Raw genomic sequence first — 72089 nt, 5'->3', positions numbered from 1 at the left:
TTGAAGCCAAACAAGATAACAACAAGGATGAATTATCATCCTAAACTACAAAGACAAATTAATCTCTTTCTTCATTTTTTTTAATTATTTATTTATTTAGACAAAATCACATTCTTTATTAAACTATATAAAAAAAAAAAAATTATTTACAATGTTATTATTTGAATTCCAACAATATTTTTAGTAATATCTTTATGTCATACATTATATTAAATATTGTCTTTTAAAATATATGACACTAATTATAGGAAATTTATTCATTTGGAACCCGTATTTTTACAAAATATCATTTTGGTACTCTTTTTTTCAATAATCAATCATATGGTACTATTTATTTCAAAATCATAGATATTTAGTATCTAAACTCAAATTTCATAAATACAATTTTTATCAATATGATCAAACTGTCATCAATTATATGTAATTAAGTAATTAAATTTATATTTGGAACTCATATAATTTAGAGAAGTTTTATTAAATTGGTAAAATTATATCAATTAAATACATAGTACCAAATGACTATTAATGTAAATATAGGGTAGCAAAACGATACTTCACAAAAATATACTGTACCAAATGATTACCTACCCTTGATTAAATAATAAAATTTAATACAAAAGCTATAAAATAAAACTAAATTCACATATTTTCTTAATATAACTAAGCAAAAGTGCATTGCACGTTGCTTTCTGCTAATATATATATATATATATATATATGATTAGTGATTGAATAAAATACTTCATTGTTATGCTTAGTATATATTTGGTGCAATTGTTGAGGATGGAACTGGTGTAAATATCATCATTATTTCTTTTTTTTTTTTTTTAAACTATGAGTTGGAAATGCTCTATATACATTAAACTGTATTTTTTTTTAATAATGCTATCATAAATGGTTGTTGGGGCCAAGCCCACCTCAAAATTTTGAAAAAAAAATTATGAAAATTTATTTGTGTTTGCGCCCTCCTTAAAAAAAAATTATTTTTTAAAATTGGCCCCCCTTCAAATACATCATTAATTCTTAGTTACGGTTCCAAGTAAAACAATAGATATTGGATTATATTAGTGGAGTGGAGATACTAAGGGTTGTTTGGTATGATGTAAAGTGAAGGTAGGAATGAAAATGTATGATTGGTTTGCGATTATAAAATTATATTTTTGAAAAGTAGGATTTTTAAATGAAAATCTGAATTTAGTTACTAAAAATATATTTCTGAAAATGTGATTGGTTCAATATCAGTAAACTGTTTTTTAGTTTTAAAAAACTGAATCTGTTATTGGTATTAAATTTGAAAATATAACAGAAACTGAATATGTGGGATTTTGGAAAATAATTTCACAAAAGTGAGACTTTTCTCGTTTTCAATTTTTCTTAACAAATTTTGGATACAGATTTGAATTTGATTTTAAAAAATAAACTACCAATCACTAATTATAATGGGTCTCACTAATTTTAAGTATTTAAAAACATAAAATTGAATCTCAATAGGATATCAATCAGACCCTAAAATACTTTTTATATTTAATTCAATTTCTTAGAGTGTAAAGTTAATAATTTTTGTGTGTCTCATATGTATTTTAATAATAAATTGAACTATTTTATACACTTGAGTTTCATATTACTTTTATTCTAAGTCTTTCTACATTTTTTATAGTAACTCAACTACTCAAAACAATAACTGCCAATTGAAAAAGTCAAAAATAGAAGATTTCGTAAGATGAAGATATATATATATATTTATTTATTTATTGAACTACTAATCTATGCACAATATACATTATGTATTGCTTTCATGCTTATCCTTATACTAAGAATAAATACATATATAATACACTGTAAATTTTCAATGCATTAATAATTACCCTCTTTTGAGTTTTGATGACAGCTCATATATATATCCTACGCCATTGTATCATCATTCATTATCCGTTGTTATCCACTTTGAATATTCTGATCATAACTCCATAATTAACCTTAATTAATTTGTTTAGGGATATGTAGTATGCTTATTATACAAACAAAAAAATTATTAATCATTCCCATAAGAAAGAAAACGACAAATAAAAAGTAGATATAACACTTTGACTTACTCATAATGACTTATTAAAAAAACAAAGAACATATATATTTATTATATTTAAAATCAAGAGATGGTGATTTTCATGGTCATGCAAATGCAATATAATACATATAATACAATATTACTACTAATAATTTGCAATTAATGTGGATAATAGGCCATGGAATTGGAATATATGATCCTATGTGTCAGCAAAATCCATTAATTGTTTTTTTTAGCAAAACCCGTTAAATTAATTAATAATACTTTTACTTAATTAGTCTAAACTTGAGTTGCGCGTGGATGGCTTCATACAAGTGTACAAAAGATGATAATAATATTCTCATCAGCAAGCAAATTAAAACTAAAATTTGGCCTCTAGCTTGGAGAAAAGGGCAAATGATCGTAAAAAGCTAGGGCTAATTAGCTTAACAAACCCATTATTATTGATAGAAAATAATTAAAGAAATGTGCATCTTTTGGTGTATATGTACAACGAATGAGAGAATAGTACATATAATACCTAATAAGCTAAATATATACATATATAAACATTTATATTAGGCCATGAATTAAAGTATGCTTACAAGATTTTCCAATATAGCTGATGATCGATTTGACCCTCTTAATGACCAATATACCAAGTTCTTATATATATATATATATATATATCAATTTTTTTTTATTGGGGCTTTACTTTAAGCTCTACCGGAAGGGCTCTTAGTGTTTCTCGACCCGTGAACAGTTTTTGGCGCGACTTTTTTTTATGAGCGTGTATATTGTAGCTATTTAGAGCATCCTGCAAATTTTCAGAAAATTCCGAATAGTTTACAGTACCGAAAACTAGGTTCAAACATGTTGTTTTCCACGCGCATAAAAAAAATTAGTCACACGTGCATCAACATGTTTGAACCCAGTTTTCAGTACTGTAAACTATTCGGAATTTTCTAAAAATTTACAGATGCTCTAAATAGCTACAATATACACGGTCATAAAAAAAAATCGCGCTGAAAACTGTTCACGGGTTGTAAACACTGAGAGCCCTACCGGTAAGACTTAAAGTGAAACCCCTATAGGAGAATTCCCCTACATATAACAGTTTTTGGCGCGATTTTTTTTTATAACCGTGTATACTGTAGCTATTTAGAGCATTCTGCAAATTTTCAGAAAATTCCGAATAGTTTACAGTACCGAAAACTAGCTTCAAACATGTTGTTGCATGCGTGACTAATTTTTGTTATGCGTGTGGAAAACAACATGTTTGAACCTAGTTAAATAGCTACAATATACACGGTCATAAAAAAAATCACGCCGAAAATTGTTCACAGATCGAGAAATATTGAAAGTCCTACCAGTAAGGCTTAAAATGAAGCTCCTATAAAAAAATTATCCAATATATATTATTAATTTATATGTGTGTGTATAAATCTATATATACAATAAGAAATGGCCTCTCATTTTGCTGCGTCTCACTTTATATTCTCTATGCACATAGAAACTCTTTAGACCGTTGTAGAGCTCATCACTCTGCTATATTTGCCCCTTGTTTTCTCCACTTTTTCTTTTTCTTTATTTTATCAAAAGTCTTTTAATTTTATTATATGAAGATGACAAGATCTACTTTACCAAAAGTAAAGTTGTTAAGGTTTATGAGAGTAATAATACGGTCCATTATTTTTGTCATCATGTTATGGACTTTTGCAGTGATCATGATGATGAGCTCATCAGATTCCTATTCTTATTCTTCTTCCCATATTTCTTCTGCATCTTCTTCTTCAACCACTCCAAAAAATGATAGGATCGAAATTCTGCTTCGCGAACTATTAGGGCGTGTTCGTCTGTCGAAATCCGAGTTCTACCACAGAAAATTGATGCTTGATGATGACCGTGCAAGAACAGATAGGGTTTCACCTGGTGGACCAGATCCTCAACATCATTGAGATTCATTATCTCACTAGTTTTATCAGAGAAATAATAATTGAGATTTTGGATAATTGTATGTACCAGCAGTCAAGTTGAGAGTTTTTAAAATGCTTGAATAAATAATAGACATATTTCAATGGGGGGAAGGAAATAATTTCCTCATATGGTAGCTTAGTATAAATGTTGAGACTTTTATTCGCTTAAATATTAATGTTTCTTTTTAACCTTTTTGTCGCCGGTTTTAATAATAGTATAATACTATAGGTGAGCTATAAGAGCTGAGAAGCTTTGATAAACTGAGAGAAAAAATGAATCAGGAAACGAAGAGAATCGTGAGTAAATGAATTATGCTTCTCATCAATGTGATGAAGAAGCTGAAGTGTTCACTATATATATGAATGTATTACACAGAAAAGAGAGGTTGTTACATAAACCGACTGATGACATCAGCGGTATAATTCAGTTATAACAGAACGTAACTAACATGAGCTACACAGTTCTAACACCCCCCTCAAGTTACACTTGGTTGAGAAAGAGTTAACTTGTCTAATAAGAACAAGAACTGAGTAATGTGTAAAGGCTTAGTGAACAAATCGGCTATTTGAGATGGAGAATCAATATAGTGAACTTCAAGAAGCTTAGCAAGCACACGATCGCGCACGAAATGCAAGTCTATCTCGATATGCTTAGTCCTTGCATGCAAAACAGGATTAGAAGCAAGAGATCGTGCACTAACATTATCACACCAGACGATCGGAGTGGAGGAGATAGACAAATGCAGTTCAGAGAGAAGAGACTGCAACCAAATGATCTCAGCCGTGGCAAGCGCAAGAGATCGATACTCAGCTTCGGTGCTGGAACGAGCAATCACTGGTTGTTTCTTGGAGGACCAGCTGATGAGGTTGCCACCAAGATAAATGCAAAAACCAGAAGTGGATTTCCGATCATCGAAGCACCCTGCCCAGTCCGCATCCGTAAAAGCCTGAAGATCCAAGACTGAAGAAGGCTTAAAATGGAGACCAAGCGACGATGTACCAACTAGGTAACGTAAGATGCGCTTACATGCAGCCCAATGAGCAGTGGTGGGAGATTTGAGGTATTGGCTCAATTTGTTGACAGAACAGGCAATATCAGGCCTGGTCAACGTAAGATACTGTAATGCTCCAATAGTGCTACGATAGAGAAACGGATTCTCCAATGGTTCACCAGACTGAGAACTAAGTTTGGTGCTAGGACACATCGGGGTTGGTTGAGCTTTGGCTTCAAGCATGTTGGTGCGCGTAAGAAGATCAACGATATACTTGCATTGATTAATGTAGAGGCCAGTGCTATCCTTGTGAACTTCGAAGCCAAGAAAGAAAGTAACAGGTCCGAGCACTTTGAGAGCAAACTTCTGATGCAACATGCGAATATGACTCTGAATATCATCAGGATTATGTCCAGTGATGAGAATGTCATCCACGTAAATAAGAAGCAATAATAGACAACCATTCTTGTGAGAGATAAACAGGCTGGAGTCAGATTTTGAGTGAGCAAAACCCCAATGAAGCAGGCTGTCCTTAAGTTTTTCGAACCAAGCACGTGGCGCCTGTTTCAGACCGTAGAGTGCTTTACGAAGTTTGCAAACGTGGTCAGGAAACTGAGAGTTGACGAACCCTTTGGGCTGAACCATATAGACTGTCTCATGCAAATCACCATTGAGGAAGGCGTTATTGACGTCAACATGCTGAACATCCCAGTGAAACATAGTAGCAAGAGAAAAGATGGTACGAATCGTGCATGGCTTAACTACAGGACTGTACGTCTCGAAATAATCACGGCCCTCGGTTTGTTCAAACCCACGAGCAACAAGTCTGGCTTTGTAACGATTGAGAGAACCATCCGCATTCTGCTTTACGCGAAATATCCACTTGTTAGAAACAATCGGAGTGTCAGGAGGCGGAGGTACCAACGTCCATGTTTGATTACGTTGTAAGGCATCAAACTCACTTTGCATGGCAGCATGCCAGTGAGGAATAGCTAAAGCCTGTTTAGCTGTAGCAGGAGTATCATCGGGGGATAGCTCCGCATGAAAAACACGAGGTTTATGAATGCCATGTTTGGACCTCGTAATCATGGAGTGAGTGTTGGTATTATCAGGTGGAATGGGAGGATGTATTTCGAGGTGGTCAATAGGTATTTGGTTTGGAGGTAATATAGGAGAGGGTATGGAAGACGAAGAAGAGGATGATGGGGTCAAGGAAGTTGGGGATAAGCTGGGAGAAGCCGAGGATGAGTTAGAAATTGGAGATAAAGGAGATGCATCTGGTAAAGGTGGTATAGGAGGGTCGGGTACAGGGAGTTTATAGGCATCAATATGGATATAATGGTTTACAGGTGGGGTAGGAGCTGGGTTTGTGGAAAATAAGGAAGGATATGGGAATTCAAGTTCATTGAACCGAACACTCCGTGATGTATAAACTTTCCCACTGGGATGAAGACATCGATACCCCTTCTGATTTAAACAATATCCAATAAAGACACATTTGGCAGATCTAAATGCAACCTTATGATCATTATACAGTCGTAATAAAGGAAAGCATGAAGAGCCAAATACCTTGAGCATCGAGTAGTCAGGTGGAATGTGATGAAGAGCCTCAAATGGAGACAAGAACTCAAGCTGAGGTGTGGGCAGGCGATTGATCAGATAGGCAGCTGATGTAAACGCTTCCCACCAAAATGATAAGGGAATATGAGCTTGAGCTAACATAGTGAGGCCAGTATCAACCGCGTGTCGATGCTTGCGTTCCACTCGACCCATCTGTTGATGAGTATGGGGACAAGAGTTTCTACGTTCAATACCAAGTTGTTGAAACAACATGTATAATGGTTTGAACTCAGCACCTAAATCTGTCTGAATACTCTTAATTTTCACCTCAAATTTTCGTTCAACGTAAGCATTAAAATATTTGAACAGATGGCACACTTCAGATTTAGCTTGCATTGGAAAAAGCCAGACATAGTTAGAGTAATCATCCACAAAGCTGAGATAGTATTTATAGCCATGCATGGAAGGATAAAACGATGGACCCCAAACATCACTGTGAACAAGCTCAAAAGGAGAAGTAGTTTTATTGCTAGTCGGTTTGAAAGAAAATTGATGCATCTTGCCTATTTGGCAAGCATCACAAAAACTGATTGTATTACATTTGCTTGAAGGTGAAATAAGAGACAGTGCCTTGGTTAATACAGGTAAAGAGGGGTGGCCAAGTCTTTGGTGCCAAACAGCAGCAACATTGCTCCCGGAAGGTACAGGATTGCTATCTGTGGTACAGTTATACGCCACCTTATTTATCAAGCCACCAGAGCTTTTATTCGAGGAAGAGACATGATCAGATAGCTGGAGTTGATAAAGACCTTCACGAAGAGTGCCTGTGAGAAGGACCTGCCTCGAAATCTTGTCCTTAATGAGGCAACAAGAGGAATCAAACTCCAAAATCACATTATTGTGAGATATACTCAACAGATTTTTCGTTAGACTTGGAACATGCAAAATATCCTTTAGGATTAATGATTTGTTGCGATCAAAAGTATGTAATGAATCGCATCCAGTGTGTAGTATAGGTATAGAAGAGCCATTACCTACAAGAACCTTTGCTTTCCCTTTGTAGTCAGCCTTTTGAGAAAGCAATGCAGGATCAGTGGCCATGTGGTTCGTAGCACCAGTATCCAGATACCAAGCATTTGTGTTGGAGTCATTAGCATTCGATTCAGTAATAAAGGCCTGGGGACTTTCAGTGTTATTGACAGTGGTTGTGGAAGGTGAAGGTGGATCAGAACTGTAATTGGAGTCATAGCGATGATAACATTTGATGGCCGAATGACCATGGCGACCACAAACTTGACAGATAAGGCGAGATCGGCCAGGATTCCGTCCATTGTAATTAGATCTGCCACCACGCGAAGGAGGCCGAGATCCACGATTGAACGAACGTCCAGATCCACGAAGAGACAGAGTAGCTAGATTAGCTTGAATAGTGTCCACAGAAGAATTAGCCAGTTGCTGTTGAAGACGCATCTCCTGGCTGTGTAAACTGAATTGAAGTTCTTGAATGCTAAGAGGCTTAGATCTGTTGGTGAGATTAACCACCGTTGCCTCAAACTCAGGTCCAAGGCCGCTGAGTATATAGAGACAGAGGCTATCATCACTGATTGGTTCACCTGCTTGAGTGAGAATATCAGCATATTGCTTCATTTGTAGGATATATTCATCCACGGAGGACGATCCTTTCTTCGTCGATTGGAGCAATCCACGAATCTGAAGCACACGAGCCTTAGATCTGGTGACGAACAGACTAGCGAAGACGTTCCAGATCTCGGCGGAGGTGCGGCAGTGAATAACATGTCCAAGCATAACATCAGAGACCGAATTCATTAACCAGTGCATCAGAAACTGGTCTAGTCTACTCCATTGAAGATATGCTGGATTAGGAATGTTACCTGCAAGATTCATCGGCGGAGGAGGTGAAGTGCCAAGAATATAGGCATCAACATTGTAAGCTCTGGCAGCTGCAAGAACTAGAGCGCGCCAGCAGGAATAATTCGTCCGATCCAGACGGAGATGAAGCGGAAGGAGATGATTGTTGGGGAGGCCAACAAGATCGATCGCCGGAGCTACCATTGGCGGTGGTGGAACAGGTGGAGCATCAGCTTGAGCGACAGTATTGTTGGAGCCATCGGTAGCCATTGCGGAGTCGACTGATACCATGTGAGAGCTGAGAAGCTTTGATAAACTGAGAGAGAAAATGAATCAGTAAATGAAGAGAATCGTGAGTAAATGAATTATGCTTCTCATCAATGTGATGAAGAAGCTGAAGTGTTCACTATATATATGAATGTATTACACAGAAAAGAGAGGTTGTTACATAAACCGACTGATGACATCAGCGGTATAATTCAGTTATAACATAACGTAACTAACATGAGCTACACAGTTCTAACAAGAGCAACTCTAATACTGTGAAATTAGTGATGCAAAACTAAAATATAGCACACTATTATACCAAAAATAAATTATTTTAATAATGTGTCAAATTTAACAGAGAAAATAATATATTATTTATTTGGAGCAACATTAATTAATTATTATTTTTATTTATTTTTATGTTATTTTTAATATTTTATAATTACTTTTAGTGCAGAAAAAAATATAAATGAAGACTATTTATATAATTAGATTTTTAGATATTTGTACAATTAAAATGAAAATTATTACTTTTTTATATTTTCAATAAATATTAAATGAGTTAATGAAAGATTTATATTTGCATTAAATTTTACAATTGTGCTCCGATATATAATTGTAAAAGTTGTGTCAATTATATCACAATATTAGAATCTCCTATTGGAGATGTTCTATTAGTCCAATGAAGAGCTATAAAAGTGGTGTGTTATCATTTTTTAACACAACTTGACAAAAAATTAGACTAATATGTGTCAAATTTGACTCACAATAAATATTAACTTTTTTATTTACTATTCTGCCACACTAAGAGCACTCACAACCGGTGATTTACTATATTCTTTAAAATACATCACCAAAACACTACTTTTTCTATTTTACCTTTAACTTTTATATTATATCATATATCAGCTTCTCTATTTTTTTTCTCTACATTATTTAAATATTATATATTTTTTTTCATTTTAAATATTTTCTCTCACTTTCAATAATACCCCTATAACAATAATATTTATATATCTTTTAATATTTACAATATTTATGTATATATAATGTCAAATATAATTATACTCTATTTTTAATTAATCCAAATTTATAAATAAAATATATTTTCCTAACAATATTTAAATATTATATTTTTTTATTCATTTCAAATATTTATCTAACTATCAGTCCATAATTAAAGATATTGTAAGAAGACAAAATAATAATTACAATTTAAATAAATTAAACATTACTAACTTTTGACTTGTTGCTAGTTTCACTTAATATAAAAATAATTAATGAGAGAAAGACATTTAAATAAAAAAAAAACTAGAAATGTAGCATGAAGAGAGAGAGAAAGGAATATAAATTAATAAAAAAATAATTTAGAGTATGTACAATATGTTATAAATATAGCTTGATCCTGTAACAAAAGTAAACAATTTATATATGATACAGTAACCATTGAAGCATCTTTTTTGACCATTTCTTTAAAAATTTGAAGATTTGTTGATTTTACTGACTGCTCTATCTAATGTATCTTATATTAATTTAAATTTTTTTACTTATTTATTTAATAAATTATTTTATATACTTTCAATTTTTTTATTCCTAATATCTCTTCTATATAATAAGTGTGTAGATAATAGAAATTCTAGGTTTTAACAGTTTTTTATTTTTTTAATGTTAACTTTAATAGAATATTATTATATTTAACAGTAGTTTGTAAACCCTTAAATTTAAATAAAATAAAATAAATAATTAAGAAAATTAAAATATGATATTTTTTTAGATATTTTATAATGATAATTATTTAAAAATAATAAATAATTAAACAAATTAAAATATGATATTTTTGAGATAATTAAACTTAAATTCATTTATTAGAATAATATCATATTAAACATATAATACAATCTACTATAAATTAGCAACAAATTGTTTTTTTTTTAAACTTAAATTTAAAATCCACGTATGATATTTAATATTATATTAAACATATAATATATAATCTATTGTTGTCACTCCCAAATATAAAAGCTAGAACAAACATAAACTTAAACAAAAATAAATAAATTATTTAATTAAAATAGAATATTTATTTCAAAATTTATATGACATTAATATAATTTTAATAAAAATAATTAATAAATCTTATAAATAAAACTAAGCAAACGTGCATATTGCACGTTGTTTGTATATAGTATATAAATATATACGGCCTAATTAAAGTATAATTTTATCATTATGTGTTATTTTTACTCACGAGCAACTTTTTGTTTTTACTAAACGTACATTTAGTCACAAAAAGATTATATTATAACTAAAAATTTGACTTTTTTTTTAAGTCTTACTCCATTCAATAAATTAAATTGGGAAATTATTAGTCCCTCATTGCCTCATGTACTTTTGAGGTTTTATATCCTTCTCATGAGACAAACTTTTTTATACTATAGTTTTTTTTAAATGGATTCACTTACTTTATTGCCTGTTGATTTACCGAGTGAATCAGATTTCAAGACTATGAAAAGCTGTGGTTAATTGATATTTTTTTTTAAAAAATAAATAAAGGAGGGGTTATTTCTAAGGGTAATAGTGTAAATTGATTTTATTGTTGGGATATATTTTGACTTCACATATATGTATGTAGTTTTGCTTTTTTGCCGAGGTGGACTTTCTTTTCTTACGGTGTCGTATTTATGATATATCCGAGTTTTGGTTTTTAGGCTTTCGGTTGGATTTGGTGCGGATTTTACCATTTTTGTTTTAGAAAATTATATTTTATATGAGATGTTTAATAAATTCTGCAAAAAGATGATTTTTTTAAAAAAAAAGTTAATTTATGATTTTTTTTTTAAGAATTTTCACTTTTATGGGTTTATTTTCTCATGTTTTTGTATAAAATGTAGTTTATGTCATAGTTTTACTCTTAATTAAGTTTTATTAATTTGGAATGATATTTTGTAATTTGATTATTATCTTTTTAGCTTATTTGTTTTTTTTATTTTAAAATTTTCTTTGGTTGTTTTGCAATTTTTTTTCTCTTTTTTTGTAATATGAATTGTGTTTAAAATTCTTTTTTATTTATTATAAACATTTTTTTCATATTTTTTAAATTGTACGTTTTTTTTTTTCAAATCTTGGGTAAGATAACCAGTTACTTGATTGATCTTTAACAGTTATGTAAAAAAATCCTAGAGCTAGATTAAATAACATGTACCAGGAGGGGGTAACTAGTTATCTTGAGATGAGTAACTTTCTAACATAAGAGGGATAACCAGTTACCATAAGAGGGGTCACGGGTTACTCATTTAAATATAAAAAGAAACATCAAATTTGAAGGAAAAAGAGGAAGAACTCTTTATTAAAAAAAAATAAAGAAGTAACTATGATTTTAGTAACATAGGTAACCAGTTACCATAAAGAACCTGGAAATACACACACACACACACATCATAATGTAAAGGTAACTAATTATCTCCATAAATATACACATAAAGAACGTGAAGGTAATCAGTTACCCTCAAAAAATATACACACAAAGAACGGGAAGGTAACTAATTACCACAGATCTGAAGATAGAAAAAAAAAAATCAGACCCACCCCATTTCCCTTCTCTTTTATCTTCTTCATATAATTTTTTTTCTAGATTTGAATATTCCTATCATAGTAACAGGTTCACGTTTTCATATTTTTATTAGTTTTCTTTCCAAATTTTGGTGTTCCTTTAAGTATTACAGTAAAAAGAAATTGCTAAAAAAATTGATTTGATTTTTTTTACATATAGTGGAAAAAAAACTATAAAAAAATTACAATAATAAATAAAGAAATAGTAAAATAATTATATAATGTTAAAATATATGTGTAAAACAAAGGAAAAAAAAAAGAAAATTGAATGAGAAAAGAATAAGTACAAAAAATGAAGAAAAAAGAATGAAAAAAAACTTAGGAAAGAAAACTAAAAAAATATGAAAAAAATAAAAGAAATGATGAAGAAAAAAAAAATGAATGAATAAAAATGAAAAAAATGAGAAAAATAATGGAAAAATGGAAAGAAAAAATATGAATGAAAAAATTGGTAGAAAAAAAATAAGAAGAAAAAGCTCATATGTGTGAAAAAAGAAAAAAATTGAAGGAGAAAATAATAAATACAAAAATAAAGAATAAAAATAGACGGAAAAAAACAGAAAAAAAAAACAATATAAATGAAAAGAAAAAAATAGATAAATGAATAAAATGAGAAGAATAAGAAGAATGGAAAGAAAAAAAATAATGAATGAATAAATTGGTAGGAAAAAAAGAAGAAAAAATAAGTAAGGGAAAAAGAAAAAATTGAAAAAATATGAAGAAAAAAAACAAAACAATACAAATGAAAAGATAAAAAAAATAGATAAATGGATAAAAATGAGAAGAAGAATAAGAATGAAAAAATTGGTAGAAAAAAAAAACATAAAAAATGGAAGAAAAAATAAGTTAGGAAAAAAGAAAGAAAAAATAAATGAAAAACAAATAAAAAAATGAAGGAAATTTTTTTTAAAAACATACTTTCAAAATAAAAAAAAACATAACTATATTAAAAAATGCAGTATTTTTATATTTTAGTTAACTACTAATTATGTTTCTCATACTTTAATTTTTTTCTTTATTAAATTTTCCTATACAAATTAAAAAAAATATAATTCTCATATTTTATAAAAGTCATATTTGTTAAAAAATTAATTTTTTTTTCTTTTAAAATTTGAGTTTGGGAGAAATTTGTTCGGTAGATTTTTTGATTTATTGACCTTAACTTTCATTGTTCAATTGGTAATTTGTTTTATGTTGTCTGTAATTGAAATGTTTAACATTGACAAGGTTTCTCTGAATAGTTGAACTTGATATTGAGTGATGAACCCAATGTATAAATTTTGTTGGAAAACTTATTTTTGTACTGCCTGTGTTCACTGCAGACACCATACTGAACAACCTTCTCATTGCACAACAGACTTTATATGTGTCCTCTGTATAAAATCTCTTTAATAGTCCTCGACCATCTGTCGGATTATTTCACAGTAGACCAAGGAAGAAACAAAAAAGCATACAGGTATTACTTAACACCAATCTTATTCTCTCCTTTTTTTTCCTTCACTTTTTGAGTGTCGTATAATTATATAATATATATATATATATATATTTATATTGATCCACTTTGGTAGTTAGGCTATTTAAACAAGATTCACTCCATAGTAGTAATTAAGCTTATTTCTTTGTTAAAATTATTTTCGTTTGCAGACAGTTGAAATAAATATATATTTTTAATTTGGCAAATTATTAGGTCTTAAATTGTACACACCTATTTTAGAAAATAAATAAGTAAAATTGTGCAGCTCGTTCTATCAAGAATTGAAAACTAAAGTTTCTTATATGATTTGCTCAAAAAAAAAAAAGTTTCTTACATGATCAATTTTAATATTTTTAAATAAAATAAAAAATATGAGTGTTTAATACAATCTTAAATATAAATTAAAAAAAATTAAAACATATAATGAGTTCTTTTATATTATATTGTTTGTTCAATTAAAATTTTTTCATCATTGTCTTGTTCTAATGATGACCATGACTTGTAGGAATTAGAAGGCTATACTCAAGTTAAAGGAAAAGATTTAAAATTTTAATTCTACTTGAATTAGAATGTGCTTCTGATATGCCCAGATTTCGAGCCATGTTAAATGTGACCTCGAAAGTTGGATTCGCAACGAATGAACTCGTAAAGTTTGAAGTATGCTCCAGGACTAAATATCGAGCCTGCAAGACTGAGACGACCTCGAATGTGGGGCCTCGAAATATTCACGATCTCGAAGGGTAGCTCCCGAGACGCATCTATCCTCAGGGAAGACCTCGGATCAAGGGTTCCGAGCCTGACACACGTATAATCTCGAAGCCATGTGACCTCGGGAGATGTCATTAGCTCGAAAGCTGATGAGAAATATGGGAGAATAAGGCCCTGGAGATATATGATAATGACCTTAAACATCTACAAGTGTTGTCTATAAGGGACGTGTTCTGCATTTATTATTGTAAATCCCATAAAATCATGGGATATTATTTGATTAGTTATACGCCCCCTGGTCTTCAGGGGACGTTTCCTTTTATATCGGATTGCAGGCATTTAAAGCCATTTAATTTATTTACACAAAAAGAGTAACTACCCAAAATATGTGGGATAGTATTATGCATCCTTCTCTATAAATAGAGAGGTCATGCACCATTGTAAATGACAGAAATTCTGAACCTTGAGAGAAAACTCTGAAGAATTCATGCTTAAGAATTTTCAGAGATAATCTTGAGTTTAATAACAGAGACTCGTGGACTAGGCAGATTTAACTGCTGAACTACATAAAAAAATCGTGTTTTGTATTGTCATATTTTAATTGGCCATTACTAGTTATTGTTTACGTGCTCTTCTTTCACTGTTGACGAAAAACAGTGTCAACAGTTTGGTGCATTCATAGAGAGCCTTAAGCATTCATCCCTGAAAAAGTCATGGCCACTAACAATCAGAACACGCCTGAAGAAAATTACCCAAGACGTCCTGGAAAACAGCCAATGGAGAACCCGGATGTTGAAGAGAGAAGTGGGTCTTCTGATTCCCGGGGACCACCTCCTCCACCAAGAGATGAGGATATGTATTACAATCCTGAGTGGTATGTTCCTATTGTGGAACTTGAAAACCGACAATTGAAGCAGCTGTTGGCAGAGGCCAACAAACGGAATGAGGAGTTGACAAGGATAGCTGCAGAGGCGCAGGTGGCTCAGCCCCTGCCTCCGCGCGAAAACCAAGTCCCTCCCCCAAGGGACGTGCATGTTCCTCCCCGTAGACCCCGTGGGCGTCCACGAAAAGACGCTACCACAAGGAGGCCGACTCAACCTCCGGCACTAGCAGAGCCATCCGCTCCACCTAGGCCCCAGAGGAATACTCGGGCTCGGGCCCCAGCTAACCCGCATGTGGAAGTGCCTGCAGGAACTGAGAATAACCGAACCCCTGCAGAGGCGGACTCAGATACCTGGGAGCGCACCAAATGCGACCGACCCATCTCGGGCAAATTCTGGACCCTCTAGGCCGCGACATGGGTGGCAGCCATCGTCGCCTATACGGTTCCCTCCATCACCCATAAGATATCCTTCACCCCCCCGCAAGAACGCTCAACCCGTTCGAGATCAGGGCAAAGGGTGTGCGGGGGGAAGACAAGGAAACGGGGAGGCTTTCCAGGAGCGGAGAGGCGCCCCATCTGAAAAAAGTCAAACATCTCGGTCTCGCACGGCGGAGACGAGGCGACGTGGGAAGAATCCATCACGAAATAACCAAGCAACGAGTTTTACCAGTGATGATTCCGGAGATACCAGGTCGGTCAGTAAGCATGACCGAGGTCGTAAGAATACTGGTAGCCGCAGAAATCGTCCCGACCTGCGAGATCACTTGAATCAGAGTCGGGGTAATGGTGACCCAATAAATCCGGACCTGAGGGACCGCTTGAATAGGCGTAGAGATCCCTTGTGGAGACGCGAGCCTGGAATCACGATCAATGACAATCAATTCCAGACAGTACCTCTTACGGGCCCAGTCCAAGAAAGAATCGATCAGCTTGAAAAATCCTTTAGGCTTTTGAAGAATGAACGAGAAAATGGTCGATATGAGGACTCTAACGAGGAGCTCGAGCCATTTGCTCCCCATATTTCCAATACTCCATTTCCTCAAGGGTTTCGAATCCCTCACGTCCCAACGTTCCAAGGGAAGACCGACCCCTGTAGTCACCTGAGCACGTTCAACACCATAATGAGAGCTAGTAACGTGGGTTACGAGCTCAGATGCATGTTGTTTCCAGCATCATTGACAGGACCTGCCAAAAGTTGGTTCGAAAAATATAAGAGACACTCAATAACTTCTTGGGAGCAGTTGTCTAAAGACTTTAAGAAGTAGTTCAGAGAAATGATGGGGGTCAGACCAGAGGCATCAACCTTAACTAACGTCCGACAACAGCCGGGCGAAACACTAAAAAGTTATTTAACAAGGTTTAATCTGGAAGTCGCCCGAGCTCGGGACGTGGATGACAGTGGGCACCTAATGGCTGTCCGAGCTGGCGTAATGCCGGAAAGTGCCCTTTGGGACGACATGCAAAGAAAACCAGTAAGGTCCATAACCGAATTTAACAGACGAGCGCAGAGGTTTGTCAATGTAGAGGAAGCGAGGTCGACGCTCAATGCGACTTCCCAGCCCGAAACTACAACGATAAACGTCAACTCTGCCTCAACCTCGGCGGACCCAGCAGCTCAAAGCCTGTCACGGAGAACCCCTCCAAGAGGAAAAAGAACAAAGGAAGTAACCCCGAAGCCGAGGGAGGAAAGAAAAAGAAAGGGGAGAGATATTTCTCCGTATACAGAGTATACACCGAGCTCAATGAATCTAGGGAGAACATATACCTGGCTAATGAAAACCAAGTCCCCTTTAGGCGTCCGAACCCGATGAGAAATCAAAAATCCAAGAGGGACTCCAGTAAGTATTGCCGATTTCACAGAGACACCGGGCATACAACCGATGAATGTCGACAACTGAAGGACGAGATCGAAGGACTGATCTCGAGAGGTTACTTCTGGCAATATGTCAAAAAATAGAGTACTAGTCAGGCGGCCACGAGCCAGAGAGTAGCCGCACCTCCGACGACACAAAACAATAATTCCCGAGCTTGAGAAGAAGACAAGCCCCCGCCGATAGATGGAGAGGATGTAATAACCATCTCGGGAGGGCCTCATCTCGCAGGAGTGGGCAGGAACGCCCAAAAGAGATATGTTAACGAGCTGAAGACTGGGGACGGATCTCCTTATGAACCCGAACCTAGGGCTCCAAAAAGCCAGAGGATTGAGACACAACCAATAACCTTCACTGAGGAAGACGCATCCCATGTCCAGTTTCCTCACCATGATCCGCTGGTCATTACTCTTTAGCTGGCCAACAAAAGGGTCAACCGAGTTCTCATAGATAATGGGAGCTCAGTCAACATTCTTTACAAAGCAACCCTCGAGAAGATGGGACTCTCCCTTCGCGACCTGAAAGCGTGTGCAACTACTTTGTATGGCTTTTCAGGAGAAGGAACCGCCTGCATGGGATCCATCGAGCTCCCCGTGACCTTGGGAGACTACCCAGTCTCGGCAACCAAGATGATGGAGTTCGTGGTAGTAGACTTACCATCAGCCTACAATGTGCTGCTCGGGAGACCTGCCCTGGTCGGGCTGGGGGCAGTTTCATCAGTAAGACATCTGGCCCTTAAGTTCCCAACCCCTAGCGGGGTCGGAACATTGAAAGGAGACCAATTAGCAGGCAGGGAATGCTACAGCATCTCCTTGAGAGGAAAGAAACAGACGAACGCACAAGCACTCATCATCATACAAAACAAAGATGGAACGGTCTTAGAGATTGATGAAGAGATTGATCCAAGGATTGAGGAGAAAGTTGACCTCGAACCTTTAGAGGAGCTCGAAGAAATTCAGCTCGAGGAAGCTGATCCCTCGAAGAAGGTGAAGATCGGAAAACACCTCCAAGATGAGACAAAATAGCAATTAATTTTCTTTGTGAAGAAAAATCAGGATGTCTTCGAGTGGTCACACTCAGACATGGTGGGGATAAACCCGAATATAGCAAGCCACGCACTGAACATAGACAAAAGCTTCCCTCCGAAGCAACAAAAGCGAAGACAGCTGGACGAAGACAGAAAGAAAGCACTAAAGGAGGAGGTTGACAGGTTAAAGGCAAACCGATTCATTAAGGATGCCTTTTACCCTAATTGGGTAGCCAATCCGGTGTTGGTCCCAAAGCCCAATGGGACGTGGCGAACCTGTATTGACTACTCAGATCTCAACAAAGCTTGCCCAAAAGACTGTTTTCCGTTACCAAGGATTGACCAGCTCGTGGATGTCACGGCGGGGCACGGCCTGATGTCGTTCATGGATGCTTATTCTGGATATAACCAGATTCCCATGCATGCCCCCGACCAAGAACATACGAGCTTCATCACGGATAAAGGGCTATACTGCTATAATGTCATGCCATTCGGGCTCAAGAATGCTGGGGCCACATACCAGCGGCTCGTAAACATGATGTTTTCAGAACAAATAGGGAACAACATGGAGGTTTATGTTGATGACATGCTTGTCAAGTCTCAACTCAACAAGAACCATGTTGATGACCTCGAAGAGTGCTTCGGCGTGCTCAGAAAGTATAACATGAAGCTAAATCCTCTGAAGTGCACTTTTGGGGTGTCTTCAGGAAAATTTCTGGGATTTATTGTAAACTCTCGTGGAATCGAGGCTAACCCCGACAAGATCAAGGCCCTGATTGACATGCCCTCACCTCGGAGGCACAAAGATGTCCAAAGTTTGACTGGCAGGATGGCAGCCCTAAGCAGATTCATCTCGAAATCTACGGACCGTGGTCTTCCATTTTTCAACTTATTAAGAGGAGGTAAGAAATTTGAATGGACGGAGGAATGCGAGCTGGCCTTTCAGGAGCTCAAAAAGCACCTTGCAGAACCACCCATCCTGTCAAAACCTGAAACGGGAGAAATACTGTACCTATACCTTTCAACCACCGAACACGCGATAAGCGCAGTGCTCATTCGAGAAGAAGAGAAGGTGCAAAGACTCGTTTACTACATCAGTAAAAGATTATTGGGGGCAGAGTCAAGATACCCATTGATGGAGAAACTCGCGCTCAGTTTAATTCATTCATCTCGTAAACTCCGCCCCTACTTTCAAGCGCATCCCATCCATGTGCTGACTGATCAACCGCTTAGGCAAGTCTTGTCTAAACCAGAAGCTTCAGGTCGACTTCTTAAATGGGTTGTTGAGCTCCGACAGTTCGAGATCACCTACCACCCAAGAACGACCATTAAGGCACAGGCATTGGCGGACTTTATAGTGGAATGTACTGGTATAGCCGACGATGAGGTAATAACCACGGTCCACGAGCTGTGGAAACTTTACGTCGACGGCTCATCAAATGAAAATGGAGCGGGGGCAGGGGTCATTTTGGTTACCCTCGCAGGGAGCAGATTTCATTCTGCCTTAAGATTTGGCTTTAAAGCGTCGAATAATGAGGCCGAATACGAGGCTTTACTCGCGGGACTTCGTATAGCAAAGGAGCTCAAAGCTAGAGCTATACATTGCTACAGTGACTCCCAACTCGTGGTTAATCAAATCCTAGGAGAATATCAGGCTCGTGGTACAAGAATGACAGCTTATCTGGAAAAGGAAAAATCCGCATTGGAGTGTTTCGAGTTTTACGCAATCGAACAGGCTCCCCGAGATCGAAACTCAAATGCAGATGCCTTAGCTCGACTCGCCACATCCACCGAAAATGAAGAGCTGAATGTTGTACCCATAGAACACCTATCAGCACCTAGCATTAACGAGCCAGAAGAGGAAGATGTGTGTATGATCGAAACAGAGCCGACCTGGATGACCCCAATAGTTGATTATCTGGAAAATGGAGTCCTTCCAAAAGATCGGAACCAGGCTCGAAAGTTGATGTATCAACTTCCCCGTTACACCATTTTGGACGGGAAGCTATACAGAAGGGGATATTCCATGCCGTTACTTAGGTGCGTAACCCCTCCCGAAGCTAAGAAAATAATTGAAGAAATTCATGAAGGGTTCTGCGGAGATCACACCGGGGGGCATAGCCTGTCCAAGAAGATCATACGCCAAGGATATTTCTGGCCAACCATTAAAACAGATTCTTTCGAGTACGTGAAAAAATGCGACAAATGCCAGAGATTCGCCACGATACCCCGAGCTCCACCATCCGAGCTAACCATGTTGACTTCCCCATGGCCTTTCGCGGTATGGGGCATCGACCTCATAGGCTCTCTCCCGACTGGCAAAGGCGGAGTAAAATATGCTGTGGTCGCCGTGGATTACTTCACAAAGTGGACGGAGGCTGAACCATTGGCGACTATAACTTCAAAAGATCCTTGATTTCGTGGTAAAAAGCATCGTGTGCCGATATGGGGTACCAAGGAAGATCGTATCCGACAATGGAACCCAGTTCGATTGCGACTTGTTCACCAACTTTTGTGAAAAGAACGGCATAATAAAGAGTTTTTCATCAGTAGCCCACCCTCAAGCGAATGGCCAGGTCGAGGCTGTAAACAAAACTCTCAAAAGTTCTCTGAAGAAAAAGTTGGAGGAAGCGAAGGGACGGTGGCCCGAAGAATTGCCCCAAGTCCTTTGGGGATATAGGACCACAGCTCAAACATCAACAGGGCATACCCCGTTCTCTCTAGCATACGGCTGCGAGGCAATGTTGCCCATCGAGGTCGAAATCCCAATGATCCGAACTCCGATTTACGATCAAAGTTCAAACCACACTCAGCTCGAGGAAACCTTAGACTTGATTGAAGAAAAGAGAGAAGAGGCTCAGCTGAGAAACGCTGCTTACCAGCAACGAACTACCAGGTATTTCAACAAGAGGGTTCGAGATCGAAAGTTCTGAATGGGAGATCTGGTGTTGAGACGCGTATTCTTGGCAACACGAGATCCAGCAGCTGGAGTGCTCGGGCCGAATTGGGAAGGACCATACCAGATAGAGTCAATCATCCGTCCCGGTGTGTACAAACTTGCGAGATTGGACGGGAGCCTGGTACCGCGAGCATGGAATGGCGAACACCTTAGACCTTACTATCAGTAGTGTAGGAAAAGTGTTGCCTATAACCATGATTTTCTATCTGTATTAGTTTGTTTGCTTTTGAATTCCATCAAATAAAGATCTATTTCCTTCAATATATTATCTCTTTTTATTTTTGCAATCTCTCTTAATTTAATAACCTATGGTCACACTCATAGGATATTAAGGGGGCATCATTGGTATATATACCATCAGCTTAAAAAATAAAAAATACATAAAGTATTTGGATATAACCAGATACGCGAGCTTAGATAGTTCGGACATAACCGAATTATCAAAAACATAAAGTATTTGGATATAACCAGATACACGAGCTTAGATAGTTCGGACATAACCGAATTATCAAAAACATAAAGTATTTGGATATAACCAGATACGCGAGCTTAGATAGTTCGGACATAACCGAATTATAAAAAACATAAAGTATTTGGATATAACCAGATACGCGAGCTTAGATAGTTCGGACATAACCGAATTATCAAAAACAGAAAACGTTTGGAGTTAACCAGATGTGCAAACTTAACAGGTTTGGAACAAACCAGCCAAAAAACTAATCGACGATAAGTAGGAACCTAAACCTACTTCGGGATAAGCCGAGATCGAGGCTGGAATATCTTAAAGAAAAATAGTTTCGAACTCTTAACCTTGGAGTAAAAACCGAGGACGAGGAAAAGTAACTAAGCAAAAAAGATATAACCAAACCATTCACATTACATACCATATAAGTACTTTCGGGTTCATGGTTAAAGTAATATCCGACTTTGATGAATAACGAGGTCGGAAGCGGATAATTCGAACAAACTATGCATGAATGCATCGAGTTTCAAGCCTAAATCCACAATATGTTTGTATGAATAAATAAACATAAATGATTCATCAATATAAAATGTGCAAAATATTTCGAGCTGAGAAATGTAAAGCATATATAGGTCAATAATAAAAGAAATTGTATCAGCCCCGTGGGCATAAATTAAAATAATTACAAAAATAAGGGGACGCAGCCCTAATAAATGATTTCCCCGAAATCAGATTTAAGAAGGAGGAGTCTCCTTGGCCTTCTCAGTATCAGCAGCACCGGACTCCTCAGGACGAATAGCATGACTATCCTTCTGGGCACCCTCCGAAGCGGCCTCCCGAGCAGCCTCTTCCTTCTCAAGCCAAGCATTCCACCTGTCAAGAAGTGTCGCCTCGTGAGGACCTAAGAAGCTGGTATCTAGGTCTTCGTTGTTGGCCCACATTCGGTACATGGCCGAGTCAACCGCCTGGTCCTTCTTCTCTTTGTACTCAGCAAGGAGACGAGCTTTTTCATCCTCCATAATGTCAAAGGTGGCGGCCTTTTCATCTTCGAGCTTATTTTTGGCCTCCTGGAGCCGAGTGACCTCCTTCTTAAGATCCGCAAGCTTGGTATTCTCCTTCTCAAGCTCCTTGAGCTTAGCCTTCAGCTTCCCGAGCTCGGAGGCCATGCCCTCAAGTTCCTTAGCTCCTGCATCAAGCTTTGCATTGGCTTCCTTCAGATCATCGCTTGCTTTGAGGTGGAGATCCTTCGCCTCTTGAGCATGAGACTTGCTCGAGTGGATTTCGTTGTTCAACTTATAGTTAAGCTGGGCAGTAAAGGCAAGAGACTGACAAAGGAAGAAATCATCATTAGCTCCAGGTCAGTGTGATTATAACCAAGAAGTAGGACTGTAGAAGGACATTTACCGCGGCAGCGAGCTCGATACTCTTCTCATAAAGGACAGTGCAGTCTTGGGTATCGTTCAAGCATTGCCATTGGGGAGCTTCGAGACTGCCAAAGCTCTGGCCGATTCGGGACATAACATCTGAAACCAGCGTAGACCCGTGAGACCCAGCGGCATTGTCAACCACATATGCATCCATGTGGGTAGAAACTGACAGCTTTTGAGCTCGGGAAGCAGAAGGCTTTCTAGAAGGTGGACCAAGTGTCGATCGAACCACTACGGGAAGTTGGGGCTCGGTCGTGTTAGAGGCATCGACCTCCGAAGTCGATACCACAGTTGCGGCACCGACCTGCGAAGACGGCGCCATGATGGAGTCGGTAACAAGAGAAGCTGGGGGAGGAGGTGTCTTCTCGGTCCTTTTGGGAACTTTGGTGGGCCGGTCCACCTTTCGCGATGGTGCCCTGTGACGCTTGGTCCTTTTGGCACCACCGCTCTCGATGATATTGTCAAGGTCGGAGTCCATGGCACCTGCACAGTTCCAATCGGAGTTAGACATAATGATAATAAGCTTGGAAAATAAAAAAAATAAAAAAAACCAAGTAAAGAAAAGACCTAACTGGAACTCTTCCCCGAACTAGAGCTCGGGGACCATGAAATTCCCCCATCTTCAGAAGAAGCAGGGGGAGTACCTTCCCTATAGGTGGGTGACAACCTCGAAAGGTCCCTATAATCGTTGGTCCCGTATTGGACAGCTATCCCGTTCCACACCTCGTCCGAAGTATACATGGTGTCATACTTCCCGAGCCCACTATCAAACCTATGAACACAGTCGTCTACCCAACTCCATATGTAGAAGTGGTATCCATCATATGGGCATGAGACTAACCTATTGGGTTTATGCTTTAGTAAGGTGGGGGACCACATTCTCGAGGTAAGGAGGGCTTTACCTTCATCCGAATCTGAGCTCGAGGCTTCATCATTAGCCTCATTCCCCGACGGCGGACTCCTTATGCGAACTGGAAGTGGGGGCCTCACCTCTCTCCTCGGAGGGAAAACGCTTGTGGGCAAAGGCACCTGCTCCCAGTGTTCATACTTTTTATTGGACCAGTCAGAGGTGGACTGGCCCTCCCCCAAAAGTCCGCATTTTCGGAGCTTATTCTCATGTAAAAGGTACAGGAAAGACCTCCTACCATGAGGGAGTTGGAGCAGGGTCTCCTTATGTCCCTTCATTGCCTCGTCAGGAGAGGGACGCTGAAAATTGGCTGAAAAGCAAGACACATTTCAACTAAGTACGGATCTAACAGCTAAAATCCCGAGCACAGAAATAACGAAAACTGGAATACTTACGAATCTGCCTGAACGAGTAGTATTGAGACGGGGACAGACCATCTGTCCAGAAGAAGGCTTTTTTGAAATCAGGTGGATGATTGGGGAGATCTTCAAAGACCTTCTTCTCTTTGGGATAGCTCGAAAGATAGTAAAAGCCATCTCCTCCCCGAGCTCGGGAGGGGTTTCTTTTCAGACAAAAGAGATATAAAATCTCCTGAGGCGAAGGCCCTTCCCACTCCAGCTCGTGGTATAGCGACCTCAGGGCAGACAACACCCTGTAAGAATTGGTGTTGAGCTGGAACGGAGCCAACCCAACAAAATCCGTGAAGTCCTTGAAAAAAGACTTCAAAGGCAATAGTGCCCCCGCCCTCATGTGTTCCTGGCTCCATGCCGCGTGTCTCAGCTTGGCGTCACAGTCCCCGGGGGCGAAACAGCTTCGTTCGTGGGCGGCCGGAGCTCGACACTTCAAAGAACCCGACAAGCTGAGGCCATGGAGGGCCAAGATGTCAGTTATCTGACTAGTCGAGGTAACCGAGCTCCAATAGTGCTCGGCTTCGAACATTTCTTTCCTCGGCTGCGAGGAAGAAGGCTCCCCCATTAGTGAAAATTGAAGTTCTATTGGACTATACGCGATAGTGACCTTTAATGCGGGGTCAAGGGGGATCGGCCTAGGCCCTGAGTTGGACTCTGGATAAAGGGCCTCCCGAAGAGTTCTCATCTTCTTCTCTATGACCTCATATATTTGACGGCGATAATGAGCTCGAATATCCTCCTGCTCGCGCGCAAGCTCGTACTCTCGAATCTGGCGTTGATTTCGAGCGAACAGCGACTCCGGGCTCGGGGTTTTTGGCGAGTAAGGGATTGCCAGCAACGACCCCCACCGTTTTTCCAGATTCTGTGACATCTAGCGAGAAAGAAAAAATGGTGAGGGCCATGCATGAAAGAATTACGAGCTCGATAGAGCGAGCTCGGAGTTTAGGAACAAAACGAGCTCGATACTAAAAACCCTATAAAAAAAGTCAGAACATGTATTCTACGGGAAAAAGGAGGAGAGTGGACATAACTTTTTGAAAATCCCGAAGTATCAAGGAAAAAAGGTGGCGGTTATTCAGAAAAGGTAACGTGGGGTATCGTGCATTCTTTAAAAACCAAGATTGTGTACCCAAATATCTTGGTGTGCAAGATACGTCTTTTAAATTTTGAAAACCCAAAAATGAAGAAACCATTTTTGGGTTTGTTCTACACAAAAAATTGGATTTGAAACCAGAGATTCAATACCTAGTATGGGAACGTAAATGTAGAAGCCTATTGATCAAAAATTTCCTAGCATATAATACTAAGGAAATATATCAGCGCATTCCCAGAAATAACAAGAACACTATGGACAGAAACTGGCATAAGGGAAAATAAAAATTGCACACTTACACAATAATGGCGATTGCAGAGAGATCGTTGACTGAAGGAGAGGCTGCAAATATGAGCTCACGGACTCGAACAAACCGGAGGTTCTTTGTTTTTTCGGCTGAGAAAACATGCACGAGAAAGAGGTTCTCTGGGATGGCCTCTGGTTTCGTCCTTTCCTTTGCTTTGTTTCTGATGCGTGTAAAATAAGAGGAAGAAGAAGACCTTGAACATATAAAGGAAGATAAGTGATAAAGAGGATTGATCTGGGCCATTGGCTAGAATCCTCATAAAATCCGACGGTCAGGGGTCAATGACATGATGGGGTCGAAAAGATGGCAGACGAATGATCGTGGGCATGTTTCCAAGGTACTCAAGTACCAAAAATGAGCAATACCCAACTGACGCGTGTCCATTTTCAAGTGTATGACGGTACGGTTCCCGAAGAAAGTAGTTCAAAAGTTTCCTTCTCTAAGGATTCGAACAAATACTTTTGAGGGGGCAAGATGTTATGCCCAGATTTCGAGCCATGTTAAATGTGACCTCGAAAGTTGGATTCGCAACGAATGAACTCGTAAAGTTTGAAGTATGCTCCAGGACTAAATATCAAGCCTGCAAGACTGAGACGACCTCGAATGTGGGGCCTCGAAATATTCACGATCTCGAAGGGTAGCTCCCGAGACGCATCTGTCCTCAGGGAAGACCTCGGATCAAGGGTTCCGAGCCTGACACACGTATAATCTCGAAGCCATGTGACCTCGGGAGATGTCATTAGCTCGAAAGCTGATGAGAAACCTGGGAGAATAGGGCCCTGGAGATATATGATAATGACCTTAAACATCTACAAGTGTTGTCTATAAGGGACGTGTTCTGCATTTATTATTGTAAATCCCATATAATCATGAGATATTATTTGATTAGTTATACGCCCCCTGGTCTTCAGGGGACGTTTTCTTTTATATCGGATTGCAGGCATTTAAAGCCATTTAATTTATTTACACAAAAAGAGTAACTACCCAAAATATGTAGGATAGTATTCTGCATCATTCTCTATAAATAGAGAGATCATGCACCATTGTAAAAGACCGAAATTCTGAACCTTGAGAGAAAACTCTGAAGAATTCATGCTTAAGAATTTTCAGAGATAATCTTGAGTTTAATAACAGAGACTCGTGGACTAGGCAGATTTAACTGCTGAACCACGTAAAAAATCGTGTTTTGTATTGTCATATTTTAATTGGCCATTACTAGTTATTGTTTACGTGCTCTTCTTTCACTGTTGACGAAAAACGGTGTCAACAGCTTCCTAAAACTAAAAGGGTATTTGACACCTTAACTAAAAAACTGTTTTTTGTTTTTAAAAATTAAAAACAGTTTTTTGAAAACAAGTTGAGTTGTTTGGAGTTGTTTTCAAAAAACAATTTTTAAAAACAAAGTTATAAAAAATAGAAAATTTTGAGAACATAAAAAAAGTTGTTTTCTGTTGTTCTCAAATTTTTTTTGTCTATCTTTTTTTTTTATCACATCACTTTTTTAATTATTATTATCTAACATCATTTATTGTCACATCATTTTCTCTGTCATTAGTTTCTCTCTCTTCACTTTCTCTCACATCACTTTCTCTCTCCTCATTTCCTCTCTCATCATTTTTTCTCTCTCCCTATTTCCTCTCTCATCACTTTCCCTCTACTTACGTCTCTATCTCCACTTTCGTTCTCATCACATTCTCTCTCATTTTTTCTTGGATCAATTTCTCTCTTCTCAATTTTTATTTATTCAAATTTTCTCTCCTTAATTTCTCACTTCTTATTTTTCATCATTTTTTTTCAAATTATTTTATCTCATTATTTATTACAAACTTTTAAAATATTTTTCTCTTTGTAAATATATTTGTTAATTTTTTATTTAAAATTAAAAAAAAAATAAAACTAAAAAATTATTTTTAGAAAACATTAACCAAACACCTCTTTTTTTTTTAAAACTACAAAAATAGTTTTTTGTTATCAAAATATTCTGAGAATACAACTTTGAAAACAAAAAACTGAAAACAATGCCAAACAAGTAATTTTATAAAAAGAATTAAGAGTTTTGAAATGGTATATTTTATTTATTTTGTAATATTTTTATTAAATGTACCTTTTCATTATTTTTTATTAAATGTACCCTCATGTATATGAATATTTATAACTGGATGCAAGAATCTCTTCAGGAAGTATATCTTAATCATTCATTAAATTAATTATATTAAAATGAAATTTATTTCAATAACTGGAAGACCCATAATATGCGTAATGGGTGATAGGTGTGGAATGAAAATTCTTTCCTTGTATATTTTATAATGCAATTACAATGCAACATATTAGCTATATTAAAATTATTAAAAAATGTTTTTTTTAATAATTGGAAGATTCAAAATTTTACATAAGGGTAAAAATACAATGATTATATATCGACGAAAATATAATAGTATATATATATATATATATAGGACAATTCTCACGTAGGAACTTCACTTTAAGCTCTACCGGTAGGGCTCTCAGTATTTCTCGACCCGTGAACAGTTTTTGGCGCGAATTTTTTTTATGACCGTATATATTGTAGCTATTTAGAGCATCTTGCAAAGTTTCAGAAAATTCCGAATAGTTTACAGTACCGAAAACTAGGTTCAAACATATTGCTTTCCACGCGCATAAAAAAAAATTAGTCACACGTGCAACAACATGTTTGAACCAAGTTTTCGGTATGGTAAACTATTTGGAATTTTCTGAAAATCGTACTGATGCTCTAAATAGCTACAATATACACGGTCATAAAAAAAAAGTCGCGCCAAAAAACTGTTCACTAGTCGAGAAACACTGAGAGTCCTACGGTAGGGCTCTTTTTGAAGGCTCTACCAAAGAAATTTCCTATATATATATAGTACAATTCTTCTATAGGGGCTTCACTTTAAGCCCTACCGGTAGGGCTCTCAGTGTTTCTTGACCCGTGAATAGTTTTCCGAGCGACTTTTTTTTATGACCGTGTATATTGTATTTATTTAGAGCATCTTGCAAATTTTCAGAAAATTCCGAATAGTTTACAGTACCGAAAACTAGGTTCAAACATGTTGATTTCCACGCGCATAAAAAAAATTAGTCACGCGTGCAACAACATGTTTGAACCAAGTTTTCGGTACTGTAAACTATTCGGAATTTTCTGAAAATCGCACTGATGCTCTAAATAGCTACAATATACACGGTCATAAAAAAAAGTCGCGCCGAAAACTATTCACTTGTCGAGAAACACTGAGAGCCCTACAGTAGGGCTCTTTTTGAAGGCCCTACCAAAGAAATTTCCTATATATATATATATTTATATAGTACAATTCTTCTATAGGGGCTTCACTTTAAGCCCTACCGGTAGGGCTCTCAGTATTTCTTGACCCGTGAATAGTTTTCCGCGCGATTTTTTTTTTTATGACCGTGTATATTGTAGCTATTTAGAGTATCTTGCAAATTTTCAGAAAATTTCGAATAGTTTACAGTACCGAAAACTAGGTTCAAACATGTTGTTTTCCACGCGCATAAAAAAAATTAGTCACGCGTGCAACAACATGTTTGAACCTAGTTTTCGGTACTGTAAACTATTCAGAATTTTCTGAAAATTTGCAAGATGCTCTAAATAGCTACAATATACACGGTCATAAAAAAAATCGCGCGCGAAAACTGTTCACGGGTTGTAAACACTGAGAGCCCTACCGGTAGGGCTTAAAGTAAAGCCCCTATAGGAGAATTCTCACACACATATATATATATATAGGAAATTTCTTTGGTAGGACCTTCAAAAAGAGCCCTACTGAGGGCTCTCAGTGTTTCTCGACCAGTGAACAGTTTTCGGCGCGACTTTTTTTATGACCGTGTATATTGTACCTATTTAGAGCATCAGTGAGATTTTCAAAAAATTCTAAATAGTTTACAGTACCGAAAACTTGGTTCAAACATGTTGTTGCACGCGTGACTAATTTTTTTTATGCACGTGGAAATCAACATGTTTGAATATAGTTTTCGGTACTGTAAACTATTCGGAATTTTCTGAAACTTTGCAGGATGCTCTAAATAGCTACAATATATACGGTCATAAAAAAATTCGCGCCGAAAACTGTTCACGGGTTGAGAAACACTGAGAATCCTATTGGTAGGGCTTAAAGTGAAGCCCCTACATGAAAATTGTCATATATATATATATAAAGATGAGGGGGCAAAATACCAAAATTTACATAAAAAAAAAACTTAGTGGGGATATATTAGCAAGAATCTATAAAATATTAAAAAAATAGATCAAATGTAAATATACATGAACAAATTTAAATATTAAAAAAAACATAACGGCGTGCCTCCATTCCTTCTTTCCAAGCATCATGTGCTTGGTCCATTACGCATACTATAAGTTAGCGAAGACACGCGTTACTAAATAATTTTATTAATAGGAGAATATGTTCACTAGATTCCTCTTTTGAGAATCAATTTTAACCATAGTTAAATGCCAAAAAGAATATTTCAACTGTCTTACTTTCATTAATTCTTTTTGTCATATATATAATATATAAGAACATAGAAATATTCCTACAGTTAAAACTATTGACTACAAATAGAAACCTAATCTACATATTATTCTTTCTTTTTTTAATGACACTCTCATTTATTTATTTTGTACTTTTGTTTCTATGCACCATACATGAGACGAATTTGGAATTTGGAATTACCTTATAATTATATAAACTGTGTTTGGTCAAAATCTTCTCTCACATTTTGTTTAATTATAAAGTTAATGCACTTTACTTCATTGATAAAGATCACCTGAATCATACACATTCCGTTGGCATGGTCAACGACATGAATGTGTTCTTCGTTTGAATGAGTGGAGAGAACAAAATGTGTGTACCTGTAAAATACATTTCGATGCTTAAGTCTGCATAATGCTCTCTTACTTAATCCTCAATCTATTCAAACTTTGATTGAACTAAAGTCCAAGGTCCCCAAATTTGGTCCATCTTCTACTATTTATAGAAAAACAACAAAAAATAAGGTTAGAGAAGTTTATCGTGATTGGTCCACGTGTCTGACTTTACTAACTTTCTTCTTGCCTTTTTCTCTTCTTCGTATTATGAACTCAAATGCTCATCGATTCTTTCGCTCAGCTTCAACCTTAAGCTCTTCGCGCGATTCATCTACTTTGAGCTCAAGGCTCATTAATCTATTCAATCACTTTGAACTTAGAGCTCATCAATCTATTCAAACTCTATGAGCTCAGTGTTCATCAATCTGTTCAATCACTTTGAGCTCAAAGCTCGCTAATTCAAACAAGTTCTACTGAACTCTACTCTACAAATAAGCCCACACTAGCTCTTCTCTTTGATTAGCTTATTTTGGGCTCTACTCTTCTAAGATGAACTCCTCTAAGTTGTGTTCTTCTATGAGATCATTCTGAGCTCTGCTCTTCTGATGATGAGCTCATTTGAGATCATCTTTGCGATGAGCTCTTTTGAGTTTTGCTCTGCAATGGGCTCGTTTTGAGCTCTACTCTGCGATGCGTTCATTTGGAGCTCTACTCTACGATGCGCTCATTTGGAGCTCTTCTCAAGCTATTAAATAAAATTGTGTGTTTTACTTAATTTATATCACCTATTTTATTGGGAAAAATCATTCCCTTACAATTGCCCCTCGTCTTTAGTTATGTTGTGATGAGCATCATTCCGAAGACAATTTCTGACCTCTATACTCTCTTGCTTGAGTGTTTTCACAATATTCGCTCCAACCGTTATAATGCATTTAATTTTCGTCTACTTCCAGTCCAATCACTTGGGAAAATCTCCCCATTTCCAATCACTTTACCATTATGTCTTCTCATTTATGTGCATATTCATTTTCAAAAATCATTTTCCCAATTTTGAAATTCTCTTGCCCCAGTTTTTGTTTCTTCTTCTTCATCATTCCCATAAGTTCCTTATGTTAGAAAAAACTTTATGTAGATCTAATATTAAACAAATTAATATGAGATAACCTAGAACATGTTTCTAAAATTGAATTCAAAGAGAAACAAAGATACGAATACTTACAATATACGCAGCGGAATGAAAGAGTCATCCCTTCAGTTTCTCTAACTCTTGTATCCTTTCTGTCGCAGAGTATTATCAAGAAACTGAACCGTTCTTCTAATTTCTTCACAGACTTGCAATGTATCCTTAGAATCACCTAGACTAGTGTGGGCAATTCTCAACACATGAGATAGATACAGAGAGAAGAAGAGAAAATAACAAAGAGAAGAAGAGAAAATAACAAAGAGGGTTAGAAAATGACTTGTGTTTAGAGAGAATCTAAAACTATCAGAAAACCAGTGATTAAACTTATGTTTAGATTTTCTCTAAGCACTCATTTTATAGACTCAATTAGGTCATTTAATTTAATTAAAAAATCAATAAAATAATAGTCAATTAACAGCCCTAGGTCAAATTTATCATGGGCTTTAGGCCCATGAAATTTCCCATTTGATTATAAGCTCATTGGACTTAAAATCAAGGCTTGTATTATTTTCTATTGATTTAATTAATTAAATAATTATTTAAATCCGTTATCAAATTAATTATTTATAATTTGAACCTTAATTTAAACTTATTTATTAATTTAAATACCAATTTATCTTAATTAATAAATCTGCCCTAATTGTTCTTTTCTTCTCAAAATTACATAACTCTGTGAAACTATCCAAAATTGACCTGGTCAACTTTGATAATTAAATCAATTAATTGAGACTATCTGGATGATTTTATCCAAGGTACAATGGAGACCATGGGCCTATGAAATCAAGCTCCAATAAGTTATCATAAATCTAACAAATAAATTGACTAACTTATTAATTCCCCGTGACTCCACTATAGTCTCGGAATTGCACTTTTGAATTCATAGAACGCTCTATAACAAATATAGATACGCTATTAATTATCCATTGTTACAACCATAATTTTCACTCAATCCTCTATGGACGGTCTACAATGAGATGGGACTAAAATACCGTTTTACTACTCATTGTATTTTATCATTAAAACACTTAGTTCCTTGTAAATGATATTTCAGTAAACTAATTTAATTACTGAAATGAGATCTCTATCATTTAACACCTTGAACCAAACTAAAAGGAAACCATCGTTTCACTTCTTCATCAGAAGCTATAGATGTTCAAATCTATGATTAACACTCCTACTCAATTATACTACCGAGTTCCCAAGATGTAAGTATGGGTTAGTCCGTAGAGTAAGCTGGTAACGAACAAGTCAAAGAACTCAAATAATACAATAAGTTAGAATACTAACCACTCAAAATTGAGATTGAATTGGCATATGGTCAACTATATGATATGACTAGAATAGATAATAATGGTATTTTTACTTATCTTAACAATTGTCAATATCGGTCATGTCCGATGTAACAAATGCATCCGATCTTATCTACTTTGCTAATGTTCTGGAAAGAACATAACACCATAATGTGTAAGTAGATCATATCGTAGATTGGCAAGTCAGTGTAAATCATGTGCGCTGACTAATCTTAGGACTAACTTATTTTGAACATATAATCATATTTATATTCTACTGTGATTACGTCACTATAAATACGATTGGTTATATGCTCGGGATTTAATAGATGTTTATATTAAACAAATAATCATGAAAATAAAACATGTGAGCAAAGTGATTGACCAAGTCAAAAAATGATTTCTATTCTTTTATTGATAATAAATGAGATTACAAAGAAATTTGATTTTAATTAGGGCATAAAACCCCAACACCTTATTCTTTGAAAATTCCTTATCTTCAACTATCATTTTGAGCTCATAAGGTACCGATCAGAGGTTAACATGCATTGTTTTTGCTTTCAACTAGGAAAAGTTTGGCCTCCATTCTAGGATAGGAGCATAATATTGCATCTAATATGAGGCTTTCTCAAGCTGCAGAGAAGAATATTGCCCCTGGTCAGTATAACACCCTGCTAATTAGGGTTCGTTACCAAGTGTGTTTAAACAAGTCATTTGGAATAAACATGTGATTAAGCTACAAAAGGTTTAGGTATGTAAAATTTTGATCAAGTCATAACCATTTCATTAAACCCAAAAACATATTCTTTACACGGGATCCCAAAAACATTAGTTTTAAAAAAAATGGTTACAACATCCAAATTACATAGTAGGCTGACCTAGGCAGCAAAAGGTGGGTACAACCCTAACTTCCTTAAGAATCTCGGCCATGGTGGCCGAGCGGACTGCATATGTACATGTCACTGCTAACGCCCTCTGACTCATGGCTGGTTGAGCTTCTCTTTACCTTTACCTGCACCACAAAGCATCCGTGAGCCAAAAGACTCAGCAAGAAAACATATTAAACAATTCACAGAGTAATATATCTGCCAAACAGTAATAACTGAATCTGGTGTACTTGTTATACAAATTGGTAACCATAGAGTTGCACAAGTGTGTGTCGCACTATCTTTCCATTTGTTTGGCATCCGAGCCAGTCAAGTGCGTGTTGCACTCCCAGGGTGGCCCAGCCATGGTGGCCTACACTCCATGTGCATAATGCCAACCTCAGCTTATAAGTTGAGTCCTACTAATCCTCGACTCATAAATCGAGCCTCACAAACCCCCGACTTATAAGTCCAAGCTTAAGATCCTCAGCTTATAAGATGAGTCTCTTAGAATTTAGTGAACCTTCGACTAATAAGTCGATCTCCAATTCACATCCTAATAATCCCCTGGTTTATAAATCGAGCTTTCTAGTTACAACAAACAATCACATATTTCATTTAACATTCACACCTATAGATACAATGTATTATAATACACTCAGGCAACAATCATAGGCATAATCATAATTGTGCGCATTCCAGTGTACTTAACCAGACATTCACAAACATAATTATAATCATGCTCATTAACAGGGCTAAAGCCTTAACCATGTATATATTTAGCCATTGGGCTAATCCCTAATCACACATTCACATACTAGGTGCAGTTTTCTTACCTTCAGTCCAAATGCAAGTTACTAGCGACGCCCCCTTGAGTACTATCCCTGATTCGAGCCCTTAGCGTTGACCTAGTCACAACCATAATAAGGAATTCCATCAACAACGAGGGAATAAAAGCTTCCAGACCAAGTCCTAGCCTCTGGGACATCGAAATCCACCTAACACGGAAGTAGAATCAATCCCGAGCCCAAAAGGTTAAGTTCCCGAACTGAAAACCTTCTCAGGGCCAAAAATCCCCTTAAGGGTCGCGGCCCCATGATTCCATGCTGCAACCCGCCTCTAATCAGAGGCTCGCCCTCCCCAAAAACCAGACACACACCACGGCCCATCCCTTGTGGCGCCGCGGCCTGCCCTCGCCTCTAAGCCAACCTGACTCCCATTTTTCCCTTAGAGGGCCGCAACACACCAAGAACAGAGCCGCGACGCAGCCCTTCGAACCCAGAGTTTCTGGGTTTTTTCCTTAGCCAAACCCAACTAGAAACAATCCAATTATATCCCAATCTTTCAATTCAATCCCATAATCAACATAATCCTTTCCAACAGCAAAAACCTAGCTAATTACTAGATTAAAACTCATCAACAAATCTCAAAACTCAACCTCCTAATTACTAAGCATGCATGGACTTAAGCTTTAGACAAAACCACAAAATTAACATGAACAGGTTTCGAATTCAAGCCCTTACCTCTGATATGATGATCCCCTTGAGCTAATCTCCTAGTTCCCCAAGCTCAATACCTCAATTCCTAGGCTTTGTTCTTCATTTTTCTCCGAAATTCTTCCCAAGCTTCATGAGATAGAGAGAAAATGAGGGAGAGAGAAAGAGTGAGATGCTGAGACTTTCCTTCCTTTAATTTCCTAAATCATCTAAGAAGTTCCCAGCCCACCAAGTCCTATACTTGGATAGAAATGACCAAATTGACCCTTTGCCCTTAGCCTATTCATCACATGCTTCCATGGGAAATTTTGTCTTTTGTCTCATACCCCGCTACTCCCAATTTACATCCTATAATTCCCATTACTTTCAATACTCTTACAAGATCACTAAATAATTTCCCATTACCTGCTAAATCCCGGTAATGTACTAAACTACTAAAAATACCCCCAAGCTCACCCCGAGCCGGGTATTAAACCCCGTTGTGAATTTTCTGCTAGCTTTCTCATCAGGATCGCCTCACGTTGAGTAACCCAAATATATCCACATAATAATGTGGTCTCAATCACACAAACACATATTTGCATTTATCCCCTGAACAGGTCAAATTACTAAAATGCCCTTCTTATAAGAAGCGGACCCACGTACATATTTAATAATTCTAAACAGAAAAGCATAATCATATTATAATATAATACACATAATAACATGGTCATACTATATTAACACATAATTAACTCAACTATTGCCTCCTGGCCCCCTAATCCAGGCACTGAACCATATTAGGGAATTTGGGATGTTACAGTCAGTTAACCACTTCTTCTATTCAAACTGCCCTTGCACAGTGCATAGTGGCTATACTGCCAATTTTTGTCATGATATCAACCGTAGTACGTACTTATGCGAATTAACATTCAAGACGTTTTAATAACACTTCATCTTCTCAACTAACTTGATCTAGCTATCGTAATTTCAGAAAACGATGCACTTTAATGTTACGTTTACTTATAAATTTGGCTCCACAAATGCCCCCATTCATTAATTGACTAATGGAAAATGTCATCTAAGGAATGCATTTGGAGTCAAACAACTTGGTTCTGCTTCTACATGTTCTACCTATCGTCTACTAGCATAAGCAAGAAGCTTTACCTTTGCCTTTAGTCTACTAAAAAATGATTTCGTTCAACCAATATATTAACTGATACTCACGATCTTCTCCTTGGGGTGTTGTCCACATTCGTTTTGGATAGAACCTTTGATCTATCCTTTCAAGATTTTATCCACATCATTTTGGACAAAGCCTTTTATCCATCTTCTAAGGCTTTGCCCAAAAAAGAGCAGAGCATTCATTCTCATATTGTTTCTATGCCCCTGGGCAAAGTAATCGTACTTGTACGATCTCTGCACCTTTGAGGGCAGAGTAACTGTTCAATCGTACCATTTCTAGATCATAAGAGCGGAGTTTTATCATTCCTCTCATTAAAGTTATATTGCTTTTATCATTCGGTGAGGTGAGGATTTTATCATTCCCTGCACCTTAGAATGTCCAGTTTATCAATCTATCATTAATTTTCAGCGCTTCTAAGGGCAGAGTGTGTCATTCTCTGCGCTTACGATAGTAATCATTCATCTTTTGTGCCTTAAAGGTCAGAGAGTGTTGTTCTCTACGCCTCTAAGGTCCGAGTGTGTCATTCTTTGCGCCTATGAGGGCAATCATTCATTTGCATCACCCATGAGAGCAGAGTGTATCATTCTCTGAGCCTCTAAGGGAGATCATCAATCTTTCAATCATTCATTTTCATCACCCGTGAGAGCAGAGTGTATCGTTCTCTGCGCCTCTAAGGAGATCATCATTCTTTCAATCATTCATCTTTTGCACCTCTAAGGGCAGAGTGTGTCGTTCTGTGCACCTTTAAGAGTACAACTTATTCTCAACGCCTCTAGGAGCAGAGTGTGTCGTTCTCTGCACCTTTAAGAGTGCAACTTATTCTCAATGCCTCTACGAGCAGAGTGTATCGTTCTCTAGACCTTTAAGAGTGTTATTTATCATTCAATCATTCATCATTTGCACCTCTAAAGATAGAGTGTGTCATCTCTGTGCCTTTGAGGGCAATCATTCATTATCTCTGCATCTCTAAAGGTAATCATCAGTCGTTTAATCATAGACCCTGCTTATAATATACTGATAAGTGTGTTGTCTTTGCTTTTCATCTACTAGCATATGTAGCATAACTTTGATTCTCTCTCTTTGGACCGTCAAGTCAACCAACTCCAGCTATATACGTTATTTCGAATATGAGCATATTTTAAGCTCTTTATTCTATAATGAGCTCGAGTGAGTTATTCTCATTTAAGAGCGTATTCTAAGCACTTCTCTTCTAAGAGTGCATTCTAAGCTCTTCTTTCTGCAATGAGGTCAAGTTAGCTTTGCATTCATACAGAACATCAAGCTATTCATTTATTAAGAGCATTGACCTCTTCGTTCATACAAAGCTTTGAGCTCTTCGTTCGTGCCAAGCTTAGAGTTCTTTGTTTGTGCAGAGCTTTGAGCTCTTTGTTCGTGCAGAGCTCAAAGGTCAAGTGAGCTCTTCTCCTCCAAGAGCGTATGTTTAAGCTCTTCATTCTACCACAAGCTCAAGTGAGCTCTTCTCTTTTAAGAGCGTATTTTGAGCTCTTCTTTCTAAAATGAGCTCAAATGAGTTATTCTCTTCTAAAAGCACATTCTCAGCTGTTCGTTCTACAATGAGCTCAAGTGAGCTATTTTTATAAGAGCATTTTCTCACTTCTTGAAATAAACTCAAGTGAGCTCTTCTCTTCAATGAGCTCACTTGGAGCTCCTTTTCTATGTAATGTCTTAAGTAATAAGAGACATTGCACTATCCACCTAGTCCAACCAAATTATATTATGTAATAATCAAGCAGGTTATGTGCACTTTAATATCATACGGTATTACCATATAACCTGGTTCTAATATTCAAACTAATCACTTTCTACAAGGTCCATTCATCCAACGATTTATAGTAATTTGTGATGACTTTCTTACAAACATCTTGAATTTTTAAAGTCACTTACATTACATAATCAAATCCCATAATTGAATTATTTCTTCTCATAGAGACAGAAAAGCATTTAATTTGACCAAATCAGATGGACTTCAAACCACATATAAAGGCAACAATCTCTTTACTTCATGACTTATCGGAGTCATATCCATAAATTCTATTCATATAATTCATTATTGATTTTCCAAAAAAGCAATATTGGTTTTCCAAAAAAGCTGTACTAAACTTTCTACATCATATAAAGAGAATATAAACTTATTGCCTCAACAATTGTAATAATTCTGATCATCTACGGACATTGAGTTTTCTAATCTCTACCACTTGCTTGTCGAGTGGACATTGCTTTGCATGAATAAAGCAATGATCAAACTTCAAAATCCCATTCACAACCTCTACGGTAGATCATATCCAAGCCAATCAATTCATATACTTCATCATATATTTAAGTCATTCAAATCATTATAGAATGTATATGTATATACAAATCATTCTTTATTAATAGGTAAAGAGTTAAAAACCTGATCACGTCATAAATTAACATTCCTCTCATTCTTTTCGATTGGGACTTTCATCAAACATATGGCATACACCACAATTGCAATATATGCTCAAGCTAGCTTATTTATCAAATCAATAACTACCAAGTAAATTAGCTTACGCCTACGAGCAAAATTCCATGAAAATTATGCTCATCCAAAGATAACAAATAAGCCCTCATTCAAAGGAAAACATTCCAATTCAAACATATCCAAAGATAGCTTACTGCACATATCCGAGCATATCCATTTAGAGGAAAACCTTCCAATTCAAATCTCACTTATTTAATCGAACAAGATCATCAATAATATTTGCCTTGTGAATTAGCATAGATGCCCATGTCATTTCAACCATCATCTGAGAGCATATCAACTTCATATATGTTCAAATCAACTTCATAAAATAAGTGAGAATCGAAGCACCTGATTATAGCGTGGCCAAATTTATTTACCATTCACGGTCTTCTACAGAAACTTCGACAGAGATTTCTCAACAATTGATATTCTTGAAGAACACGTTTCTTGAAGAAAATTTTCATAAATAGATGATAGATCTTGGCTTTTTGATCTAGCTTGCACCAATTATTTGGGTCAAAATCTACCTCAAAACTTTTAACTGATTTCCTTTAACTATAAAGTCAATGCACTTTACTTCGTTAATGAAAATCATCTTAATCATACACATTTTCAATGGCATGAATGTGTTCAGAGAACAAAATAGGTGTACAGCAAAACACACTCCGATATTTAAGCTAGCACAATACTCTTTCACTCAATGCTCAATATATTCAAATTTTAATTGAACTAAAGTCCAAGTCTCCAAATTTGACCCATCTTTTACTATTTATAGAAAAACAATAAAGAATAAGGTTAGAGAAGTTTATTGTGATTGGTCCATGTGTACGATTTCACTAATTTTCTTCATGTTTTTTTCTCTTCTTTGTATTATGGGCTCAAATGCTCATCGATCCTTTCACTCAGCTTCAACCTTAAGCTCTTCGCACGATCCATCTACTTTGAACTCAAGACTCATTAATCTATTCAATCATTTTGAACTTAGAACTCATCAATTTATTCAATCTCTATGAGCTCAGTGCTCATCAATTTGTTCAATCACTTTGAGACTAGAGCTCATCAATTTGTTCAATCACTTTGAGATCAGAGCTCGTCAATTCAAACAAGTTCTACCAAACTCTGCTCTACAAATAAACTCATGCTAGCTCTTCTCTTTGATGAGCTTATTCTGGGCTCTGCTCTTCTATGATGAGCTCCTCTGACGTGTACTCTTCTATGAACTCATTTTGAGCTCTGTTCTTGATTAGTATTCAAAAATGCAAATTCATTAGTTTTAAAGTGTAAAATAAGTTAAGTTTTAATTAATATTTTCATTAATTTATTGTAATACTTGCTTTAATTGAAAATATTAATTTTTTATTTAATTTATGTTTAATTTTCAGGAAATAATTTGCATTTGGACAATGATAAAAAGATAGAAAAAAGAAATAGTTAAAATTGACAAAAAAGAGAAGATAAAATGGTATTCTTGAGACTAAAGCCCAACTGAAGGAGAAGCCCAGGCCCAATTTCCTCCTTAGCCACTGAAGCCGAGCCGAGCCGAGCCTACAGCCGCCGAGCCTACAAGCCACCTGACGCTGCCAGCCTGCCAGCCACTCGCCTCACGCCACGCGTCCGCACCTGCCCTCCATTTCCTTCAGCTTCACTCCAACGTGGCTAGCTTTTCCTTCTCTTCCCTCCAGCACACATCAACCTTGAAATCACGCCAAGCCTTCAACAGCCCAAATGCATCCCAACATTTCTTTTTAGCAAGCCCAACGCAGGCCCAAGTCCCTTCCTTCAGCCATGCACCTTTCAGCAAAGCAAAATAGCTCTAGCATCAATTCGGCCCAAAGAGCCCAATTTCTCAGCAGCCCGCCTACGTGTCACCTCCTCATTGGCTGGAAATGGGTCAAAGCCCACGTTAGCCACCAGCCACATTCAACCCATATTTTGTGGGTATTGGGCCTTGCAAAATTTCCATTATGAGCTTTAAAGCTCATCTTTTTTAGTATTTTTGAAAAAGAACATTTTGACCATACACCAAAATAGCTAAGGTAATATTAATAATAAGATTTGATTTTTCAAAATCATATTTTATTATTAATATTTCAGATTTATTTTGTAAACCCCATTTTGTTGTTTAATTTCTTTTTAGTCATTTTCTTCTTCTATAAATAGGGACTCTTTCTTCACAATATGGATGTAATTTTTAGAGTTTAGAAACTATAACAAAATTTCTACTCACTTTATTCTTAGATTTTTTGTGAGAATCATGAGCATAATGGCCTAATCTTCCTAGGAAGGTTAGGGATGATTCCATATGCTAGTGATGTTATTTTGCTACTTTGATTTACTATGTTCTTAATGTAAATTTTTTGAGTTATTTATGTTCTTTCATCTCTATCTTTATTTACTTATGCTAATAGTATATATGATTAGTCATGATTTTTCTATGTACTTCTAATTAGTAAAAGTAATATTGATACCTAATTTTATGTCTAATCTTCTATTGCATTATTACCTTTGGTTTTTTTTTTTTTCATTTTTAGATTTTTCATAAGATTAACATTGTGCTTTTAAAGTAAAGAACTTTATAACTCAAATGAACTTTTGTTAGACAAGAATATGGACTTTCATGTTAGATTTTCCAAGTAAATGTTGGGATGTAAACTATTTACTTGTGTATTTTTATAAATCAAGTAACCAAGTAACTAAATAAGCATATGGATGATTCTTGAAACCTTTCATTTTCTCAAACTCTTGATTACATCTTACATTTATTTCACTTATCTCATTTTATCACTTTATCAAAAAGACAATACCAAAATCTCAAACCACTCTTCATTTACAATTTTATTTATTTCTTGTTACTAACTTTTTGTGTTATTTTCTACTAATCTTTTGATTTTAGGTTACCTCATTATGGATCGACCGCCCGATCTTACTACAACTACCGCTTAGTGGTAGTCACATTTTGGGCGTTAAACAAATTTTGGCGCCGTTGCCGGTGATGTAGTTTTCAAAGGTTTAGTGAAATTTCTACCAAAAATGTTAGTAACCTTGTTTGTATTTTTGTTGGTGTAAATATTGTAGTAGTATAGTTTTTATTTTTGTTTTTTTATTTACTAATTTTTAGTTAAATTGATTATTACTATTAAAAAAATCATAAAAAAAATAGTTATTTATATATATATATTCTTTTTCTTTCTTCCTTTCTTTTTTTTGGTAAGACAAAAATAAAAATAAAACTACACATATATAAGTATACATATAAAAAAACGTCAAAAAAAATACATATATATTTATTTATTATATATATTAATTTCTCAATTTTTTTTCTCTACTTTTCGGATACCAAAAAAAAAACAAAAAAAAAACATTATATAGATATATATATATATATATATAACTTATATAATTTTTTTCTCTCTTTTTAATTATAGTTTTATTAATCTTTCTTTTTTTTTCTGTTTTTTTTAGTTAAATAAATATTTGTAGAAAAAAAAAAAGATTAAGCTTGTTATTTTATCTTCACTTTAATTTTCTTTTCTTTATTTTATTTTTGTGTTTTTTATTTTGTTGCTTAGTTTATGTTTTTCTTTTCCTTTGCCTTAGTTTTCCTTAGAATTTAGGTTTTTCAAACAAAAAAAAACAACATAAAATTGTTCATAACATTTCAATTATAAAACGCTTAGTATTAGGAACAATTGTGTAATATTACAAATGGTAAAAACCAATATTGTTCTGTCTAGAAAGATTGGTTGTTAAATAAGGTTTGTAATAGCATTACCCTCCACACTTACCTGGGAACCTCGGGGAGTTCTGTCTAGGCAAGTGTGGGTCTAAAGCGGTACCTTGACAACCTTCCCAATCGGCCTGGGAACATTTCAAGCATCTACCTTTGCACTATTACATTGTTGAACTTCTTACTATAAGAAAACCAAGCTTGTTCTGTCAAAATAAGAAATTTCACTCTGCTTAAAGGTTGTTTGGTTGAAAAGGTTGACTTGTGATCCACCATACTTACTTAGTAACCTCGGGGAGTTCTAGTAAGGCGTTGGAGATCACCCGAAAACCTCCAAATCTACCTGGGAAAAAGTTTAACAAAAAATAAAATCAAAAAAATAAAATAATAAAGACATAAAATAAATCTAATTCTGATTTCCGAGAGTGGATGAATCATCACGAAACTTCCAGTGACACTTCTTCCAATTCATCTGCCACTCCTACCAGAACTCCTTCCACCAATCCTGCTTCTCCATAAACTTTCGCTGATAATAACCCATCGCAATGGCTCGCAATGATGACATCCAACCAATAACTCTCAATGACTACCTCCATCCCACTCGCACTTACACACCTTCATGCATTATCTTCCCTCCTGATATGTCCGCATTAGATTTTAAACCTGGCATGATTCAACTCTTGCCCACGTTTCATGGAATGGAAAATGAAAGCCCATACGTGCATATCAGAGAATTCGAGGAGGTAGTAGCCACATTCTATAACCGAGCCGAAAATGCCGATGTTGTGCGATTGAAGTTCTTCCCTTTCTCCTTGAAGGACAAAGCCAAAAGCTGGTTATACTCTTTGAGACCTAGGTCTAATGGAACATGGGAGGAGATGACTAAATCCTTCTTTCTAAAACACTTCCCTAGCCATAAGACCAACAGTCTAAAACGACATATTTCCACATTCTCCCAAAAGGACAATGAAACGTTCTATCAAGTCTGGGAAATATTCAAAGATCTGTTAAATCAGTGCTCGCACCATGGCTATGAGAACTGGCGTTTGGTCAGTTACTTCTATGAAGGCCTCACGAGTTGTGAGCGCCAGTTTGTAGAAATTCTATGCAATGGTGAATTCCTCGAAAAAGAGCCAGACGATGCTCTTGAATATCTCGAAGAAACCGCGAAAAAGTCTCACACCTGGACTAGTCCAAGTGCTACTGATAGAACTAACCGACACAAACCATCTGGGGTCTATCAACTTCGAGAAGAGGATAGTGTTAAGGCCCAACTCGAAGCTTTGAAAAAGTAGTTTGAGGTCTTAATGGCGAAAAATGGCCAAAAGTCGCACATGATCGCTCAAGCGGAACCGCAAGAACCTTGCTTTGTTTGTGGAGGGACGGAGCACTTAGCTAAGGACTGCTTAGCTTTGAATGAAATGAGGGGGGTTTATGAGGAGCAATGCAATGCCTTAGGGGCATATAACAAGCCATTCTCCCATACATACAACCTTGGTTGGAGAAACCACCCAAATTTCAGTTGGAGAGATTCCAACCAAGCTCAATCGTCTGGAGGCCAATGGAGAAATGAGCAGCAAGTTCAACCATCAAAGGCGTATTCTGCACCTCAATACAATGCTCATCCACAACGAAATTCTCTCAAGAATACTCTTCATGCATTCATGGAGGAACAATCCAAACTTAATCGCCAAATGATGGAAGAAATCAAGGAAATGAATTGTCAATTCTCAAAATTGACTGAATTCTTGGCCATTCCGGAAAAAGGCAAACTTCCTTCCCAACTGAAATTCAATGTGCAAGGCCAACACATGGCCCAATCTTCAAATTCTAATGATCAAAATGTCAAGGAAGTGAATGTCATCACGACGAGAAGCGGTAAAACTTTGCAAGACCCACCCATAAAATCCAACACTCTCAGTACTCCAAAAGTCATTTATGAAAATCCACCACTCAATGCCACTCAAAAAGTACCATTTCCCCAGGCTTTGAAACCTGTTGGGAAACTTCCTGATAACAGAGCTGAACTCCTTGAGCACTTGACACAAGTGAAGATTAATCTTCCTTTGCTTCACATCATTAAACAAGTGCCCGCTTATGCCAAAATCATCAAGGATCTATGCATTGCAAAAAGGAAGCATCATGTCAAGAAGACTGCTTTCTTGACTGAGCAAGTGAGTGCGGTGATTGAACAAAAGGCACCGCCAAAATACAAAGATCCCGGTTGACCATTTCTTGCCAAATTGGGACCCATGCAATCAGTCAAGCCTTACTTGATCTTGGCGCAAGTGTCAATCTCATGCCTTACTCTGTATACTCGCAACTCGGTCTTGGAGAAATGAAGCCAACATCTGTTGTACTTGTTAGGACTAGTTTTGGTATGGTTTTAGGACATGTTTTAAGAGGCAATTTTAATCTTTTATTTGGTTTTGTGCGATATTATGCCGGTTTTTATTGTGTTTTCAGGATTAAGTGTGGTTATGAAGGAAAAAGTTTGAAATTGAAGGAAAATTGCTTAATTCTTGAAGAGAAGGTGTTAAACGGGCTAAGGAATGGAAGTTAGTGAAATCGGGGGTCAAATTGAAGATTTGGTAAAAAAATTGCAATTTGAGCCGCAGCTCTATGCACTAGCGCCGCGGCCCTGAGAGTTACAGAGAAGGCAGCAATTGAAAGGCAATTTGAGCCGCGGCTCTATCAATTGGGGCCGCGGCGCTACTAGAAGTCAGAGAGGAAATTTGGATCGCGAATTGCACTTGAGCCACGACTCTATTCATCAGCGTCGCGGCTCTTGTCCGTACGGAAGCCAAAGTTAGGGCATTTTTCAAGGGCAATTTTGTCATTTCGCACATAATTAATTAGGGATTATAAAAGCTTTCTTAATGACGTTTTTAGAAAAAGGATTAACCCTAGGAGATGACTGAAGGCACACTGGAGAGGATTGCAATCGGAATCGAAGAATTCATCACAGTTTTCTTCTTTTCAACTTTGAATTTCTGTATTTTGGATGCTTTTAATTTCTTCTATGGTTATTATGGATTTGATCATGAACTAAACTATTTTTCTAGGGTGTTAATGGATTCTCGTGAACCTTTATTTTAAATTAATGCAAGTTTTATGATTTCAATTTTATCTTGTGATTTATTCAATTCGAACCTAATGCTTGTGAATGATTGATCACCATTAACATGAAATATATGATTTTGATTCGAAATCTGAAAAGTGAGAATTGAATATGCTGTAATTGAATAAACATAGATTTCATATTAGGACGAGAGTACCTGTGTGATCTGTGTAGTTTTAGGGTTGTTAATCTTAATGCCAATCTTATGTTTATTAATCACAGAGATGTAGAAACTTTGCATAAGATTGAGACTTATATATCCTAGTACGAATATAAGTTATTATTGTTGACCTGCTATCACAAGAGAAGAATTGAATAGTAAGATTTGTGTTAAGGAAAAATAAAGAGGATGGTTGATGAAATTAATTTCCCTAGTTTTTAATCCATTGAATTTTCGTAACATTATTTATTTTCAGTTATTGAAGTTAATTTTAGATTTTTGTTTTACAATTTTAGTTAATTCTTGTGACTCAATTATTGTTAGCCAAATAGAAATAGGAATTAAGTTTGGGTACTTAGTATACAGTCCTCGTGGGAACGATCTCACTTACTCTTTATTACTTGTACGATTACGTGCACTTGCGTATCGAATTTACACAACAAGTTTTTGGCGCCATTGCCGGGGACTGTTTTTTTTACTAATATCAAGAAATTAATTCTTTTTCTAATTTGGTTGTCGTTCTTTCTTACCATTCTCATACTGGTTTTCTATTGCAATCTGTGATTTCAGGTACTTATATAGTTTATGCGACGACAGGGGTCTGAGTCAAGGGTGCCTGTTGATCCGGAAATTGAGAAAACCTGTAGAAGAAATCGGAAACAGAAAAGGGTAGAAAAAATGGCTCAGAACAGAGGTAACGGAGGGGTTGACAACATTGCCCATGGTAACAATGAGAATAGAAATGCTGGGATAGCAGCGGATAATGTTGGAGGAATAGGAGTTGCACCAGTTCAGCAACCAATGCAAAGAAGTTTGAGGGACTATGTGATACCTACTGTAACGGGGGCACAGTCGTGCATTAGACCTCCAACGGTTGAGGCTAATAATTTTGAAATTAAGCCTGCTATTTTGCAAATGGTACAATCATCAGTTCAGTTTGGGGGATTGCCAACGGAAGACCCAAACTTACATCTGGCTAATTTCCTAGAGCTCTGCGCCACATTCAAGATGAACGGAGTGACAAATGATGTAGTGAGATTGAGACTTTTCCCGTTTTCACTGAGGGACCGAGCAAAGAGTTGGCTTATTTCTCTGGAAGCCTATTCTATAACAACATGGGAAGAGCTAACTCAAAAAAATTTAGCGAAATTTTTCCCACCATCGCTGTCTGCACGGTATAGAGGTGAAATCAATAATTTTCACCAAAAAGATGGTGAATCGTTGTATGATGCGTGGGAGAGGTTTAAGGAGTTGTTGAGAAAATGTCCCCATCATGGAATCGAAAAATAGATGCTAGTCCATATTTTTTACAATGGTTTGTGTGGTACTACTCGCACAATCATAGATGCAGCGTCTGGAGGAGCGTTCATGAGTAAGAGCGCTAACCAAGCTTATGATCTATTGGAGGAAATGGCCATGAATAACTATCAATGGCCATCAGAAAGAGAAACCAATAAGAAGGTGGCTGGAGTGCATGAATTGGATGCCATTTCAATGTTGTCCGCTCAAGTGGCAACATTAACTAAACAGTTACAGCAGAATAACATTCATGCTCAGGCTCCCGTGATGCAAATGCAGATTATTTGTGAGTTATGTGGGGGGCCTCATTTATTTGAACAATGCACGAATAGGGATTTTAACAATATGCCTATGGAGCAAGTGCAAGCAATAGGGAACTTCCCAAGACCTTCCAACAACCCATATTCCATGAATTACAATCCAGGGTGGCGGAATCACCCAAACTTTCTGTGGACAACTGGGCAGGGCAGTCAGCAACAGTTTCAACAGAATCAACCACAGTATCCTCGACCTCCTCCTGGTTTTTTTCAGCAGCAAACAGTAAGACCTGCACAGCAATAGATGCAAGAAAAGCAAGACGGTCAGGCCGATGTGTTGACTCAATTTATGACTGAAACGAGATCATCAATTCGGAGCTTGGAAACTCAGATTGGACAGTTGGCTACGCTTATGGCAAACCGAGCTCAAGGGAACTTGCCAAGCACTACTGAGGTGAATCCAAAGGGGAATCCTAACGAACAGTGTCAGGCGATTACTTTGAGGAGTGGAATAGTGTATGAGGGAACAAATGTGGAAAAGAGCATCGAGCAGAAGCAAGATCAACAGGCACCCAATGAAGAGGACAAGAAGACTTGTGAAGAGAAGGTTAAAGAGATTCCGCCAGCAAGAGAAGTGGTACCTCCGGTGTCTATAGATCATCACAGAAAAATTCCATATCCACAGAGACTCCAAAAGAACCGTCTTGACAAGCAGTTTGCAAAGTTCTTAGAGGTATTCAAGAGGCTGCATATCAACATACCCTTCGCAGAAGCATTAGAGCAGATGCCCAGTTACGTTAAATTTATGAAAGATATTTTATCAAAGAAGAGAAAGATGGAGGATTACGAAACTGTGGCATTGACCGAAGAGTGCAGTGCTATTTTGCAAAGGAAGCTTCCACAGAAGTTGAGAGATCCTGGAAGTTTCACAATCCCATGCACAATTGGTAACTTTGAGTGTAAACATGCACTATGTGATTTGGGAGCCAGCATAAATCTCATGCCTCTATCAGTATTCAAAAGACTTGGTTTGGGTGAGGCAAAGCCAACAACTGTTACACTACAGTTGGCCGATAGATCACTGGCTCATCCGAGGGGGATTATTGAAGATGTGCTAGTGAAGGTCGACAAATTCATTTTCCCTGCATATTTTATTGTGCTGGACATGGAGGAGGATGCAAATGTCCCAATTATTCTTGGGCGACCGTTCCTAGCAACAGGACAAGCTCTAATAGATGTGCAAAAGGGAGAGCTGAAACTCAGAGTTGAGGGGGATGAGGTAGTATTCAGTGTCTTCAAGGCAATGACGTATCTGATGGCTGGTGACAGTTGCTACAGTGTGGATGTGATAGATAAAGCAGTTTTGAAAAGAAGGGTCAGTAGTGATGCTTTAGAGGCAGTGTTGACTGGTGGGGAGGAAGATGAAGATGATGAAGAGATGAAAGAATATGTAAAGTGGATTAACTCTTACCACCCGTATTTAAAGAAATTTGAAGAGTTGGCAGAGGCCACCGATCGTCCATTAACATCCATTCAGCAGCCACCGAAATTGGAATTAAAGGCTCTTCCTGAGAATTTGTGTTATGCGTACTTAGGGGAGAACGAGACCTTGCCAGTAATTGTTTCAGCTGATCTCTCAAAAACTGAATTGGAGAAATTGTTGAGGGTTTTACGAGATCATAAATTGGCCATTGGATGGACATTGGCAGATATTAGAGGAATAAGTCCTTCAACGGTAATGCATCGAATCTTAGTGGAGGCAGAAACCAAGCCATCTATAGAGGCCCAAAGGAGGCTCAATCCAGCTATGAAGGATGTTGTACTTGAGCAGATTTTGAAATGGTTGGACGTCGGGGTGATTTACCCAATTTCTGATAGTGCTTGGGTGAGTCCAGTGCAGGTGGTGCCAAAGAAAGGTGGAATAACAGTAGTTAAGAATGAAAATAACGAGTTAATCCCAACTCGAACTGTGACCGGGTGGCGCATTTGCATCGACTATCGTAAGTTAAATAAGGCTACACGAAAAGATCACTTCCCACTTCCTTTTGTTGACCAGATGTTGGATAGGTTGGCAGGCAATGAGTATTATTGCTTTTTAGATGGTTACTCAGGTTATCATCAAATTGCCATCGCACCAGAGGACCAAGAGAAAACGACATTTACATGTCCCTATGGCACGTTCGCTTTCAGGAGAATGCCATTCGGGTTATGTAATGCACCAGCAACATTCCAACGGTGCATGATGGCTATATTTTCAAATATGGTGGAAAGGAGCATTGAGATTTTCATGGATGATTTTTTGGTCTTTGGCTCTTCATTTGATCTGTGTTTGGGTAATCTGAAGAATGTATTAAACCGGTGTGAAAAAACAAATTTGGTGTTAAACTGGGAAAAATTCCACTTTATGGTCAAGGAGGGAATAGTACTTGGGCACAAAATATCTAGTAAAGGTATTGAGGTGGATCGAGCCAAAATCTCAGTAATAGAAAACCTTCCCCCACCAGTGTCAGTAAAAGGAGTACGAAGTTTTCTTGGGCATGCTGGATTTTACAGAAGATTTATCAGAGATTTTTCCAAAATTGCTAAGCCTCTTTCGACCTTGTTAATGAATGAAGTGAAGTTCGATTTTAATGAAGATTGTTTAAAAGCTTTCCGAATGTTAAAGGAGAAGTTGATTTCTGCACCGATAGTTGTTGCACCAAATTGGGACCTTCCATTCGAATTGATGTGCGATGCCAGTGACTATGCAGTTGGGGCCGTTTTGGGTCAGAGAATTGATAGGGTCTTTTATACAATTTATTATGCAAGCAAAACAATGAATGAAGCTCAATTGAACTATGCCACCACTGAAAAGGAGCTGCTTGCAATAGTTTTTGCAGTCGATAAGTTTAGACCCTACCTCGTTGGAAATAAGGTCATCGTGTACACTGATCATTCGACAATAAAGTACCTCATGGCAAAGAAAGATGCAAAGCCTCGATTAATACGGTGGATACTGTTATTACAAGAGTTTGATATTGAGATCAGAGATAAAAAAGGAACAGAGAATTCGGTAGCTGATCATTTATCAAGGTTGGGGGTTACAGAGACACCGGGTAAGAAAGAAGTACAAATAAATGACAGTTTTCCCGATGAGCAATTATTTGCCATCAGAGAAGAGGTGAGTGTCCCGTGGTATGCTGATTATGTGAATTTCTTGGCGGCCAACATAGTTCCTTCGGAGATGTCTAGACAACAGCTTAAAAAGTTTTATTCTGAAGTAAAACACTATTATTGGGAAGAACCGATTCTCTACAAGCATTGTGCCGATCAGATCATTCGTCGTTGTGTGCCTGAAGAGGAAATGTGTTCCATATTGTCTCACTGTCACACGTTGCAATGTGGAGGGCATTTTGGGGGAAATAGGACAGCAGCCAAGGTACTTCAATCGGGGTTCTTTTGGCCTAGTCTTTTTAAAGATGCTTATAATTTTGTCAAGGCATGTGATCATTGCCAACGCACTGGTAACATCACAAGGAGGAATGAAATGCCTTTGACCGGAATTTTGGAAGTGGAACTTTTCGATGTCTGGGGAATTGACTTCATGGGACCTTTTCCGTCGTCATATAACAATCTTTATATATTACTAGCTGTCGATTATGTATCCAAGTGGGTTGAAGCAGCAGCAACACCAGCTAATGACTGTAAAACGGTTCTCAATTTCCTTCAGAAATATATTTTTACTCGGTTTGGAACTCCTAGAGCTATAGTCAGTGATGAAGGGAGCCATTTCTGCAATAAGCAATTTGATGCATTGTTGTCCAAATACGGTGTAAGACATAGAACTGCTTTGCCCTATCACCCTCAAAGCAATGGCCAAGCAGAAATCCCAAATAGGGAAGTGAAGAGTATTTTAGAGAAAACGGTGCAAAGCTCGAGGAAAGATTGGTCCAAAAGACTTGATGATGCATTATGGGCATATAGGACAGCTTTTAAAACTCCAATTGGTATGTCGCCATATAGATTGGTTTTCGGTAAGGCGTGTCATTTACCAGTTGAGTTAGAGCACCGAGCATATTGGGCAATGCATAAGCTAAACATGGACATGTCCGCCGCGGGAGAAAAGAGAATGTTGCAGTTGAATGAGTTAGAGGAATTCCGGAATTAGGCGTATGAAAATGCGAAGATCTACAAGGAACGAACTAAAACATGGCATGATAAGAATCTTGTACACAAGGAATTTCACCTGGGGCAGCAGGTGTTATTATTTAATTCAAGATTAAAGCTCTTCCCAGGAAAATTGAAGTCTAGATGGTCCGGGCCATATACAATTGTGAAAGTATTTCCATATGGAGCAGTAGAAGTATGCAGCGAGAAGAACGGAACTTTTAAAGTGAATGGGCAGAGACTTAAGCCGTACTTGGGAGGTCCTTATGATCAAGCTAAGTCGGTAATTATCTTGCATCCTTAGTGATGAGGACTCCAGCGTCCGGCTAAATGACGTTAACGACAGCGCCCTTGAGAGGCATCTCAAGCTTATGTTTCGTATTTTTAATTTTTATGTAATTATTTTTAGTTTTAGTTGAACAATTTTATTTTGATGTTATTTTGATTTGCTTCTGTAATTAGAACCGTGAAAATCGTGAAAAAATAAAATAAAATAAAAAACAAATAAATAAAATAAAAAAGAGGAGAACCGTGAAAATCGTGAAAAAAGAAGAAGAAGGAGTTATATCATAACAGTTGAAATTGAGCCGCAGCTCTAAAATTTAGAGCCACGACCCTAATGTGATCAGGAAGGGATGCACCAGGAAAAGGGAATTTGAGCCGCAGCTCTAGGATTTGGAGCCGCGGCGCTATCTAAGTCAGAAGTGCTGATTTTTTTTATGGAAAGAATTTGAGCCGCAGCTCTACAAAAGTCAGAGAGTAAACAAGAAAAATTGGGCATTTGAGCCGCGACTCTATTGGACAGCGCCGCGGCCCTAAAGGAACCCGAGCCTAGCCTTCGCCCAGTTTTGAATTTGAGCCGCGGCTCTATCACATGGAGCCGCGGCGCCAAATGGGCCCAGATTCGTATTTAAGGGTTTTTCAGTTTAAATTTCTTCCCTCAATCTCTTTTCATTCCGTTTTTCTCTTCTCTTCGTCTTCTTCTCCGACCCATTCATTCCCAAACCACCATAGCCATCACAACCTAGCCATCATTCCACCTTTAAGCTTCCATTAAACCAAGTTTTCAGCACTTTTCTTCCATTCTACAGCCTAAATTTTCTTCAGTCTTCTCTAAAATACATTTCATCCTCATTTTTTGAAAACCCTAACCCCTAATTTTCGAATCTTGGAGAAGAATTGGAAAAGTTTTGGCATTTTGGGCATCTCTACTATTCAGGATCATTTATCTCTTATCAAGTAAGTGGGATTTATCTACTGTTTTCATTGTACATGGATGGATATTGATTTGTGAATTGTAGAGAGAAATATATTTGAGCATTGTTGTTATTGGCTGTGTTCTGGTTTATTGTTGGAAGATTTGGGTGATTAAGAGAATTTGGGAAGTTAAGAAATTAAGGAGAGGTGCTGTCCAAGTTAAGTCTGATTGTTTGGGATATTTGTTCTAATTTTTGTGAAATAATGGCACCTAAAACTAGAAATACGACTAAAGATAAGGGTAAGGCTTCCACGTCAAGGGCTCGGGATGCTCCTCCCCCACTAGCCCCATCAGATTTTGATGCTGCGAGGTTTGTGAATAAGAAGGCGCAGGATAGATATCTCAAGTTGTGCACTAAGTCGGTCATTCATGAAAGGGGTTTTGAGTATCGCAATGAACCATATGGAAATGACCCACTCAATGAACGCATCCGGGCAAATATAGCGGCAAGGAAATGGCAAGGGTTTGTAGACAAGGATATCGTTCGAGCAAATATTTCTATTTGCTATGAATTTTATGCTAATTATCCGGAAATGAAGGGTGGAAAGAAGTGCTTTGTGAGGGGTGTGTGGGTGCCAACTGCTGCGGATGCATTGAATGCTCTCTATGGTACTCCTAGTTATGAGGGGAATGAAGAACAGTACGAGGTGTTGGTTGGGGGTGAAATTGATCATGCCGAAATTCTCAATACAATTTCATTCCCTGGAGCGGAGTGGATAATTACTCATAATGAGTATGCTGGGTTACATTTGTGTCAGTTTACCCAGGAAGCTAGAGCATGGCTATACTTTGTTAGTAGTCGGTTGATGCCATCTGGGCACTTTTCGACCATCAATATGGAACGCATTTATTTAGTCTATGCTTTAGTGAAGGGGCTTCATGTGGATGTTGGCCGTAGAATTCGTGAAAGTATTAATCATGTTCTGAGTGGTTCTACTACTATTGGACTGCCTCATATCCACTTTTTGACTGATTTATGCCTTACCTATGAGGTCCCAATTTATGACAACGATGTGACTCTAAAGGCGAAACCTCCCATTACTCGAGCGAAAATATCCAAGTATCCGTTGCCTATTCCGTATGTCCCAGCTCCTCCTCGGAATCGTGCTGCAGCAGTTCCACAAGAAGAAGATCAAGATCTTGGAGGAGATGGAAACGGTGGGAATGACACGGGCAATGCCAATGATAATAATGCTGACCCGATGCAACTGGATCCACCGCTGCTACTGGGTGGTCCAGTTGAGTCCAGTGATCAAGATACCCAGGGTCGTTTGGATTACATTATTCAGCAAAATCAGTATATGGTCCAACAACATCAAATGATGCATCAATATATGGGTCACCGATATGATTATGATGTTGCTCATGTGGATCGTTTGAATACTCTGGTCAATCGATGGTCTTTGAATGATGCGGGGCAAGATTACTTTCCACCCCCACCTCTGTACCCGCCTTATCCACCACGGTATCCACCTCCACCACCTCCTCCTTTTTAAATATTTTGCTATGGAGTCTTCGGTACGTCTTTTCTTTCTATTTAAGTTTAACATTGGGGGCAATGTTAGTCTTAAGTTTGGGGGAAGGGATTTATTTTTAGCTTTGTTGTTAGTTTTTTTTTTTTTTTTAAGTTCAGTTTTAGTTGTTTGAGTCTAGTTTTCACGGTGTTGTTAGAGTTTAAACCCAATTGATAATTGTTTGCTGATGAGATTGAATGATTGCTGTGTTTTATAATCCGAAGGAAAAGTTGTGCATTTATAAAAAAAAAAAAATCTGTGTGCTTGATTGAAATACTTTGTCACTTCACTGTGGTTAATTGGATATTTGTTTGAACTATTGCTCATAGTTGTAAATGTGGGAATTGAACTCTGTTTATGCATGTTGAATTTTGGATTGTGGATTGTACAAGTTGAAATTTTTCTAGAACTTGCTTGCTTGCTATTTGAGATGAAACCCTAAACAAATACACACGTAAGAAGAGGATATAGGCCATTTTTGGAACGTTTGAGCCTTTCAAGCTAACCCTTATATATTTTTATCCCTAGTTACCCTATTTGAGCTTATAGTTGACCTTTTTCATTGCTTAACACATGCTTTGAGCCTAAATTTGTATCCGTATATTCATTATTCCCTTTGTCCTATACCATGAGCATAAAACATATCTTTTGATTGGAAGGGGGAGTGAATGTTTAAGGGACATATGTATAAATATGTGGTTACTCAGTGCAATTAAAAAAAAAAGATTGAAGAAGGAAGAAATAGAAGAAGAAAAGAAACTATGAATTCAGAATAAACTACATTCCTTAAGTTATTTACTGAAAAATCTAAGTTTGGGGGAATGTAGTTTGAAAAAAAATGTGATGAATACATAGTCAACTCTTCTCAATCTTGAAAAAGAAAAAAAAAAAAAAAGAGTAACAATGGGATGTGAAGTTGAGTTAATGGGATAGGTTGTTTGGTTTGAATGCTTATGGTATATTTGAGCCTAAAATGTCTTCTCATCCACCTTTACCTAAGCCATCTATTACAAGCTTTGTAAAGTCCTATTGATTTTTAAGTGTGTACTTGTTTACATTAGTGGAGAATAGTAAGTATAGCAAGCATATGGAATAATCGTGTGAGTGGATTGATTGTGAGAATTTGGCATGCATAGATTGGTTCAATTCTTTATATTTATTGGTTATGGGTGAATGAGCATGAATATCGATGAATTACAATGAATTGGTGAAGTATTTTGATTGAAATTCTGCATTAATTTTTTGAAGTGGCACGTTACTTTTCTTTAGAATTATATGCATATGGCATTCATGAATTTTGAGGCTATTTTAATGGTTGTCAATTTGGGTTGTTTAGGTTTATAGAGTCTTAGTTGTATTCTTTACTCGAGGGCGAGTAAATGATAAGTTTGGGGGAATTTGTTAGGACTAGTTTTGGTATGGTTTTAGGACATGTTTTAAGAGGCAATTTTAATCTTTTATTTGGTTTTGTGCGATATTATGCTGGTTTTTATTGTGTTTTCAGGATTAAGTGTGGTTATGAAGAAAAAAGTTTGAAATTGAAGGAAAATTGCTTAATTCTTGAAGAGAAGGTGTTAAACGGGGTAAGGAATGGAAGTTAGTGAAATCGTGGGTCAAATTGAAGATTTGGTAAAAAATTTGCAATTTGAGCCGCAGCTCTATGCACTAGCGCCGCGGCCCTGAGAGTTACAGAGAAGGCAGCAATTGAAAGGCAATTTGAGTCGCGGCTCTATCAATTGGGGCCGTGGCGCTACTAGAAGTCAGAGAGGAAATTTGGATCGCGAATTGCACTTGAGCCGCGGCTCTATTCATCAGCGCCGCGGCTCTTGTCTGTACGAAAGCCAAAGTTAGGGCATTTTTCAAGGGCAATTTTGTCATTTCGCACATAATTAATTAGGGATTATAAAAGCTTTCTTAATGACGTTTTTAGAAAAAGGATTAACCCTAGGAGACGACTGAAGGCACACTGGAGAGGATTGCAATCGGAATCGAAGAATTCATCACAGTTTTCTTCTTTTCTACTTTGAATTTATGTATTTTGGATGCTTTTAATTTCTTCTATGGTTATTATGGATTTGATCATGAACTAAACTATTTTTCTAGGGTGTTAATGGATTCTCGTGAACCTTTATTTTAAATTAATGCAAGTTTTATGATTTCAATTTTATCTTGTGATTTATTCAATTCGAACCTAATGCTTGTGAATGATTGATCACCATTAACATGAAATATATGATTTTGATTCGAAATCTGAAAAGTGAGAATTGAATATGCTGTAATTGAATAAACATAGATTTCATATTAGGACGAGAGTACCTGTGTGATCTGTGTAGTTTTAGGTTTGTTAATCTTAATGCCAATCTTATGTTTATTAATCACAGAGATGTAGAAAATTTGCATAAGATTGAGACTTATATATCCTAGTACGAATATAAGTTATTATTGTTGACCTGCTATCACAAGAGAAGAGTTGAATAGTAAGATTTGTGTTAAGGAAAAATAAAGAGGATGGTTGATGAAATTAATTGCCCTAGTTTTTAATCCATTGAATTTTCGTAACATTATTTATTTTCAGTTATTGAAGTTAATTTTAGATTTTTTTTTTACAATTTTAGTTAATTCTTGTGACTCAATTATTGTTAGCCAAATAGAAATAGGAATTAAGTTTGGGTACTTAGTATACAGTCCTCGTGGGAACGATCTCACTTACTCTTTATTACTTGTACGATTACGTGCACTTGCGTATCGAATTTACACAACAGTACTACAGCTTGCTGATCGTTCCACCAAAAAGCCTAGGGGTATTGTTGAGGATGTATTGGTTCAAATTGAAAAATTCTATTACCCCATGGATTTTCTTATTCTTGATACCCAATCTGTGGTGAACATGGAGTCTAAAATTCTATTATCCTTGGAAGACCATTCCTTGCCACTGCAAATGCTTTCATCAATTGTCGGAATGGTCTAATGAAGATATCGTTTGGAAACATGACTCTTGAAGTCAATATATTCCACATCGGCAAACAACCCCGAGAAGATGATGAATGCTATCAAACATTCATGATTGACACTATAATTCCCGAGGAGGTTCAATTGCGCAGCAACTTTGATAATCTTGATGAACTCCTCTTTCTGTCTGACAATGAAAGTCCCAGTTCTATTGAGTCTACTCCTGCAATATCGAATCGCATAGACTCACGCCATAGAATGACTCAGTTTTGGCAACCTCGCTTTGAAGAGCTACCTCGTGAGAGGGCACAGCCGAAAACTTCAGCCGAAGAGGTTCCAATTGTTCAATTGACCCAACTTCCCGAGGGTCTGAAACATGCCTTCTTGGGAGATGGTGAAACCTTTCCAGTTATCATCTCGTCCAACCTTCAAAATTCTCACGAATTGCAGTTACTCGACCTACTGCGAACGCATAAATCTGCGATAGGTTGGGCCCTTGCTGATATCAAAGGTATTAGCCCTTTAATTTTCTCCCATCGAATCAATTTGGAGGACGAAGCCATCTCTTGAAGAGACCCTCAAAGGCGACTGAACCCCACAATGAAGGAAGTTGTAAAAAATGAACTTTTGAAATTGCTAGACGCTGGTATTATTTACCTCGTAGCTGATAGCAAGTGGGTCAGTCCAACTCAAGTCGTGCACAAGAAATCAGGTGTCACCGTGATCCAAAATGAAAAAGGGGTCCTTGTCCCCACAAAAACGGTGACGGGGTGGCGCATGTGCATTGATTATAGAAAATTAAATGCCGCCTCCCGCAAAGATCATTTTCCACTCCCATTCATTAATCAAATCCTTGAACATGTAGCTGGTCATCCTTTCTATTGCTTTCTTGATGGCTATTCTGGCTATTATCAAATTGAGATTGCATTAGAGGATCAAGATAAGACCACTTTCACTTGTCCCTTTGGCACTTTTTCTTTCCGGCGTATGCCATTTGGCTTGTGTAATGCACCAACTACTTTCCAAAGATGCATGATGAGCATCTTTAGTGACATGATCAAAAAATCTATGGAAGTATTCATGGATGACCTAACCGTTTTTGGAAACTCCTTTGAGACATGTCTTCTTCATCTTGAAGTTGTTTTAAAACGATGCATTGAGAAAGGACTTGTACTCAATTGGGAGAAATGCCACTTCATGGTATCTTCTGGCATAGTCTTAGGCCACATTGTTTCTAAAAAAGGAATTGAGGTTGACCAATCCAAAGTCGACCTTATCTCCAACCTGCTGACTCCTAAGACTGTCAAAGACGTTAGGTCATTTCTCGGTCATGCTAGTTTCTATAGGAAGTTCATACAAAAATTTTCAATGATTGCCCGTCCGCTAAGCAACCTCCTAGCCAAAGATGCCACTTTTGAATGGACACCTAAGTGTGAGGAATCATTCCGAACGCTTGTCAATTCACTCACTTCCGCTCCCATCATTCAGTCACTTGATTAGAGCCTTCCTTTCGAGATCATGTGTGACGCCAACAACTTCGCTGTGGGAGCTATGCTAGGACAACGAAGGGAGGGGAAACCATTTGTTGTCTATTATGCAAGCCGAACTCTTAATAGTGCTCAAATGAACTATTCCGCTACTAAAAAATAGTTGCTTGCCGTTGTCTTTGCCCTTGACAAATTCCGATCTTATTTGATTGGATCGCCTATTACGATCTTCACAGATCACTCCGCCCTTAAGTATCTCCTTTCCAAAAAGGATGCTAAGGCGCGATTAATACGGTGGATCCTTCTCCTGCAAGAATTTGATATAACGATCAAAGACAAGAAAGGTGTTGAAAATGTCGTTGCGGACCACTTGTCCCGACTTGAATTCAGTGATCCCGCTGATAGTCCACCTATTCACGATGATTTCCCTGAAGAACAATTGCTTTCTGTTTCTAAGTTACCGTGGAATGCTCACATTGTAAACTACTTAGTAACAGGTGAACTCCCATCTGAATGGAGTTCACAAGACAAACGCAAATTTCTGGTCGAGGTGCACAATTTCTTTTAGGATGACCCATACTTATTCAAGTATTGCCCCGAACAAATCATGCGAAGATGCATCCCTGACGATGAGGTGTCTAGTGTGCTGAATTTTTGCCACAATGATGCTTGTGGTGGCCACTTCTCTGTGAAGAAAACCGCTGCAAAAATCTTACAGTGTGGCCTTTACTAACCCACTTTGTTCAAAGACACCAATGATTTCTATCGTTCTTGTATAAGGTGCCAAAAGTTAGGATCCTTATCCCGTTGGCACATGATGCCCTTGAACCCAATTCTTGTTATCGAAATATTTGATTATTGGGGGATAGACTTTATGGGACCATTTCCACCTTCTTTTGGCTACCTTTACATTCTTCTCACCGTGGATTATGTTTCTAAATGGGTCGAGGTTGTACCATGTCGAACCAATGATAACGCTACAGTTGTCAAATTCTTGAAAGAAAATGTGTTATCAAGGTTCAGTACCCCTCGCGCTATCATCAGTGATCAAGGCACTCATTTTTGCAACAGATCCTTTGAGACTCTTATGCGCAAGTACGGTGTACTTCATAAAGTTGCAAATTCCTATCATCCACAGACCAATGGTCAAGCTGAGTTAGCCAATAGGGAGATAAACACACATTCTGGAAAAGACGGTAAATCCCAACCGCAAAGATTGGTCTACACAACTTCTAGATGCTCTTTGGGCATATCGCACTGCTTTTAAGTCCCCTCTTGGGATGTCTCCCTATCATCTTGTCTTTGGAAAAGCCTGTCATTTACCTGTCGAGCTCGAGCATATAGCATATTGGGCTATCAAAGCCCTAAGCTTTGTCTGAATGCTGCAGGTATCAACCGCAAACCCCAGTTGTCCGAAATTGAGGAGTTGAGAAACGATGCATATGACAATTCCAGGATTTATAAAGAAAAATTGAAAATTGCTCACGACAAACAAATCATGCGAAAATACTTTGAGCCAACTCAAAAAGTGCATCTATACGATTCTCACTTGCACCTGCATCTTGGTAAACTGCGATCACAATGGACTGGCCCATTTGTAGCAAAGCAAGCATTTCCCAACGGTTTTGTTGAGGTTGAGGACCCAATCGATGGGAGAATTTTTCGAGTTAATGGCCAAAGACTGAAGCATTACATTGAGAGTGTGAGTCGTGTTGAAGAGGTCCTTCTTAAGGACCCAATCTATACACGATGAAGTTCTAAATGGTTTGTTATTGTTCTTTTTATTTTTATTTTTCATTATCTTTATTTTTCTGTCTTTCTTTTATTTTTGTATGCTTTTTCGTATTTTGTTTTGGGGTATTGTTACCAGACTATTTTCGCTCTTGCCTCATGGATATGGTCATTATCCAGGTGTTCTCTCTCCTTACCTTTTTCATTGATTATTCATTTTGACATTGAGGACACTGTCTGATTTTTGGTTGGGGGTGGTGAGCATGCATTAGCATTCATTTGGAAAACATTATTGTCTTGTTGAATTTTTAAGTCAAATTTTCTCAAAATTATCCAAGCATGAGTATAACTTGTTGGTTTAAGTCAGTTCTTACTATGTTTAGCTATTAAGAAGTGATTTTCAGAGTTCTTTTGTGCACTTTCCAAACATGTGATAAATTGGTTGTTAACACAAATAGTTGAGAGAAATTTCAAGTTTAAAGTTTTTCATTTCTTGGTGAGTTGTGAGAGTTGAGAAACAACTTTTTGAACTTTTATTGATCATTTGAGTTGGTAAAGTCACATCTTTGGAATTTAAAACATGACATTTACTAGAAGGATGTTTTTCATTTAAGATAAGTATTTGTAATCATTTGTGTTCTATTTATTGTATTGTATTTGTAATTTCCTTTTTATTTTTGTGTTGTCTCTTGTAAAAAAAAATGAAAAAAAAAAGAAAACAAAAGAAAAAGAAATAATAGATAAATAAAAAAAAATGAAAAAAAAGAGAACAAGAGCAACACTTCCCTCTATCATTTTGTAGTTGTTGAAAAAAAAAATATATATTTCTATTACTATTATTTTGTGTAATTGTATTAAAAAAAACAAAAAAAACAATTTTATTTTCATTATAGTTCATTTTCTTATTTATCATTTCTAGTTAGTTGTCATTCTGTTCTTTGAGTTTTCTCATGTAAATCCCAAATGTTGTTTGTCATTTGGATTCCAATAAGTTGATTTGCCTATCTTGTGATCAACACTTGTTCAAATTGCTTGTCCTAAAAAGTTTATCTTTTCTCATTTGAGCGTAAACTATTACATTTCCAACTCCAAGAGTATAATCCTTCCCATACAAATACTTTCAATGCCCATGAGGAATTTGGAGTTGAAATCTTTATACTTTTGAGATTTTTCAATACTATTTGTGTTATGACTTGTGATAAAAAGAATATGATTTGGTGCACACACACACAACTCTGAAATCGCAACTATAGTAGCTTAGATAGTAACTTCTGACTTCTTGCTGATACTTTGAAAATGCTTAGATGATTCTACATGGTTTGACTTGATTATTCAACTTGACAATTTTCTTTTTCGCTTGAATTGCTAGGGACTAGCAATAAGCTAGTTGGGGGTTGTGATTAGTGTTCAAAAATGAAAATTCATTAGTTTTAAAGTGTAAAATAAGTTAAGTTTTAATTAATATTTTCATGAATTTATTGTAATATTTGCTTTAATTGAAAATATTAAATTTTGATTTAATTTATGTTTAATTTTAAGGAAATAATTTGCATTTGGACAATAATAAAAAGATAGAAGAAAGAAATAGTTAAAATTGACAAAAAAGAGAAGATAAAATGGTATTCTTGAGACTAAAGCCCAACTGAAGGAGAAGCCCAGGCCCAATTTCCTCCCCAGCCACTGAAGCCGAGCCGAGCCGAGCCGAACCTGCAAGCCACCTGACGCTGCTAGCCTGCCAACCACTCGCCTCACGCCACGCGTCCGCACCTGTCCTCCATTTCCTTCAGCTTCACTCCAACGTGGCTAGCTTTTCCTTCTCTTCCCTTCAGCACACATCAACCTTGCAATCACACCAAGCCTTCAACAGCCCAAATGCATCCCAACATTTCTTTTCAGCAAGCCCAACGCAGGCCCAAGTCCCTTCCTTCAGCCATGCACCTTCCAGCAAAACAAAATAGCTCCAGCATCAATTCGGCCCAAAGAGCCCAATTTCTCAGTAGCCCGCCTACGTGTCACCTCCTCATTGGCTGGAAATGGGTCAAAACCCACATCAGCCACCAGCCACATTCAACCCATATTTTGTGGGTATTGGGCCTTGCAATATTTCCATTATGAGCTTTAAAGCTCATCTTTTTTGGTGTCTTTGAAAAAGAACATTTTGACCATACACCAAAATAGCTAGGGTAATATTAATAATAAGATTTGATTTTTCAAAATCATATTTTATTATTAATATTTCAGATTTATTTTGTAAATCCCATTTTGTTGTTTAATTTCTTTTTAGTCATTTTCTACTTCTATAAATAGGGACTCTTTCTTCACAATATGGATATAATTTTTAGAGTTTAGAAACTATAGCAAAATTTCTACTCACTTTCTTCTTAGATTTTTTGTGAGAATCATGAGCATAATGGCCTAATCTTCCTAGGAAGGTTAGGGGTGATTCCATATGCTAGTGATGTTATTTTGCTACTTTGATTTACTATGTTCTTAATGTAAAATTTTTGAGTTATTTATGTTCTTTCATCTCCATCTTTATTTTGTTATCTTTATTTACTTATGCTAATAGTATATATGATTAGTCATGCTCTTTCTATGTACTTCTAATTAGTAAAAGTAATATTGATACCTAATTTTATGTCTAATCTTCTTTTGCATTATTGTCTGTGTATTTTGTCATTTTTAGATTTTTCATAAGATTAACATTGTGCTTTTAAAGTAAAGAACTTTATAACTCAAATGAACTTTTGTTAGACAAGAATATGGACTTTAATGTTAGATTTTCCAAGTAAATGTTGGGATGTAAACTATTTACTTGTGTATTTTTATAAATCAAGTAACTAAGTAACTAAACAAGCATATGAATGATTCTTGAAACCTTTCATTTTCTCAAACTCTTAATTACATCTTACCTTTATTTCACCTATCTCATTTTATCACTTTATCAAAAAGACAATACCAAAATCTCAAACCACTCTTCATTTACAACTTTATTTATTTCTTGTTACTAACTTTTTTTGTTATTTTCTACTAATATTTTGATTTTAGGTTACCTCCTTGTGGATCGACCGCTCGATCTTACTACAACTACCGCTTAGTGGTAGTCACATTTTAGGCGTTAAACAGCTCTTCTGATGATGAGCTCATTTCAGATCATCTCTGCGATGAGCTCATTTGGAGCTTTTCTTTATGTTTTACTTAATTTATATCACCTAATTTATTGAGAAAAATCATTTCCCTACACTTTGAATTTGAAATCTCAAACCACCACTATGTGGCTATTTTTCAACCTTGCACAATAATATGAATAGGCTTTTACAACAAATCGCTATTGAAATTAAATAACAAAAAATAAGGATATATACCTCACATATCGAACATTAACTACACTCAAAAATATACTTTACATATACCAAACATTAACTATACACATATACCATAACAGTAAAAATGTAAATAAAAGAAAAAAAAAAGAACATTTTTTATAAGAACCGAAAAAAAAATCATTTTTAGTAGAAAAATTATATTGCATGTAAATTCGATCAAAATATTCAATTGTAGGGTTGAGCCTTATTTAATACTATTAAGCTTTGCATAAATATATATAGATTATAAAATAATTACCCAAAAAAACATAAGCATTAGAAATAATATCAAATATACCAACTTTTATACATATAACATAAGGTAATTACAAAAATAACCTACAAAATTTTATTTACAAAAATACCTTGTCACGTCATAAAAAAATACCAGATTTCAAAAATAATATACCTGAATTGGAAACATTCTTGAAATCCCGAATTTTTTATTTTTATGGGCTTTCAAAAGTAATATTTTGGTTACTTATAATGGAGATAAGTTACCAATTTGTTACTTTTTCGTAAAAAAAATTATTTTTAGAGCATATTATTTCATATAGATTTTGGTTACCTCCAAAATTTATTTATTGAAACTTTTTTATCTTAAAATATTTATTAATTTTTTTAGGTTATATTATAATGTTTTATTATTTAAGATACTTTTACGTTACCTTCAAACTTGTTTTAGGAGCTAATGAGATACAATAAAATATAACAAATTACTATATAACTTTTTTTCAAAAGTTACTTTAGTATACTATATGGTAATTTTTTAATGAAAAATTTTAATTCACTTTTTAGTCACTAATGTAATTTGCATGTAAATAATAATGTTTCTTTTAGTTATCAAACAAAAAAGAAACTTAGAAGTTATTTTTGAATTGTAATAAAAATACACATTTTGGTTTTTTATCATGAATTTTTGTTTAACCAAATTAAAAAACAAATACATAGTTACTTTTTACAAAACATTTTGATTTTATAAACAAAGCAGAAAATTTTTTTGGTTAACTAAATATAAAAGAAACTAAATGTTACTTTTAATTAAGTTCACCATCTCCGGCAATTGTGAAAAACCTATGCTTCCCTTATATCAAAATGATCACCTTGAAGAGTAGGTCGTAATGATACCACTCTTGAGCCCAAATGATCGGCTATATGGCCGATTTCTTTTTAAAAGTTTCATAGAAGAGAGCGAGAACTAGTTTCACAAGTCCATTGTCGTCAATTAAAAATATAATAAAAAAAATAATGTATATAATTTAATATATTATACACTGTTCAAAAAAATAAAATAAAACAATAAGGTTATATGTTTGTATTACAAAAACTGGTGTACAAAAACAAATAAATGTATAAAACTAGCATATATGTAAATATAATAAATTACATCATTTTCGTAAATAAAATCCAAAAAACAGCATCATATGTATTTTTTCCTTATTTTTCAGTATATAGCTACTCTTCTTGTTACCTTGTTTATTATATTTTGGAGATTTCTTGGTTACAAATTAAAATTTAACATATTATTTTTGTTATTTTTTCATAACTTATTACTTTAGTTACTTTTAAAAAGGAAAATACTAGTTTGGTCACTGTATTTTTTCCAAAAATGCGATTAGCCCCTGTGTTGTGTTAAATGACAACTCAAACTTCGTATTTACAAAATATATCAAAATAGTACCTTATACCCAATTTTGGTCAAAAAAATTTCAAATATAATATTTCATTCTCAGCTCCACGACCACTTTCTCCGCTTATCTGAATCCATCGCATCACAAACGACCTAAGAATTAATCTTATAATTAAAAATATTTTGACCAAAATCGGGCATATGGTATTATTATGATCAATTTTACAAAATACAGAGTCTGAATTGTCATTTAACAAAACAAATTGGCCGATCGCATATTCAGAAAAAATACAGAGGCCAAAATTGTATTTTTCCTTTTTAAAATGGAATTTATTGTTTTAGTTATATTATCGTAACTTAGTTTCTATTTCTATGAAGTGGTCGTAATTAATTATTTGAATAATTTTTCTAAAAGGTCTAACAATGCATAGTTGTATTTTATTGTCACGTAAAATATTTGAGTCTAGGAAAAAACATGGACACTTTTATCCTTTTAGTAACCCACAATATATACATACACATGAGATTACATTACTATATGAGAAACATGGACACTTTTATTCTTTTAATGATCAACAACATACTTAATTTATTAAATAATAATAATTTTTAGTAGGTGTTCCCATAAAACTCTTTAGGGCATTTACTCCTAGTACTAAAAACACACTACCTAATTGTATATGGTGCAACTAAGTACACACAATGGCTATATTTTGTGGGCTCTAGATTTTCAAATTATTATCCAAACATCCTATTAGTACAGCTTGGGCCTGATAATATACACCGTTTTTTTTTTCACAACGTTAGTAATTTTGGAAAGATTTGTTACATTGTGATATTGTTCCATTTAAGTAATGAACTATTGGGAGTTTCTTTTTTATTTTTATTTTTAATTTTACATATATATATATACATTATATATAAAATAATTACAAAATTGTTGCACATTTTATTATTTACAAAAAATTACATAAATAACGAATTGGACTGTATATATGCATTAAAAGCTCTATATAGGATTCCTCAATATAAAAATAGTCTCGATTTTATTATATATAAAAAAGAGTAGTTTACATAAATATGAGAAAAAGTAAATGAATTTTTATATTTATGGGCAAAAAAGAAATAATACAACATATGGTGAATTTTTCAAAAAGAAAGTTTAAAACATGGGAAACCCATACAATATAAAAAATAAATTACCATATTTTTATACAAAACTCTCTCATACATTCTCATCCTCTCATTTCACTCTCATGTTTATCTCTCTTCACTTTCTCTTTTCTTAATCTCTCATTCCCCACTTGGTTCTCTTCTCAGCCCTCCGCCGGAGACACCATCTCCGCCCTCTGCCAGAGACGCAGCCCCCACCCCCGACGATGATTCAGCTCCACCGCCATTTGGTTCTTCTTCTTCTTCTTCTTCTATTGATGCTGCTGGTTTTAATGTTATTCTTTTGGTTGTTCTTGTTGCTCTTCTTCTTTTTCACATTTGCTTTTGCATTTTAAACCTGATTTTGCACTTTAGATATGGTTTTTTTTTTCTTCTAGCCCTAAATGTAACCGGTTACCATCATGATTTATTTAGGTTTTTTTGTTCAATTTTGATTTTGTTTTTCAAACATGTTTAAGTAACCAGGTATTATGGCAACTAATTCTTTTTATTCTTTTTTTTTAGATCTGATTTTCTTTCCAGGTCTAGATAAGTAACAAATTACCATCGTAACTGTTTTTTTTTTCAGATTTTTTTTTTTTTTCAGATTTGATTTTTTTTTCAAACCTAGTTTTAACTAGTTACGATTATGATCTTTTTAGATTTTTTGTTTGGATCATATTTGTGTTATCTGTATTTTCACCTCCGACACGTGCCAACCTCCAGTGACTGGCTCGAACGCTCATAGACATCATTGGGGTATGTTACTCCCCGAGGCCTCTATTCGAGGCAAGGGTCCTCCTAGGCGAGACCTTGTCTTTGACAGTAGGTCGTGGGTGCTTTGTTAGATTACTCTCTGAGGTTTACCCTCGGAGCTTGAGTTTCTCCTGCTCAAGCAATTAAGGCGAGGGCTTTCCTCCCCCAGTCGTCTCCCAAGTCCGAGGGTCTGATTCTCGGACCTAAGATAAGGCGCAACGTGTCAGCAAATGCAGGTTTGCAGCTGTAACGACCCAAAATCGCTAATAAGGCTTAGGGGCCTTGATTAGTGTGCCAGGAGGGCATTAATGGAATAATTGTGATTTAAATGAGTAATTATATGTTTAATAATGTTTATATGATGAATTGATGATATTATGTGAAATGTATATATATGTGATAAATGTGAGAACCACATTATTATGTGGTAGGTTTGTAGGGCACGACTCAAGACGATCCTAGGGTCAGATAGCGGTGGAAAAGTCACAACGGGGCTTAAGATGAGACTTTGGACAAGTCAGGGGTATTTTGGGTATCGGGTAGCGATTTGGACTATCGGGTCATGGAAATAAATATATGGAGATATATTTGAGATTAGGATGTCTAGGCGGGAATATTGGGAGATTTTACTATTTTGGCCTCGGGGACGGTTCCGGCACCCCGAGCCTCGGGATTACCTTAACGAGTAAGATAGATATAAGGAAGCCTTTAGAAAATATAAATCGACCTAAATTCTACTCAGCTGGTTACTCTTACTCTCACTCTTAAGATAAAACAAAGGGAACTAACTAGAAGCACTCAAGGGGATTGGAGATTGGAGCTGAGGAATCACTGGAAGTTTAGAGGGATTCAAGAGTAATCTTGAGGCTTAGCTCAGTGAGTTAACTAGGACAGAATCAAGACTAAGGTAAGGGTTTAATCCATTTGTTTTTCCTGAAATTCAACCTAAAGCTTCAGTTGGATTATTGAGGGTATTACTCAATTGATGATTAGGGTGGAATTGAGCTGGGGAAAATCTTTGGAATCAGCTGGGTTTTGGCTAAGGGAAGAGTTCAATCAAGAAGGTAAGCCTTGCTTTATGAATTGATGATCTGAGTTTGAATTTTGACTGGTTATAACAGGGTGTTTGTGTTCTTAGAGTCTCAAGGATTGGAGGTGAATCTTCTATGGTTTATTGACCTGAATTTCTGTTGAAATTGTGTAGCATGAGTTGGGAATATGTTGGGTGTTGAAGTAGGAAGCTTAGGGGTGGTTTTGGTTGAGGTTTTGGGCTTTAAGATGATGGGTTTTCTGGGCACGAAGGGGAGGGCTGCGACTCTGTTCTAGAGCGCTGCGGCCCTAGGATGAAAAAGGGCCTAGGAGGCTCGGCCATGGGAGGGCGCCGTGGCGCCCAAGGCAAGGGCCACGACACGTGTCTTGTTCAGGATAGGCTTGGTTCTGTTTTGAGGCTAGGGCCGCGGCTAAGCTTCAAGGGCCACAGCCTTTGGTTGCACTCATGAGTTTTTGAGGGTTTTAGGCACGGGAAGGTGGTCTAGTGTGCTCAGGATTGGTTTCACCACCGTGCTTGGTGGAATTCGGATTCCCGGGAGTTAGTTTTATAACCGGAAACCTATATTCGAGTATTAATGAAACCCTATACTTTGATTTTGACTAGGTGATAAAGGATTAGGCCCGGCAACGGATCGTGCTTGAGGGGCGTTGCTCGTAATTCAGTAACTGTACAGACTAAAGGTAAGAAAACTGCACCTGGTTGAATATATGTGACGGGACTAAGGGATCCCTATTGTAAACGCTTGAAAATATGGTATTACGCCATGCAAGCCAATTAGTGAACCAACGGCCTAAGGGTGCCAAGGGTTTCACTAGCGCACATGGCGTGGCTCGGCCACTGGTAGCCGAGGACAGCTTATTATGCATTGAGCTCGGTTTAAGCGGGCCGGAGTCAGTGGGTTAAACAGAGGGTGCGGCCTAAGTCGTCAGCCCTAAATATTATGTGATATGAGTGTTGTATGTGATAGATTGTATCTTGAATCTGATTGTATGTGCTGAATATCTGTTGTGGATTATCTGATGGGACTACATGCATAATGAGTTAATTGTCTGTTATCATTGATTGAATTGTATAAGATGTTTTCTTGCTGGGCCTTGGCTCACGGGTGCTACGTGGTGCAGGTAAAGGCAAGGGAAAATTAGACCAGCCTTGACTGGAGAGCTCAGCGAGCGGAATGTACATAGCTAGGTGCTCGGGCGCCACTGTTGAGGTCTAGGCAAGGACGTGAAACCAGAAGACTGTCTGTTTTGCCTTAGTATGGCTAGTGAATACTCATGTACTTTTGGGAGTCTGTAAACTTATTCTAACTTTGTTTTCTTATGGGATCCCATGTTTACTATAGTTTAAATATATGAAATGAGTCTTTTGAGACCAAAACCTTTTTAACCCTAGCTCTTACACGTTTAGTGACACGTTTTTAAAATAATGACTTGATTAGCGAGTCTTGCACCTTTATAAGTACACAGTGTAACGGTCTTGGCTATCCAGGGCGTTACAGCAGCGCCAGAGGATCGTCTGACAACCTTTTTGGGCGATCCGTCAACAGTGTTGTCGAGTGTACGACTCGACAATTTGCACTCCCACTATGCCATCTAACATGGAGGAACTTACACCACGCCCTGACAGTACCTGGGGCATGTTCCCATAAAAGTAGGTGTCTTTCTACAGTGGGCCCCACAGATCTCGCTTGGGTCGTGGTCTCTATTCAATGCAACCCAATGCATTGAATTGGAATTAATCCCCCAATAATGGGAAAATGTGTATTAATTACTGATGATTAATATTAATGACCCCAGCCTCTATAAATAGGGCTGTGAGTCTCGTTGTAAAGGGTTCAGATTTTTGGAGAAAAAATACCTTGTACTTAGAGAAATCTAAACGCTGCTTGAGAATACACCATTGAAGCTTGCCATCACAAGCTTCCAATCCTCTTAATACCAGAGACTCATGGATTATGGTTCTTTTGTAACTTGAACCATGTAAAAATCCTTGTGTTCGTATTGCTTGTTTCTTTAATCTCTCTTCTTAAGGTTGATAGCGAAAAATACAGTCAACATTTTGGTGCTTTCATTTAGAGCTTGAAGAAAGTATTTGGAACACTTACAACTATAGTGACTACACGAAGAAATGTTACAGACGATATAATCCCTCATATTGGAGTCAAAGGAGGGGAACCCAGTCGACAACCATCTCAAGACGTACCTAAGATAGCAGAGGATTACGACGAAGACGCCGAATACGACAACGTCGGCCAGGGGTACTATGAGGAAGAATATCCTCAGCCCATGGATGCGGAGAAGACATCAGAGGTGGTGATGCTCCGTGAGCAATTGGCCTCCCAACAATAAAAGATTGAGGCACATGAGGGTAATATCGTCGCCCTACAGGAGATGGTATTTGCCATGAAGGCCACTCTTGCAGCCCAGGGGTTGCGAGTGGACCCTAATGGTAGTGTACCAGCTGGGAACCCAACTGGCATGCCACCAACGCACCTCGTTGGAGTGCCACCTGTTAATGAAGCTAGAGTGCCTCTTGAGCACCCGGCTGCAGAGGCGCAAGATCTTCCAGTTGAGGTGCTCGCCGGGCACCTAGCAGATGTTGGAACCTCGATGCCATCGCAGGACCGTGGTAAGGGAAAGGCTGACAATAATCCTGCTCAAAAGAAGAAGATGGCTCGACAAGAACCCGAAGGCCACCAGGTTCTTTAGCAAGCTGGCAAAGGTAATGACCTAGGGGCCCGAGGGCACCGCCATGCAGTCAGCGCCCGTGGAGCTCGGGACGTTATACCCCGATGCGCCCATACAAACCGCTCTAGGCCTTGCGCGGTCTGTATGGGTGCGTTAGGCCGAGGGGACACTAGCTCCAGGCCTCGCGCAGTCCGTATGGGCGCGTCGGACCTAACCAGCCCTGTAGGAATAATGGTCCAGGGATCCGTCCGAGGAATGCCCCACAAAATTGAGAATGTGGTATCAGTATCTCGGTAAACGAAAATGTCAAGTCCGATGGAGAGACCGAAGTGGCTCGTCCCGAGGGTAATGGTGAGTTTCGAGGAAAGGCTAACCTGCGAGACAACCTCAATGCTCAAAGATGCAATAAGCCAGGAGGACATGAGCCCACTGGGAGAGGTCTGTCAGACCTCCGAGATAATATAAATGCTCAGAGAAGAGATAACCCGGCTCAGAACATCAACCGGGATCGTGACCCACTCCATTTGGAATTAGAAAGTCTGAAGCGGATAATGCTCAGGATGGCCAGGCGACAAGGCCATCGGAGGACGAAGAGGTGGAGCCAT

The 72089-nt window shown here is 37.0% G+C and overlaps 1 protein-coding gene and 1 non-coding gene across 2 annotated transcripts; one reads left to right on the top strand and one right to left on the bottom strand.

Annotated features, from left to right (window-relative positions):
* Positions 1-47376: 47376 nt before the first annotated feature.
* LOC133802745 (small nucleolar RNA R71) lies at positions 47377-47482 on the bottom strand. Its single transcript, XR_009877492.1, has one exon. It is a non-coding gene; the product is annotated as a small nucleolar RNA R71 (small nucleolar RNA).
* Positions 47483-48062: 580 nt separating this feature from the next.
* Positions 48063-49482, top strand: LOC133800094 (uncharacterized). Its single transcript, XM_062238067.1, has 2 exons — positions 48063-49424; positions 49468-49482. The coding sequence occupies exons 1-2, from the start codon at positions 48063-48065 to the stop codon at positions 49480-49482; spliced, it is 1377 nt and encodes a 458-aa protein (XP_062094051.1).
* The last annotated feature ends 22607 nt before the right edge of the window (positions 49483-72089 follow it).

This window comes from Humulus lupulus, chromosome 9 (assembly GCF_963169125.1).
Source record: "Humulus lupulus chromosome 9, drHumLupu1.1, whole genome shotgun sequence".
In the NCBI taxonomy this organism is placed as follows: Eukaryota; Viridiplantae; Streptophyta; class Magnoliopsida; order Rosales; family Cannabaceae; genus Humulus; species Humulus lupulus.
This window is presented reverse-complemented; position numbering and strand designations above follow the sequence as displayed.

Coding starts and splice junctions, on each gene's coding strand:
- LOC133800094 (XM_062238067.1), top strand. CDS start 48,063: ATGCAAGAAAAGCAAGACGGTCAGGCCGATGTGTTGACTCAATTTATG.